This window comes from Teleopsis dalmanni, chromosome 1 (assembly GCF_002237135.1).
Source record: "Teleopsis dalmanni isolate 2A chromosome 1, ASM223713v2, whole genome shotgun sequence".
Lineage (NCBI taxonomy): Eukaryota > Metazoa > Arthropoda > Insecta > Diptera > Diopsidae > Teleopsis > Teleopsis dalmanni.
In genome coordinates this window covers 164,368,004-164,440,092 of record NC_051846.1, presented here as the reverse complement: position 1 = coordinate 164,440,092, position 72,089 = coordinate 164,368,004, and the positions used below count along the sequence as shown (strand labels likewise).

The window sequence follows — 72,089 nt, the reverse complement described above, 5'->3', positions numbered from 1 at the left end:
TCACCACCAAAACATTTTCACGATAAAAAATTGAGTGTGATATCAGGCTCGATGAAAGCGATTGGAGGGCTTCCATCGGTTATCACAGCTGCTCATACCATTACTTAAGATGAAAAATTAGTTTGGGTGGACATTCGTAATCTCAAATTTTTGTCAGTGTGCTCAGTTAAATAAACACGATCATTTTAAGAGTTTATGAACTGTTTTATGGGTAAAATTTATGTAAATATGAAAGAGTGTATGTGTATGTTGTTATGGTGTAATAAATGAATATAGATTGCAGAGACTCTTTTTTGCGTCTCAAAAATTATTTTGGACTACAATTATTGAATTGGTATATGTGAAGAGAAACAAGATACCAATAACTTTGAGAAATGTAGGAAGATTTTTGATAGAACGCTATGTTGTAAGTGTAGCATCAGGAAAAAGTGTAGCATCAGGAAAAAGAAAGAGAACACGAACTATAATTTACTGAAAATATATATAAATAAGTAAAATTTTTGTTGAAATATATGATCTTTTTATACATTTTAAAAATAAATGTTTATTATTTTGTTTTTACCTTTCACATTTATTAATGTATTTTATTTGATTTTCGAAAAAGTTCTACTCAATTGAGCACTCACTACATCGTTTCAATTTAAGTGATGCATTTACGTAACGTTAACGATAACGACCAATAAATACATTACTGCAGATGTTCTAGGATATAACGTATTCGACAAAATCTAAATTCCCAATTATTTCAATAACATTTTGTGTATATTTCATAAGTTAGATTGCAAATGTCAAAAGTAATGCAACATGCAACTTCCAGGTGAGGTGACAGGTAAGTGGATGGGTGTCGGTTAACAGTGAACACGCGCAAATTACGATATTTACTTTGTCGTAATGAAATTCAAACTTCATTCGATTGCACAGCACAAACATGGCGAATGTCCCGACGAGCGTCCCAACATTCTAGCGTATCTGGTTCCTGAGTATTGTAAATATGATTCCGCAAATGCTGCTAAAGCTAACAACACCGCGTTGCATGTCCCGTCAATGGGAAGCAGATCGGCGAGGGTGAGGGTAGCAGAAAGGAAAAAATAAATGATATCGAACATGAAAAATTGTGGATATAAAAAATATTTTAAAAAATGAGAAAATTGCACGTTACAAAGTCATTTCACTGACGCTGCAGGACGTTATGATGAATTGTACATTTTGTACTGCCAATGCGCTGGCTAAGTGCACATATATCTGTGCTCACATAGCGCAAGGTATGGCAATATTTACTCTTACTTTAATATGCTTTGTGGTTTGATATCGAAAATTTACTTATAAACGCTGAATTGCAACAAATTGCTTTCTGCTGCAGCAAAATTACATTTTTATAAGCAATTTCCTTATTGCACTTCTGTGCTTTTGTTTTAGAGGTTTTTCGAAACAAGATTTGCTATTTTAATTAAATTCTCAAAATAACATATTTGTATGACTTCATATTAGTAGCATACGTATTTACATGCTGTGGTAAAAGTAATTTACTTATTAAGGTACTTTGAATTCAGGTATTTCGGATTTACTTGTATGTGCACAAAAGTGTTTATGTCATTATTTCAATGTCTGCCAAAAACTAAATTTTGTTGCCCAAAAATCTAAATATTTTGTTATAAATTATTATATCATTCATATGTGCATATATTCCAAGCACTGAGAGGATTACAAGTGATAAACACAAAGTAAATTGAGACAGGAAACTTAACTCGTTTTCTGATTTTGCTCTTGGCATTTAAATCTTTTACGATACTCCTTGGTTAGTAGAACTGACGGTGTCACACCGTCAGGCTTGGTTAGGCACATTAATTAAGAAATTTTCACTTAAAATCCTGCCAAAAGGCGTTCGTTACATTGGATGTGTGCCAATTTATATCATATGATTGTGGTTGTAATCCAAGTAAATAGATTTTATCAACGTTTGTACCTTGAAATTAATTTTAGTTCGTTACAAAATTGATAAATTTTTAATGAAATTTTTAAGTAAATAAAAATATGGTCAGTTTGCGTAATAATAATTATTAAATTTCAAATGCAAAACCACTGCAGTTTTATGGTTTGTTAGAAATAAAAATTAAAACAAACAAGTGGTGGAATATTTAACTTTTTACTTCACAAATGCCTTAGAGACTAACTGAAGGACATTCGAAAAGGAAACGAGAAGTACTTGACGACAATAGCAAAGAAAATAAATGGCTTTTGTTGAATGCTTGAGATTTGTTGAACGGTTGATGGTCCATAATAATACAAAAATCTTTTTCTCCTTCAAACAATTTACTCCAAACAAATTGCTCAGTCAATGTTGTCTGTGCCTTTATACATAAGTTGAAAATTTGTAAATGTGGCTATGGAAGCAACTAAATTATTTTTAATTGGTGCATTTTAAAGACAGATGATGATATTTGAAAATTAAATATAATAAAAATAGTTTTTCAATTCCAAAATTTTTAGTGGATTGAATTTTTTTTTATCGCTTTAAATTAAAGCCTAACAATAAGTTTCACAATCTTAAATTATAAATTATAAACATACTATAAAGAAATACATAATGATTTGTAAATTATTTTAAAGGACCTCTGAATAAGTAGCCAGGACTTATTTACCAGATATTACTGTGTATAAGTTGAATTAATCAGGGTGATCTTTAGGAAAGCAGGATGGCGGGTCTATCATTCCGTTTCAGTCTAGAGGAATTTCTCATATTAATAAGAGGTCTAGCCAGCGGATGCATATGGTTTTCAAGATTTGAAATATAGTTCTAAAATATGTTTCAAGTGGATTAAAAAAACATGAATTTTATATAAGTACTCGTAGTACAAGCTTTTCATATATATAATTAGTCTGTATATGAAAAAATATTACAAGTAAATTTAAAAAACATTATGGAATCTTTGTTATAGATAAATACTAAAAATATATTAACAGAATGAACTTCAGTTAATATTTTAAAATTTGCTAATTCTGTGGGAGTAATAATACAGAAGCATGGACGCTATTACAGAATGATGTGGATGCTCTGGGAATCTTCGAACTTTTGAATGTAGGTACAATACTACAATTTGTAGTGCAAGTTGCACTTGGGGAAATACCTTCAAATTCATGAAGGGGGCAAAATATATCTCTAAGTTAATATACCTACGGTAAAACAGTACAAATCCCTAAAATGTTAATAATCATAATACTACATTTAGAAAAATAATTTAGTTGATTTTACCAAATTCTAACTAAATTTTGGGGTCAAAATACTCTTACTCGACACATCATATTGGTTCAACCGTACCACATGGCTTTTATATCCTTTTATATCCACATAAGTTAAAATTTTTCTAACAAAATGATCAGGTCAATTTATTTAATATGTGATTAGAGCATATTTATTTTGTGTGTACGAAATTAACTAGTGGTGTAACTAAAAGTCAAAGATTTTACTTATATTGTAAATTTTTATTAATTTTTTTTTATTTCCTTTGTTATTTGTACATCTGTTTTTTAGTAAGAAAACATTAAGTACTTGTTTGAATCTAATGGAGGAAAGTTTTATGTCGGCAACTTATTCAATAATAAGGTCGAGTTTATTGAAGATATTATTCTAAACAAGGTCCGCGGATCATGTTCTCTTGAGTCTTCGAGTTTTCGTAAGTTCTTTTATCAATTTTTTAAAGATGAATTAAATTTATGTTTTATTAATATTTTATTAAAAATATAAATTTTGTTCCTATTAGCCAAAAAAAAAATATAAATACAAAATATCAACTTGTTAACATTTTAAGCCAGCAATTTTAATTCGCATGAATCCAACGGCCATAAAGTCATGAGGAATTTAAAAACCGAAATCCTGTTAAATATTTTATTTAAATTAACCAAATGCAAATAGCAAAAATAAATACAAAAAAAAAACACACAAAGAGTTTAAAAAAGTTTTGTCCAAATTACAAACAAAATTGAAATTATTTCACTAAATTTCATTTCATTGAGTTTCATTGAGTTTTATTAATTTATATTCTTCCCGTTACGTTATGATTTAATAATTTTTTTGTATCTCGTATCTTTTTGAGTTAAGAAATGGACAAATAAGGATTCATCTTACTTTCATGTCTTAACAAATTTGATATTCTGTTTGCAAACAAAATTAGGGAATAAATTTGTTATGGCATAAATTACAAAACTTTTACGCTCAAATAAATTTCAAAAGGTAGCAAAACAATTTAAAAGACATTTTGTAAGGATATTGTAAGGATGTTTTTTTTGGAGAAGGCGTAAAAATTATACAAAACTTCTGTGGAAGTAAAAACCGCAAACAAATCCGAACGTTGATTGTGGATGATGCCAAACTAATTTCCATACTCTAACTTTTCTATTAAATTAGACATTAAAAACATATCTCATCCTTGTGGAACTTGCGGCTGAAGGGACATAAATATTTCAGGCAGAGCAAAAACCAAGTGCATATGTTTGACCTTGCCTTAATGTTGCCATTTCTCAACATTTCTCAACGTCATAAGTTAAGAATGTAACAAAACGTTTTTATATGAAAAAAAAGTATGGAGGAATGTTTATGCCAAGTTTGCCAGGAATTCTGTGCTTAAACGTTGTCATTAGTTATTTTCCAGAGTAATTTTTTTCTTCAAATCTTTTTTTTCGCTTTTATTCGTTTTTGTTTAACTTCATCGTCATGTCAATTTTGGCACTTTGTGTGCTCATTTATTACGCGTGGTTTCTGCAGTTTCTACGGATTTCATACTTTACATACGCATTCGTCAAGCCTCATAAATTAGGAACATAGGCGTTACTAGAAAGGAGCTTAAAACATTCTAAATCTTAATATTTTAAAAAGCGTTTAATATTTCCTTTTTTATTTTTAATATGACTGAAGTAGCAAACTTAAAGCACTTAAAAAAATGCGTTGAATTTAATTGACCTTAAGAAGGCTGCTAATATCCTTTTTCTGCTTTTGAAAATCTCATAAAATAAATATAATTTCTACACATTTTAGCTAAATTATTTTTGTAAAAATACAAAGAAAAAAATTTCGCATCTGAGATACTCTGCCGTCGAGTACCTTAAAATCTCCGTGCGTAAGCTTTAATGTGGAAAATGTTTTCCGCCTAATTATTTAAATGCCAGAAGACGTTTTGGATTTTTTCTTTAATCTTTCTAGCATGTAACGCAATTTACAGGAATTTGTGTGTCGTTTTTTGATTAATGACTGCGTAAAAATGTTATTTACAGGCAAAATATTTGACTTCGTATGGAACTGATTTTTAAGAATGTTCGCTACTGTTTTTGTTTGTCTTAGTTATGTTACATGTTGGCTCAAATAACATCCATTAAATGCAGACAAGATAAATTCAAGTTGATAAAAGCTAATACCAAATCGAAACATATAAAATATTTGCTTCTAATGATGACAATTAGGTGCACAATTTGCAGAAATCCTTTCGAGTTTTTCAACGAATTTTGTTTAATTAACTTGAACAAAAGTAATTTAATATTATTTATTAAGATAGAATAATTAAACAATCGATAGTGGTAAAAAAAATTATAATTTAAAACTTCAAGACATGCATTTACTAATTATTTACTAAAAAATTTGCTAACACTTGGTACGTACAGTCTCAAAAAATTTAATATATCAAGTGTTTTTTACCAGAGTGACAACTTAAAATGATAATAGAAAATTGTTGGAATGAATTTTTTTTAATTATAATCTGGTGGATAGTTTTATGGCATTTATTTTTTGTTTATGATTTTCGACATATATGAGCCACGGTCACGAATCCAAGTCCCGACTATTTTTTTTTTTACAATAAATGTGGCTGTATGGTATCAATGGTGGCATGAATATTGGCTTTCAATACTTCAAGAGTTGCTTGTTTGGCAGCATAAACCAATAACTTAACATCGCACAATAAAAAGTAACCAAGCGATCACTTCTGAAAATAAAGTTATAAAGCAATAAATCGATTAGGCGCACTGTATGTTACTTGGAGCAGTTTTGTTAGAACCATATGTCATCGCTGATCAATTTTTACAAACAAAAATTTAATCAACATGGCTCGATACCGCTCGCCATTCACCGTAATGGCAGCTCTTTCCTCTTATTTCGAAAGAAATAAGAACCGATGATGTCGCCAGCGTGTAAACTGCACAAAACAGTCAATTTTAATAGATGCAATGGTGATTAGTTAGTGACTTGAGGATTATCTTCGTTCCATATAGGTATAGCAATTTTGCTTATTAACGTAGCCATTTAACCAGAAATGAGTTTCATCACTAAACAGAATGCTTCCGAGATTAGCTCTATGAACTTCTCGAATAGATTTATTTTTTCAAAGTTAGTTCCCTAATTTGGAAGCGCTGTTTTAGCGTTAAACGATTCATTACCAAACCTTACTGAACAGAAATGTCAACACAGTTTAACATTCCCAGCTGTGAAACCATAGTTATAGATATCGAAACTTCTTATGCAGCTAAAAACAGTCGATATATGCAATATACTCGAAACAGCTGTGTGGTCAGCCAAAACTTCATATAATTAAAAGTAAATAAAAAGTTTTATTGTTGCAATTTTTTACTGTTCGAAACCTTTCTATTAAATATAATAGTTTTTATTAAGTAGAATAGTCCCTGCCATCATAACTGATGTTAAAATGAAATTTAATATAGTAATAACACTATAAATATTTTAATAAACCTACATGACAGAGGTTTATTTCTCTATCCCATGTAAGATGCCCACTCCCCATTTGGTTTTACCAAATTTTCTTTTAGGTCAGTTATTGCTGCTATTGTTTGTACGATACCTTTTACTGTACTAATGTCTCACTGTTCATACTGATTATTCTTGCTCCTTGAATTCTAATGATATCAGAGAAGAGTTAGAGTGTAGAGTCCATTGACCGGCTTCCGCAGTCTGTAGGTTGGGTTAGATTATATTGGCGATCCTAAGGATTTGGTTCATTGTGGTACTGCTATTTAGAGGTAGGTCCAGGAGCAAGCCAAGATCCTTAAAAAAGTAAGCTTTTGGCATAGTCAAAAGCTAACATGGCAAATGTTATCGATGTTATTGTTGGCCATAAGTAAATCTTCTTGCTTTGTATTAAATTGTTCAATAAATAAAGATTTCAACAATTGTTTGCATGACACCAATGTTATGCTTAGATTATTTATCTTGTAACTGCTTAAAATAACCCTCTGAAAGAAAACTCCTAGTAGAGAAATGTTAAACTGCATCGACATATCTGTCCGAGAAGTGTGGTCGTCAAAAACCGTCCTAGATGTTAATACACGGCATATAACTGATCTTTATTCATTATCGTCTTTGATAATGAAAGAAGAATTATTTGTTACCGAAAAAGAATTTATACTTAAGCATAAGTTTAAGATGAAAAATTTTGATCAATATAATTATACTTCAGTATAAGTTTAAGATGAAAAATTTTGATCAAATAAAAAAACCGGAAATGTAAAAAGGAATAGAGTTACTAATTTTAATACTATTAATATGGGTTTTAACTAAATTGAAAGCTAATTGTTTCGTTGAACATTGACACAATAAAATATAGTAATAATGAAAAGTTTTAATAAACTTTTGTTTTAAAATGATATTTCATTTAAAATAAATTAAATGGTACTTAATTGTATTTAAAGCAATCAATCAAATTGTAGAAGTTGAAGGTGCGAATTTAAGGAAATTTTGCCACGTTGCATCCGATAAAATGAAGAAGTCACGTAGCAGCAAACATGAAAATTTAATGAAATTTTCACACAATTTAGAAAATTTGCACATACGTCACCTAAGGTTTAACATAATGCATTTATTAAATTATATATATATGAATAAATATGTAAATGTTCAGATGTTGTGATACAGATATGACTGTACTTATATGATTGAAGCTAAATTGAGTGAGTTAAAACTCTGTAAATTGGATACTTAAATAAATTTATCTATTTATTTCATTTATATATTTTAATAAAATTATTTCATTTATTTTGTAATGAAACTGTTTTAATTATGTCATTATTTAAACAAAAAAAGATACATTAAGATTCGTTATCTTTTCTTAAGCTGGCATGTGCATTGGATGAAAATTCATGCTGTTGCTATTTAATTTGCTGTCAAAAATAAAAAGTACAATCATGAAGCTTGTCATTTTCAGTTTCACAGTGAGTAGTTAAACAAGCAAATTAAATTTTTATGTTTTCATATGTATGTCGAGCATTCCGCAAGAATAAGTAAAACAATATTTTCGCTCGAGCACACAGTTTCAATGTCAATTGAATTGTGTCAAATGCAATCAGATTCGAAATGATATAATCAAAATGTATATATATACATATATATAAATTTGTACATAATATACATTTACAATATATATATGTTTGTGCAGTTTTTATATATTGATGTAATAAAATTGAAAGCAAAGATATTCCACAAGTGTAACAGGACGCAGCTGATGTTTTTGGCAAAATGCATATTGAGAGCATTGCACATCTTTTTTACAGCCATTTCGAAAAATAAATAAATCTGGATTGAGTTGAATAATCCTTTGCCAAAGGATATAAGCGCAGCTGATAATAATAAATTTTTTGCTTAAGCCATCCGCCTTCGCTGATGCACTCTTAACGCAAGTACATACTATACAACTATAAGCATTTAAAAAGTCATGGCCATTCTAGATTATTCTAGGGCAGCCAAAAATTTGTTTTGTTATTCTGCCAAAAGAATATATCTTTTAAGAATTAGCAATGCCAGAGTATTGAAGCTGTAACGTTGGAATGAAATAAGTATTTCTAGTTAAAACAACTAATAATTTTGCAACAGTTAATGATCCGAAAAATGAAATTACTGTTGACTCATTCGCCATTTTAATTGATTATATGCAAAAAAGCTTAAAAGATATAAAACTTATTATTATTTTTCAATATAATTTTTGTGAAGTCCTTACTCTTATGAAGTAAGGACAATTCATTTTGACATTGCTAGATTGTTCTGTAAAGCATAAAGTTGACCGTAACTTAATTAATTCATCTCAACTCTGTATTAATTAGGTAATATTAGTCATAACAGTTTATATATTGAGAGCTTTAAATTTTACAGACAAAACATTTACTATTCAAACTTTTTAGTAGAGTTTTAATCGATTATGTATTTTATTGTCAGTTCTCTACCAAATGGCTACTTGAATTAAGAGGGTTTTGTAAAAAACATTAAATCGAATTAAGAGTAAGCTTTTATTCATTGCTTTTAAATAACCGTTTTGTTTCAATAATCTGAAATTTAAAATATTTAAAAGCATTAAAATTTATTAAGTCGTAAACTCAAATCGTACTCTAAATCTCAGAAATAATTATAACAAAAAGTTTACATCAAATATGAAACACAATAATAAATAAGATTTCAATAACAAATAAGATTTCGTCACAGTTTCATAATAATTTATTAACAAATAATATTATTAAAAATTAAAACAATATTACAAATATTAATGGCAATCATATTAAATGCATTAGTGCTTTTACTCAAAGTATTGTGTTTCTGTGCAATGTTACTTTTATCACAATATTACCATGCATTACATCTGTTTTTCTAGATTGTCCGTTTCTACTTCGACTTCAAAGAATGCACTAAAAATTGATCAGTGCATAAACAATAATAGTTTGATTAGTTTGCTTAGAATACTTACTAAGTATTATACTTAGTAACATAATTCTGATATAGATCTTCTACCTCTCTTATTCCTTGGGCGAGATTTGATGCTTCAGAGAAATAATTTCAAAGCGAACATTCCGAATTTATCAAACTTATTGAGCATTGAGAAAGGTATTGCACAGTCTTGTTATAAACCCAACACAATCAATTTCTTTTCCGAAAAGGTTATTAGTTTTCTCTTTTCACACATTTTAAAAGTGATTCGAATGCTTCGGGCCAGATGATTGCTTTCAACAGCATTAATTAGGTGAACCACCTATCTTCCTCTAATAAAAACATATTCATCACTCCACTTATAATTTAAAAATATATGTATATATATATAATATTTATATAATTATATATACATTAATAATTATTTATTTCACCTTAATTATATATTGTTTTCAATTAATAGTTTTAATTAATATTTTCTAAATTATTATACATTATTTTTAATACATTATTAAATAAATAAATTAAAAAATTTCAATTATTTTAATTAATATTTCAAAAATGAAATTCTCATATGATTTTAACGGATGACTGGAATTTTGCAATATATATTCAGTTAACATATATGATAGACCGAATTTTTAATTTGGCTGCGGTAAAACTGAAGTCGTAAAAATTTTTGCGAGTAAAGCCTAACTCTGAAGGTTTTAAGAGCATTGTTGTTGTTTTTTATATTTTAATAAGTTGCGAGTATTTTTTTGCTACTGTGAAAGAAAAACTTACGGCTAATAATGCTAAAATATATAAGATTTCATAAAAAATGCAAATCAGTAACATAACTGGGTAAATAATCAAGAGAAATGTTTTAAATCAATAAATAGGATTGATAGTAAATTCATATAACTGAATAATATTACATATAACATCAATTGAACGCAATATCTTAAAATTAGAGCAATAATCGTATCATTGAAAAGTAAGAGCTATTCATAACTAATAGAACACTTAACTATTTTTCAGCATGAATATAATTCAATTCAATATTTTTCAATGAAAGTAATGTTGAAGTATTTCATTATATTTTTTTGATATTTGTGAAAATATTTTATTAAATTGTAAATAAAAAAATCGCACTTCTCACAATGTTGAACTAAGGACGTTCAATGAAAATTTCAATAAATATTATATCGAATACTTTATATTTATGTGATCAGGTGATAATAAATCAAACAAATCACATATCGTATGTATTCTGTTTCCCTTTCAATTGCAGGAATATTGACAGTCTCATAAAATATTTAATAAAAAATTTTTATATAAAAATTTCACACCATTTTCATACCAATACATAATGCAAATTTTACATTTCTATGCTCATCCCTCATAATTCATTTCTAGCACATGTTCAAATGAGCAAATAATGATGCTATTTAAATATTATTTTCACTTCATTGCGCAAATTGGGCGCATAAATTGTGCCACATCTCAGTATGAAATACATGAGAAATTCGTTATTGACTAAACAAATACACAAAAGGTAACCAGGAGCAGTTACCACTGTTAACGTTGAAATACAATTTCAGTTGTAAATATATATTCAGTTAGATGTTTACAAAATAAATTTAAATGATGCTTACCGAGTATTATTTTGTTTAGGGGCTTATTACCGTGCTCCTGCAACGGATAAATGTCACGAAACATAAATGGAAAAGCTTCCAAAACCATAATGAAACTATACAGGAGCATGGAATTATAACAAACTTCGATACTTTTTGCAATATATACATATATATACTTATATATCTATCAATATTTTGTTATCCTTTTTCCATTGCAAGATGCGCTAAAGTATTGATGGAAAACTATAGTACATTCAAAATGAAAATTGGAAATGACTAAGAAGTAAGGTTTTTAGTTGTTTACTTTAAAACTGTAACGAATTGAATAATTCTATTAAATTTTCTTTCCAAAACTCATATTGTGTAGAAGGTTTCCGTTCTATTATAATCAATTTCCGTTTGAGGAAAATATTTCAAATTGTAGAAAACAGCTTTGATAAGAGATAAAGAAAATGTGTTCGCACATGTGAATGCGATGTCTGTTTATTTTTTATTGTATTTTATATTATTTTATTTTACTCTACTTTATTTTATATATATTTTTTTTAAATTTTCTATATATTGACAAAGTAAATATATTTTAACAAAAGTGCTGCTTCTCGCTTTGTGCTTTGTATTGCTTGTACGAGTTTAGTAGAGACTGTATTCTTATATGAAAATAATATTGTGTTTACTCTGCGATTGCCTGTAATCATTTTTAAAAAAATATTTCATATAATTTAATACTTTGAAAGAAGTACAGACAGAATTCAATACAATAAATAAAATCAAATCAAATAAAGAAAAATATTCCCTAATAAAATGTACTCTCTTCGCATATAAATCATTCGCATCAATTACTTTGAACAAAAGTGGAACAAACCAAAATAAATATGAAAATATTAAAAAAAAGGACTCGTCCATATTAAGTTTTGGCATAGAACCAAAGCAATTGTTTTTTCTCTATTTTACTATTCATTCAGTTTGGTGAAATATTTGACCTCCTTGTGGAAACGTGATTTCCTTTTCGAAATTACATGTGTAACCATTGATAGTTACTTGGTAGGTATGTGCGAATGTGTTATATGTATGTGTTCTTTTGTACATATGTACGCTTGTTGATATATCTGTTAGATATCAAGGAGCTCTTATATATCAAAAATTGTGTCAGTAAAATCTGTATATCTCTTGACATTATTGATGTGACATTAAATCCTCTTAGCGTGTTGCTGCGTTTACGAGTTCAACCAAATCCTTTATTTCCGTAAAGAAACTAAATCCTTTTTGGTATGTGGTTTTTGGTTACTGATGGTAATCGTTTATGTTATCCTTTGTAAGTTACAGTATATCATTAGCTTTACATTTACTTTATTTGATTTAATGCTGAGGTCTTGTTTATCTATTTTGTTTTTATTTTTATTTCTTATATTTTTTATTTTATTTTTTATTTTTATATATATGGGTGAAACAAATTTTTGTTGTCCAAATTTTGATATTATGAATTCGTGTCTAGGATTTTGTAATAAGATTGTCCTAAATATTGATTAAAGTAACAAAGTCAAACATTTTTTATTTTATTATTCATAAAATGGTTAAATGGATTTAAATATTTGCATGCTTTTAACAAGATTTAAGATCTATATTTGCATGAATTTTTGTTGCCGTAATAAAAAACTAATTCTTTTTATGAAACCTGTAGTCTAGACTACATGTAAACTTTTTAAATGTGATGTGTGGTTTTTACCATTATTATTTGGTAATCAACGATATAACGATGTTTGAAGTATAGTGGGTAGTTAATTAGTAGTTTCAAGATTGCTGCTCAAGCATGTCGCATAAAAAAAATCTGAGTATATTGGTAAAGTTGAAATCAACTACCATTAAAGTGAGTGAAGTTGAAATGTCATAAGTATCTAGTAACATCAAGTATAGTTTTAGTAGTTAAACTTTATTGTATTGGATGATCATATTCCAAATTGAAGTAATGCCAATATGTTTGGGAAAGCATAATATTTGTAGTAAGATTAGAGTATAAATCATAATTACATAAAATTTCCTTTCCAAAGAAAGCTCTTTTTCTTTTTTAATGCTTTAATGAATATTAGTAGTCTTTCGGTTGATTGTAAATCCTGAAATGATATAATCGCTCTTGTAGCATTTTATTCTTTTAAACTAGTGGTTACCAACCTGTGGTTCGCAAAATGGCTAAAAATAGGTCGTGAATCAAATTTAACAGATATGGATACATGTCTTGCAGTTTTTTCACTGAGACCTCACTTATTAAAAAATAAGCACAAATAATATCTATGCAATTATATATTTATTTTTTTATAGCCCATATAGTGCACCTATGCACTTATACAATTCATAATACATTACCAGAGATGCATAAAGCATGTTAAAATATTTATACCGTTTATTATTCTTAAACTATTCCCTACTAAAAAGAAATATATCATAGTGGTGCTTACTTGGAACCAACTGTTTTAATCAATTTTGAGTAATGAAATCTGATATTTAACTGATCTTATTACAATAGGCCTACTAAGTACCTAAATGAGGTGCTTATCATGTATGAGTTGGATTTGCTATATTTATTATAAACAAATACCTTTAGGAATATTTTCTGATTATATATATCATAATCATATCTCTACAGTACAAAAAAATTGAAATTGAAATACAATATTGTATTATGTGAGGCTAGTACCATATAAGTGGAACAAAATCTGTAATGAATGTTAATAAAGAAATGATTTGCCTGTACGATCATATATATATATATATATATGTATATATTCCGAAAAATTATAAATTACAGTGAAAACTTAAGTGTTTTATTTATTTAAGTTCATTTTTATCTATTTTAAGTTTCTGCTCATATAGGTATAATTGCATTTTAAAAAAAGAATAAACTCGACATAATTTTTAATGTAATATCATTCACATCTGCCAATTATTTGTAATGTGGTTATCTCATAATTACCTTTAAGATTAATTAAATAAAAAGCCATAAAAATGCTGGTATGGTGGTCATTTATTATAAATTTTTACTAATGTTCATGGTATAATTATCACATCATATATAAGTTTATCATATGTTTCATTAATGGTTTCTAAATACATATATAGATATATTCTTGCGCGCATATATAATTTCCTCATCTCTGAATACTAATAATTTAGTTCATTTTAAAAATTATAAATATAAGTGCATTCTTCTAACATATATTGTATTTATATCGCTGATATTATTTCCTTATTGTTTCTAATACTCTTACGTACAAATATGTTTAAGGACAATTGGTTTTTCTACAAAAACAACCATAAAAAAAGACATTTTAAATTGAAGGTGGTTAAACTTGAGTGAAATTTAATTTCGAATTATGTTCTTAAATAATTTTAAATTCTTGAGATAATTAAAATTACTATCTGTTAAGAAAAGGTATGCTATAGTTGTGAAATATTTATACAAAATGTAACACTTCTGTCTGGGTAACATTAACAAAATTCATTGTCTTATCAAGTTTTTTAATTTTGAAAAAGCAATTGTCCTTTACAGTTACTATATTCCTAAACATTAACAATTCAGTTTCATAAATAATAAAAATTAATTAAGTCTATTATATAGTTCTTCTTTCCTTACTTTCAATTAAAAAAATTAGAATTAAGACACAACTGAAAAATACAAAAGTAAAAAAAATTTAATAAATGCATTCACCTAGTAAATCGCATTTCCCTTTTTCAAGTGGTTTTAACCAGAGTGGATTATAGTTTGGACAAAGTTTACGGTGAATGGGAATTTTAATTTGTACCGGCGTGATGGGTGCACCTTCCCAATTGTATCCCTCGAACCGGAAACCATCAGACTTATTGCACTGCATGCTAAGTGGTTCCTGTATATACATCGTGTAAAGCTGATCGACGCGTGGCTGCGTCCACTTAATACTGTGATAATTTTTGGAACGTGCTCCATTTAAGTGAATATTCCGTTGATGTTCTTTTCTACAAAAATAAAAAGGAAACAAAATGTGTTTGAATTTAGTTTCATTTGAAAATAAATAGAAATTTTTAAAGTTTTATATTGTCGCAGGATAATGAACCATGCAGTCAGATCTTAAGCAAAAAGCAGCTGTTTAAATTGTATTAACTGCAGCTAAGCTCTTAGAAGAGATTATCATTATATACAATATATCTATGTATATACATTTATTCAAATATAAATTTTTAATTGCTTTGGAGGATTAAGAGCTTAGTTTGATTGTAATATGACCATAAATTAGTGGGTTAGCTTAAATGCATTGAAACTTTTCAGTGAATTCGTTTTAATGGAGCTATCAAAGTTGTATGTGGAATATACTTGTTGTTAAAGAGTATTATATCATGTTTTTGAAAATGCATTTATTTTGATGAATAAACTATTATTTCATTTCAATTTAAAACCTTTCCTTTTGATCAAATTTTTTTAAATGTATCAATTTTCAACTTTGAAAACTCGAAGCAATCGTTGATAAGATCATATTAGTTTGTAATGGATAGTATTATTGCAATTCCATCAAATATGTAGGCCTCATCTTCTTATAATCAATACTGACTTTGCTGCCGTTAGTGAAATTATGTTTAGTCTGATCAACAACACTTTCATATAATATTATCATAAGTAAGTTACTTTTCTTATAATTTTATTTTCTTGCTGGTAGCAATTATCTATGAGTTTTTTTTCTGTAATCAGCTTTATGATTTATAACAGCATTTTGATTTTTTTTATTCTATTCCCTTGGAGATTTAATGATACATTTATAATTTTTTTAAACGGTACTGTAAAAAGCTTATTACCATTGTTGGCTTTATTCATATATTTTAAAGGTGAAGGCGAAGGAAGCATGTTTTGATAGAAATTGCAATATAATAACTTCTTCATAAAGGGCAGAATCTTTTTACACCGTTTGTATTTATTTGTGATTACGTATCGAATTTTTAAAATGATTACTTATAATTATAAATGTATTGCTTGTCAAGAAAAGAACGCCTAAATGTAGATAAACATTTTAAAGTTGTGACATGACATTTTTAAGTCTAACTGTTAAGGAGCAATTAAGGAGCAATGATAAATTAACAATTTAAAACAATAATACAACTTGTTTTTTTCAACAATAAATATTTAATATCTTTAATTTAATCTATAATTTAATATCTAACGATATACACCGAATACTTTTTACCCAATCCAGTTCATAGAGAATTAAACAGAAATTATGAATTAATAATTTAAAACAATATTACAATTTATTTCTATTAACAACAAAAATTTAATACCCGCATAACCAGGATTTAATAAATCAATGCCATATGGATTGAGTTGGGAAAGAATAAAAGAAGGTGAGCATTCAGAATACTAATGAGATTACAAAAAAAAAGAAGCATCGGAGGTATCTAAGCATTTCAATGTTGTGACATTTAACTATCAGAGGAGTACACGCCGTATAATTTTTATCCAACCCTGTCTATACATTTTAATTAAATTTAAGAGCAATTAAAAATTAAGAACTAGAAAAAAGTAATAATTTATTTTTAATTATAATAAAGACTAATTATCAATAACTCAGATATAAGAAGTGAGTACATTTGAGAAAAGTGGAGAAATGGAAAAGTTTTACTTATACTACGTTTTTGGAGTTTAACCGAGTTGGAGTTTAAAGTTTAGACTTTCCTACAATTTACTATATTATTTATATGCAGTTTACGATTGTTAGGATTGGGAGAAATTGATGTTTCCGTATCCACAAATTTTTTTAGTTTACAATTCTTTTTCGAACATACGAGTACTAGTACTTAGTGACAACCCGTTGTTTGAGTATTGCTCGTCATCTTAAAAAGAGTAAATTGGTAACATATTATGACAAGGGTTGCCATTACGACGTTGACGTTAGGTAATATTTATTTAAATTAAATAATTATCCGCATATTAAGCTGAACTAATTTGCATCTAGAGTTGTCCGCTTTACAGCTATACATTGTTTAATATGTCTGTTAGATTTTAAGAGTACTAAAGAGTTTTGGGTGATGCTATTATTGAAGTCTATCATTTACTTTTTCTATGTAGTAAATTGCGTTAAAATAAATTGGGTAGTATGTTTTTCAATGTGACCTTCAATATGCTTATTTCTATGTCCTTTATTGAAGACCAAGAAAATACTATATATAAATTTAAAGCTCTTTGACCTTAGTTTTTTTTAAGTTTAAAGATGTTCATATTTTGTGACACAGTATACTTTAACTTATGGTCTTTCAATGTATTGATTTCAACTATGTACTTTAAGTTATGGTCTTTCAATGTATTGATTTCAACTAAACACTTACTCAACTCCTCAATGGAAGTGCAACCAATTAATATAAGTTATTTCACTGTCACAAACGGAAGCGAAATTGTATGAAATCTTACTCTTTTTTAGTTGTATTCCAATAAATGTTTTTAAAAGTTTTGTGTTGTTTTTATAAATTTGTCAAATCTTACTTTTTCATGTAAATGAAATAATTCTCCAAAGTATCTTCGGAAACTGAACTTTTGCAAACTTCTAACTTTGTTGCCGGATAGTAGTGAATGTAGTTGACACACATTTCGTCGCTTATGGAGAACCCACCAAGAGTTGCATTTTCATAGCCGATGGTGTTGTAATAGCAAGTTGTGACTAAAGCATCTCCCTAAAGTATTAAAAAAATGAGAAGAAAACAAAAAATAAAATTAAATATATGAAATAAGAAAATAAAATTTTATATAAACAGACAGAAAAGTAGATTTTCATTTGGGAATAACTCAAATTGTATTGGAAAATAAATGAAATAAGACATTTTTTATGTCTTAACTGAAAGAAGACTTTTAGCAGTTTTTTTTTTTGTATACTACACTCTTATATATATACTTTTTGTTGTGTGCAATGGAAGCTGCAACTGATTAAGCTACTTAAATTGAAATTGAAACTGCAAGTAATTAAAGTAATTTGCTAAAAATAGCTAAACAAGTGATAGCGCAAGGATTGCACTTAATCTGCAAATGTTTCAAGTTTGTCCTGTTGAAGGATGTACATTTCAATCCAGTCAAACTTGAGACAACTTTATCAAATAATTTATTTCTACACGGTAATTTATTTTGAGTTTCTTTTACGACATTGTAGTGAATTCCTTTTAGTAGATAATATTGCAAATTACGTTTCCTTTTCATCATTGCAAAATGATTTCCCTGCTCTATTTTCAAATAGTTTTAGTTGCAAAAAAAAAAAATGAAAAAAGTAGAATGGAAACGAAAATTCCAGCAAGTATAAAAAGCATTCTTTGTAAGTTGAAGCATTTTTCCTGCTGCAGGATATTTATTCAATTCACTTGTTTGACACTTTTGTACCAGTGCTGAGAAGCAAAAATATCTATGCTTGACTTGAGAGCATATTCCGAAATTCACACAAGAGGATTGAAGTGAAAATTGCTTAAAAAATTGCTGCAAATTATATAAGCATTTCGTTTCTCTGCTTCTTTTTTTTTTTTGATTAAGTTGCTATGCTAAAGACACGATTTCCGTGAGTGTCGTAATGAAATGAAATCAATATTGTAAATAATTTAAAGTGTGAAGAAAAAAAAGAATGTAAATGGAAAGAAGAAAATATTCTTTTACACTGACTTACCGGTAGAACGCGCGGTTTATAATGCAAATTCCTCATCTCCTGAAAGTGATGTGAATAGTAATCATCTCGATTTATTTCACGTAACTCTTCGGTACCACGGAAATGACGTGTGAGTATACGTACACCACGTAAATGTGTATGTAGTTGAGAACCGAATATGACGATGCCAGTACTTGGTAAGGCCTAACATGTAAAAGAAATAGAAAAGCGTGACAAAATGTTTGTGTAAACCTTTTGTTTTTCCTTTTTTTTTTTTGGAATGTAAATAGAATTAGGTCAGTACAAGCATACAAAGACAACTGCACGGCATGTTGTAGCTTTTAGTAGTAGTAGAAAAACAGTCCAAAACATAATCATAGCTGCATACATTCAGATTCACATTCACACACAATACATACTAGTCAGTCAATCAATTGATTGTATTTTTACTTACAACTTCAGTACATTCAGAAATGCAATAACCATTCAATGGAAATCCCACTTGACCTGGCGGTATTGCCATTTTGTCCGTGTATTCAAGTCCCAGTTCCATTACACCAGCATCATATTGTCGCAGCTGTGAGACCATTTTTATGCGCATACCGGAACTATCGACGTGATCTAAAGTGAGGGGAAATATTTAATAGCACATTAACACGTTTTTGAGATTAAGTATTTTGCTAAAAAATTTAATAAATGTGTTAATTTTTTAATAAAATCTTTTAATTTGTTTTTTCTTTTTGTATTCTTTTATATATTTTTTTATATTTTATATAAAACGACTGCACAAATTTTATAAAAACATTTCATGCCTATAAATAGAACACCACCTCCGGTAAAAGAAGGTGGTACACACCAATTAAAAAGTGAAAATTCACCAGCAGATGTTGGAACTAAACAAGTTCAAAGTTTAGAAAAAATGAATAAACAAAGTACAGACATTGCGACTTTACTAAAGGTTTCTCAGCGAGAACGAGCAGGATCTATGAGCGAAATCCATAACGCCAAAATTGATTTTCCGTGCAGAAAAGAAGAATGGAACGAAGTTAAAGGCAGTAAAAGACTTAGAGACAGTCCTGAAAAAATGAAAAAACCAAAGCAACAAAAATTGAACTACTGGCTCAGTAATTCGAATAGATTTGATGGACTGGTAGTGGAAGAAAAAGAAGACCAACCTGCTATACAAGAGGAAAAACCGCTTAAATCACCACCAATTTTTGTAGATAAAGTTGAGGACGTTCGCCCACTTTTAAATCTGCTTAACGAAATTGCAAATAATAAATATGAAATGAGAGTGATTTCATCTACTCGGGTTCGTATACAGCCCGGTGCACCGGAATTTTATTCAAAAATCGTTAAAATGCTAGAAAGTAAGAACACGGAATTTTATACATACAAACCTAAAAATGAAAGGAGCTTTAAGGTCATATTAAGAAATATGCATCCCTCCGTCGATATTGGGGATATAAAAACAGCTCTAGAAGAATTTGGACATGCTACTACAAATATATGGAATATGAAACATTGCCAAACAAAAAGGTCCCTTCCAATGTTCGTTGTAGAAATAGAGCAAAAACCAAATAACAAAGATATCTACAACATTAAAAGCTTACTCCACAGTCGAGTTACCTTTGAGCCACCCCATTTTAAACGTGAGTTACCTCAATGCTCAAGATGCCAACACTATGGCCACACTAAATCAGGATGTAGAAGACAACCCAAATGCATTAAGTGTGCTGGTAATCACGCATCGGCTGACTGCGAAAGAAAATCCAGAACAAATGATGTTAAATGTGTTCTTTGTGAAGGTAACCACCCAGCAAACTACAAGGGCTGCTTAGTGTATAAAAAACTGCAAGCGTCTACTTTCCCACCACTTAAAAAAAAATTTCTAAAACCTGATGCTGAATTTGTATCCTCAACTAATCAGCATCAAGAACAACACGAAAAACAGCAAACTTTCGCTCAACCTGCACGCGCTCAACCAGTTCAAACTACTCCAAATAAAAACTCTCAGCAAACTTACGCTCAAGTTGCTGCCAACCAAATAGATCAAATTTCTTTCAATAAAAATAATCTTCACAGCGATGCATTGGTGAGTGAAATGAAAGAAATGATGAAACTAATGCGGGAAGTAATGAATCAAATAACTACCATGACAAATCTTTTAGTAAGTCTTGTTTCTAAACAAACCATATGCCCATAAAGCTCGTCTTATGGAATGCCAATGGGTTGTCAAAACATTCCTCTGAACTGAGTTTATTTCTATCAAAAAATAACGTAGATGTATTATTAGTTTCAGAAACTCATTTCACAAAAAAAAGTTTTTTTAAAATTCCATCCTATTGTTTCTATCAGTCTCCGCATCCGGACGGAAAAGCTCATGGAGGCTCTGCAGTATTAATTAAAAGAACACTTAAACATTATGAATGTACTCACTATAGCACTGATGAAATCAAGCCACAAATATTATGATCGAGGACTCAGTCGGACCAATTCTTATATCTGCCATATATAGCCCACCAAAACATAATGTGAAGGAAGAAATCTACACAAAATTTTTTTCAACATTAGGGAATCGATTTATAACTGGTGGCGACTTCAATGCGAAAAATATATTCTGGGGATCACGACTAACCACAACAAAGGGACGTGAATTATACAAAGCAGTGAGACTCTTGAAACTTAAAGTTTTTTCCACAGGAGAGCCCACATACTGGCCATCAGATACAGATAAAATTCCTGATCTTATTGATTTTTGCGTTACCAAAGGCTTCCTTTATGAACATGTGCAATGTAAGACCAGCTTAGATTTATCATCGGACCATTCACCAGTGATTGTAATAATAGATAAAGACCTTAGAAACAAGATCCAAAAATGTCAATTATACAACAAGCAAACAAATTGGCCTATATTTGAAACAATGTTGTCATCGTCTCTAAACGTCAAAATGCCACTAAAAACTGAAGAAGATATAATTGAAGCGACTGAATACCTAACCAGATCTATTCAAGAGGCAGCATGGGAAGCTACTCCTCCTCCAAAAGTCTATATGAAGAATCTAGTAACGTATACTGGGGAGATCACAAAAAAACTAAAGGATAAACGAAATGCTAGAAAAATATGGCATCGCACCAGATTTCCTGAAGACAAGAGGAAACTTAACAAAATTATTAAAGATCTAAAGACTCTGCTGAAACGACAGACGGAACAAAATACGCAGAAGTTCTTACATAGCCTCGACACGTCTCACTTATCTCACTATTCTCTATGGAAAGCAAATAAAAAAGTAAATAATACAATAGATTATCGACCCCCACTTAAAAATACAGATAATACTTGGGCGAAAAAACCGTCTGAAAAAGCTCAACTTTTCGCAAGCCATCTAAAAAACGTTTTTATTCCACATGATATGACTGGCGATTCAGAAATAGAAGTCAATGTTTCCAAATTTTTAGAAGAAACTCACCAAATGGAGTTACCAATTAGGAAATTTAAAAAACGAGAAATAATTTCTACAATTAAATCTCTTAAAAATCAAAAGGCACCTGGTTATGACCTCATAACTGCCGAAATTCTTAAAAAACTTCCAGATGTTGCTTTAATATTTATTACTCATCTTTTCAATGCATCCTTGTTAAAAAGTTTCATCCCTGATCAATGGAAAGTTGCCGAAATAAAGATGATACTAAAACCAGGGAAACCAGCTGAAGATGTAAAATCCTATCGTCCAGTAAGTCTCCTTCCCATTCTTTCAAAAGTTCTTGAGATATTATTTTTAAAACGTCTTATGCCGGTAATCGAGTCGAAACGAATAATTCCGAACCACCAGTTTGGATTCAGAAGAAAACACTCAACCATTGAGCAAATTCATAGAATTGTTGAAAAAATACAGACCACTTTCGAGCGAAAAGAATACTGCTCAGCAGCGTTTTTGGACATATCTCAAGCGTTTGATCGAGTATGGCACCAAGGACTTCTTTACAAATGTAAAAAGCTTCTGCCACTTAACTATTATACGTTCATAAAATCGTATCTATTGAAAAGACTCTTTTATGTCAACAATGAAAATGAAATGTCTTCTCTACATGATATTAGAGCTGGAGTACCACAAGGCAGTGTACTCGGTCCAACCCTTTATCTGCTTTTCACATACGATTTACCGAAGACGGTAGGAATTGTAACCGGCACATTTGCAGATGATACACCTATCCTGGCGAGTGCAAACGATCCCTCTGTAGCCTCATTCAAACTACAAGCTGGTCTTGATCGTATATCAAAATGGTTGCAGTATTGGCGCATGAAAGCAAATGAAACAAAATCTACTCATGTTACATTCACAATGAGAAAAGACACCTGCCCGGAAATTAAACTTAATAATATAATAATTCCGCAATCAAATAGCGCTAAATACTTGGGCATGCACTTAGATAGACGTCTGACATGGAAAACGCATATTTTTAACAAAAGGAAATCCCTTGGGATTCAATACAGAAAAATGTTTTGGCTACTAAATAAAAAATCTTCAGTATCCCTAAAGAATAAACTTATTTTATATAAAAGTGTGCTAAAACCAGTATGGACCTATGGCATTCAATTATGGGGAACAGCCTCAACATCCAACATAGAAATTCTTCAAAGATTTCAATCTAAAACTTTACGGGAAATAGTAAATGCTCCATGGTATGTAACTAACATTCAAATCCATCGGGACCTTGGGATAATCCCGGTAAGAGATGAAGTAAAAAAGGTAGCTAGAAAATACCATGAACGAATACAAATTCATCCCAACATCCTAGCTTCGAATTTGATGTCCCCCTCAAATATATTTACGAGACTGAAAAGGAAAACGCCGCTTCAAATTTTATTATAAAAATCAAATTTTTTTTTATAAAGAAATCTTAAATTAAAAAGAAAAGAGTAGCTCTCTACAGGGAGAACTACTTTAATTGTAAATGATCAAGTCTCAAATAGTATTTATTAAAAAATTGTAAAATGTCACCGTACTATGTGACAGAATACATATTGAATTTAAATTAAATAAAAAAAAAAATAAAAAAAAAAAAAAAAAAAAAAAATTTTTATGATGGAAATATATCGAGTGTGATCTTTCACATATTTAAGCGAAATCTACTATCTTACTAAAAAATTTAATAAATATATATATGTATATATACGTTTAAGCGAAATCCAATACATATTATATATACATATATATATCTAAAGAACTACCAGATATATATATACATAAAGGATAGAGTCCTGAAATTATTTGCGAAAACTGACAGACTTACCAACACCGCGTTATCAAATCTCAAAATGGTTACAGGCTTCTCGGGGAGGTATGCAGATCTGAGGTCAATTACTGCTTAGTCAAGGTGAAAATAGGGGTTTTGAAGAAACCTCGATTTAAAAAAGAGTAGAAGTGCACTAGCTCAAAACAGCTTTAACATAATATATATGTATATATATTCATATATAGGTATATATTATATATATATATATATATATATATATATAACAGATATATATATCTAATTATGTCCAGATTTTGCAAAAAATAAGTTAAGATTGTTGAGTTGCGATGAACATTAACAAAGGTTTCAGGATTTTTTTATATTCATCAAGGAAACTTAGAAATTTGACATGGATAGCTGTATCCTCCTGTATCCTCTATCTCTCGATTTCCTCAATATCCTCTATTGCTTTTATTTTTTTTCTATTTTGAGTTTATGCATAATGGTAGGATATTGGCTGGTTTGATCCTGACCTCTATCCCATAACAAAAAAGGTACATATATAGGATAACTGTCAATTATTTCGCGAAAAAAAAATTTAAAGTGGATTAACATAAATCTCTATGTTCACAAAAAGTAATAGTTTAGTAGAGCTTTTTTCTTTTACTATCAGCCTTGTATATATAAGACAATATTTTGTTATATAAATAAATCTTGAAGATGATCTGCATGTATTGGTTACAACTTTGGGAAGACAGACAATTGTTGTATTGATGTCTACCAAAATAAATGTTCAATGCGATAATAAAATTTGATCAATTAATCGCTCTTTTGACTTCCGAAACGTATGGTCATTCATATGGATTCTATAAATCAAAGAACAGATAGAAAAAGAGAAGGAGTGGAATCTCCTCAAATGCAAAGTAAAGAGCAAAGCATAAAACCTGTATTTTTCAATTCAATGATGAGGAAGAGCTGTGTATTGAACTTTTAAAATCGTTACCGATTTGTGATTGGCGGTTTTTATATAGATATAAGTAGTCTCTGATGGGGTGTCTTGATGGAAACGGTCATGACTAAGTTTTACGAAACTTAATTGATGCGCTATTTTCGGAAATTGTGCATAAGTTTATTTTCAATTGATTTTTGAAAAATTTATAAAGCTTACAAGTAACGACTTGAATGTTATACCAACGATAAAGTATCTGCATCACTTCAGGAGATAACTAAGTAGTTAGAGTTTAAACAAAATATTAATATTATCACAACTCATGACAACTCTTACTTCTGTCTAATAAAAACTATATTTTATAGTAATAATATGTATGTAGTTGTATTACATATTCATACAGTTAAACTTCTATAATTAGAAGTACCATTTTGTAAAGAAAAGTTTCGACTTATGGAGACTTCGAGTTAAAGAATTGCATGTTATAATGCTCTCTCAACCCTGGTGCACTCTATTTAGTTCGAGTTATGAAAGTTTGACTGTAGTTATAATTACTATTATATATAAAACATTTGTATTACATCTTATTATTTTCAAATTTATTGTTTGATAAGTATTATAATTTAATTTATACTTGTATAAAGTATATGTTTCATATACTTTTATCTTATTATTATTGGAAAATAAGATATTATCGATCTTATTTTTAAATAAGATAAAAATAAAATAAAATAAGATAAGATAAAAAAAAAATAAGATATTATCAATCTTATTTTCAAATAAGATTACACCATAGTACTTAAAATATCTAAATAAATAAAATATATATTCTTTAAAAATACCAATAACAGTACAATTTAATCATTTTTAAATTTCCTGAACAATATCTTGATAAAAATTCATTACCAACCAAAATTAAAATCGGTTCCGAATGCATTCGAATCGTTTCCGAAAATATTAAATATTTCACAATAGTGTGTTTTGGTATGTTAACCCGAAATCGTTAAAAGTTTTTCATATTTTTTTCAACGTTACATAAATCAGTGTGTTAATTATGTATGTATATCTCGATTAAAAAATCCATGAACCATTCAAAATTAAAATTTTTAAACAAAAACATAGGCAAACTGGAATATAGACCGGAATTATTTTTCCCATTAAACGGATGTAATTTTTTCGAATATATTTTTGAATAAAAAATAAATTTTTTTACAGTTGTATTGTGGTTGATATTATTATATAGGCAATGTAAATACACTATTAAAAGAAAAATGTAATTATTTAGTTATAGAAATTGTCGCATTTTGTTTCAATATTACATTTCCATTTAAATATTTATTTATGATTTTTTTAATAAATATTCATCAAAAGTTTTAATTAAATTTGAATTAATATAAAATAGGATTACATAAAAAAATGAAATAAATTAAAAACGTTATATTATTTAATACAAATGAATAAACTTTCATATTCACCACAAAATAATTTTTTCAGTATTTAAATGATTAAAATTTATATCAACAGGAACAGCAAAAGGAATGTTTAAAGTTAAATCGAAATAGTCAAAGAACTAAAGTCATTAAATTTTTGAAAGTAAATTTTAATGCCATCATAAAACGCTTTTTGAGTGAATGCTATTAAACCAAAACAATGATTTTCTATCTCACCTTTCTCTAAAGCAGGATTATTAAAATGTACTTCCAGACGTACGTATGGATTATACTCTTTGCCACCAATTGGTAAGCCAGTCTCTGGTGGATATGTAAATGTGCTAGCGCCCATGGCCCATAAAGCAATCACTTTTGAGCAGACTTTAGCAGCTTTGGGCATTTGTTCACAGTCGCCATTGTAAATGGGAATTTCTACATTTGCTTCAGTTTCGCAATGAAACACTTCCAAGTGATGCACAATACTAGGCGAAGTAATTATGGGCTCAAATTGCACAATGTGATGTTTGTCCTTTAGAAAGTCATCAAGTTTTTGTATATGACACCAGTATGTAGTTTCCTTATTTGGGATCGGCACGTTTTTCAAATTGATTTCGATTTGTTTCATTTCGCTGTATAGAAGTTTGTATAAAAGCATTTTACAAATCATATCACTGAAAATGGAATGAAATTCAATGCTTACGTTTCGGGTATGAGAATTTTATCGGCTCTCAGTAGTTGCATCATTTTGATGCCTGACTCGTTTGACGAAACATTTGGCAATGCAAACTGATTATCTTCTAAGGCCAATTGATTTTCACCACGTGCCCACATTATGTACATTGTACCTTCCTATATGACAGATAAATTTAGTTTTGTTTCATTTTCCTATTTGAGTTTAGATAGAGTTGTACTCGTATTACATGTTTGATGTACTTACGTGCATTCTCAAATCCAAAGGATCGCAAGTATCGAACTTTCTTTTGAATGCTAATGTAAATTCATCCATTTTGAAAAGCTCACAGTCCTGTTGGTAGTCCTTTTGCACGTATTTGCCATCAGCACTAGTATAAGTGTCCGTTACAACATTAAAGAACCCGTTTTGATTTTCGAAAAAGCATATATCTGCATCAGCAAGCTCACCACGCTTTGAGAAACCCAAATAGAACCAGCGATGTTGTTCATTAAAGGCATTTTGTAAGTGGAAAAGTACTTCTTGCTTATACCAATCAACCATCCAACTGAGTTTTATTTCTTTGTTGTCTAAGTAAATTTCATGTAGTTTGGTATCTGACAAACCTGCAAATAAAAAAAAGGGAAATTAATTTTTCAATTTAATTTTGTTTGCTTTTAATTTTTTGTTATTTATTTATTTCATTGCTCCACAAATAATCCTTTTTTAAATTACTACAGCGTAAAGCATAAAAAAATTCTGAATCCACATTTCTTGGTAAAATTGCGGAGTTATTAGTGGCGCATGTCGATTAATGTCACTCATTCAGACAAATCACAGCAAAACCAATAAAATGTCAATAGCAATTGGCAAATATCCTCTTCCAGCTGATAGATTGAGAAAACGTAAATTACAATGGGGCGAAACCAATGATGAAGATTGTGTCTGTGAAAATGTTTTTCCATGTTAGCACATTGTCGAAGTGTTTTCTCATCCAGCAGCATAAATCTCCGAAGCAGTCGAAACATGTGTTATTAAATTGATGCGATTTTCTATGTGAGTGCGGAAACGATGTGTTCGAGACATCGTTTCTACTTGAGAGAAGAAATGTCATTTTAATACAAATTTCTTTCTTGTTAATTTAATTTCGGTATTTGTGTTCAATTTAAACAATATAAAATAAATAGTTTCTCTGGCAACATATAGGGAAGGCAATTTGCACAACAATTCGTTTAATAATCAAACATTATGTATACAATTAAACAGCTGAAGGGGTTTGTTAATTATCAGAATGGTTTACCATTTTAATTTCATATTTCACGAAATGTCAAATGATAAAATAGGATTAAAAGAAAATAGATTTTGTTATCAAAAAAGATTTCTTAATATAAAAGAACTGATGTGCTAATACATCGCTTTTTGTTTCAGTTCTAAAATTATACACATGATTATTGATGAATTAATGATAGGTTAGATTAAAGCGGCAATCCCAAAGATTTCACTAAGGCCTATAGACCCATTGTGTTACCGTATAATTAAAATTGATGTACATGTAAACATTATAAATAAAAGAGAGGTTTTGAAAAGAAGTGAATTACAACAACAAAAATTCTTTTTATATTATATCTCTATTAAATGCATTATTATCTAATAAGTAATAACTGACGTTATAAATAATGTTATTGAAGCTTAGTATGAATGCGAAAAAAAAAATGGAAAAAAAATATAGAAGCATCTATAAATACATAGGTTATGTTATGATGATAGACTAAAAAGAACACGTGTAAACCATCAAGGTCAATTGGCATACCAGCTATAAATATATAAATATAATAATAATAAGAATAATTTAAAAAATTGTAGTTACAAATAATTTAAAATAGTCATATATGGATTAATTGGAAAAGCAGTATATTGTAATATAAAATCTCTTATATTCTATTCTGGCTTAATTCATGTAAAAATGCTTAATTCATATGCTAACCAACATGTCATTATTAAATATTCGTAGTTTGATAGCTCGGATGATGAGGTGTAATGCGTTACGTATCGTCAAACCGACTACAGCCGGAATGGTGTGCCTGACTTTCTAACATAGAAACATATTGTATATGGACTAAAACACCGTCTCTACTTAGAGACTTATTTTCGCCGGGACCAATTTCACATTGAAATATTTATTGAGTAGGTATAATACTTCAACAAAGTACTGAACAACCTACATACAACTTGCGGCTGTAATTCAGCAGCTGAAATCTCAACATAAAGGTATCACTGAGCTTGGAAGCAAGAATGATCAGATTTTGATCGATATCAGCAATAATGTTATTTGTTGAGTAGAATACTTTAAGGAAGTACTAAACAATTCAACAGAAATTCACAGGTACAATTTGGTATCTGAAATATAAACGTCAAAGCCAATGAATGACTTGTGCCTTTAATGAATCAATACAATACTACTATCAGATTTATTATAAAGCCCATGATTTATAACGACACATAAGCAATCATCTGAGAATGAATGGGCTAAGCTTCTTAAAGTGGACTCCGAGCAGATATTTGGGTTTTAATGTTAGGGTTTTTATCTGGGGCGTGTTTTAACTAGTAAAGAAAGACAAGTAACAGTAATAGTCAAAATCATACACATAGTTATTTCATTCAACTAGAAGGTTTATTAATTGTATATATTTATTAAGTTACAGTATAAGTAAATTAAGTCACATTTCTCTGTTACAAGGAAGTGAAAGCTGATCTAAAAACGAATTCAGTCAAAACGAACGTTATCAAAAGTGGATATAACATTGAATGATTAACTGAATGACTGGAATGAATATCAAATCACTAGCGAAAAGTTAAAGAAAAGGAACGTCATCATTGGAATTCTGCTGATATTAATTGAAGTTATACGTTTGAATATAAGTTTACTTTTTGGAAACTAAGTGGGATTGCTAGATTGAGACACACAAGTAACCTCTCAGTCTGGTGCTCTAGCCCAGACATGTAACATATAACAATAGTAGTGAAGTTAAAGTTGCTTAACCAAATTCTATTGGTAGGGCAAATTTTGAGTGCAGAAATATTGTTGACTATCTATGCTTCATTGGGAGTTAGATGTAATAGCAAATAACTTGATTCATTGATAAGTTTTGTTGTGTTATAAATTTATGGGAAGGTGAATAAATTCAATTTTTAATTGTCAATTTCTTTCTTCTACTTATTTATTTTAGTATTCTTTAATATTATTTTTTTGTTCTTATTTGTTCTTATTGCTAAATTTGATGCAAAAGTCGCTTAATATATAATATATATTTTTTAAAATTAACAATTTATAAATGATAACTATTTTGAGTATATCATATTATGCAAAAACTTTAGTTTGCTAAACCAATTTTTCGTAAAACTTGGCCAATATTGGAGCTTCCCAATGGCGCCATTGAAGAACTATATGGTCCATATGTTATACAAATGAATAAAAAAAGTACTCAAACGCCTCAAGCTATTTCAAAAATTTATAGTTCTCGTTTAAATTAAAAATTTTTTATTTTTATTTCAAAATCTGTTGAAACAACAACAATATTCAACGATGAAATGAAGTTGAATATATGTTAAATTTTTGTATGTTAATATAATTACGAAAACGTTTTTGTTGATGTTTTTGCATTAAACAATATGAGCGAGTGGGTGTGAGTGAGGCGGGAAAAACGTCAACTGTTCTGACGACAAAATCAGTGAAAAATGTTTTTCATGCAAAATTTATGCATGAAATATAACATTGGGTTACCTTATGCGTAACAAATGTGCCTCTAAGAAATATTGTGGCAGTTTACATAACCCCTGAGATAAATGAGGGTACAATGCGGTGAAAATTTCCGACCAGGTTTTCCATTTACTGTTGTTCAAGGCGATGATATCAACGGCAGTAGAATCGTTGATATATCAAATTTTCACATTTTCGCACATCAAAATGGCTGCCTAAAATCATTTTAATGTAATATTTTATATCTTTGCCTTTTTGCACACGACGGTGTGAACAAATGAATGAAAAATTTAAATGTCAGAAATATTTGAAGTATTATAATTTATATATAAACAAATTTTGTATCCCAAGGATCTTGTATTGTCAAATGAAAAGGAAGTGCAAACATATTTGTAAATTTATAATTTATTGAAACTTTGTTATCATTTTTATATTCTATCAAATACCTCTCTAAAATTGAATTTGATGAAGTATTTGCTTTATGAAATATCTTATTTTACGGTTAGAAGAAGACATTGTTGGATAACTTTTGTAATCTGAATTTTGTAGGTTTATTATTTTATATGATTGCTCTAACTTTATTGGATTAAAAGGAAATTGAATAGACTTGTTAAACATTTAGCATTTGTATACAGTAGGTCACATGATTAATCTTTACGGAGTCCTTTTACAGTTTTGTCATGCACTAAGGGATTTTAATTTAAATTTTAATTTTAGAGAATAGTAATTTATTACATTCTTTAAATTGGATTTGTAGATATATAAATTTCTATATTAAAACTTGTATGTATGCATATTTGGGAAAAAACTAAATAAAGGTTGAATTATTTTATAATAGAATTTTTAAACAAAGCATCGTATTAAATTGAAAATATGGTAGTGTTTAATATGGGCTATTGTTGTTGACACCTTTTTTTATTACAGAAATATCTGAAAAATCTATTTTATCACGGAACTTCATTAATCTTATTCTTTTCTTTCCCTTCGTCATATTCTTATGCGGTATTGCTTAATTATGTCCTAAAACCCATGCTCAGTCAACTTGGATAGAATCGCGCTCTTCTTATTCTTTCCCTGAATAATATCGCAATTTGGTGTGAAGCATGATATATATATCCCTTAGAACCATGTACATCTAGATAACTTGAGTTTGTTTTTTTTTCTTGACGGTTTCTAAAATTCATATCTCTTTTCTCATTATGGATTCTGTCTGGACTTATAACATGGCCATACCACAGTTTCTATTATTAATCGCTTTCGTATACCTAATATGGATTTCGTTAATCATTTGCTTGTAGTGATCCGGAACCCTTTGTAGCATTTTGGAAGTTTATACTTATGTCTTTCTCTTTGAGTGTTTTTTGTTAAATATATAGAATTTTCATTTCGGTTACAAGTTTTAAATAGAATTTCTACCAATTTTTTTTTTTGCCACATGAGCAATGAGTTTGAGGGCCTCTCGTTTCATTAGAGAATATCTTTCTATTTCTCTGTGCACATTAGCAATGAGGGTAAGGGCCTCTCGTTTCAGTGGAGGCTATTTAAGCTTTATCTAAAATCTAGGAACTGTATTTATATATAGTTATAGTTGTTATACTAGTATGACACAGCTGGTTGCAATAGTCCAGTAAATCAACTAAATGATGTTTTGTTTCTTCAGTTATATACAAAAGATACGAAATCTTTTCTTCATCGTTAAACATGTAATAAGCTTCTGCTATCTATGTTTCTGTATTTGTATTTACCTTACATAGTCTGACTTCTGATATTTTAAATCACACTTTATGCTTATTTAATATGTAGTAATCAGTTATAACTTCAATCATTGCATTTTAATAAGATATCTTCAGATTTGTTAGGTATATTTTTTTTGTCAGAGTAATTTTAGCAGAAGAGCTTGGTACAGTGGTATTCTCCGCAGTTAGACAAATTTTGGTTGGCTATATTAGTATAGTTTAGACTAGCTAGGCCTTAGACGTGATGTTTGCTGACACCTACAATTGGCTTCAAGTCATTTGTTTGACATTGATTTATTTCATTGTCATAAATGTAAGTATTTTCTTATCGTATTTGTGGAAATGTTTAGCAATTTTAACCAACCAACTTCTAACAACTGGTATTTTTATTGTAATTTATTTGCTATTGTAAAAAGTGATATTATTTCATAAGTTTTACATAATTGTACAAAATACATTAATTCCATAGCGAACAATTTATGGTAACATATTAAAAGTATATGTATCTCAAATGTGCTGTTAAAATATGTTCATATAGTTTTTGTCGTAGTTATGGTTTTTGTTTTAACTGTTGTGCCCAAACATAATGGAACATAATTTAATTAAAACAGTTTTAAATATCTTTTATGTACATACATAAATTTTGTAGTTACATGAACTAATTTAGTGCCATTACATGATTGTCTCATAAATTTAAGCGACAAAATTAAACGTTACCCTACCATATATTTTCATTTATTTATACTTAAATAAATACTTCGTACTATTTTCTCCATAATATCTCTACTTCTGATTTAAATCCCTGCATAAAGAATTTTAGTACTTTCTGAAAAAGTTTAAATAGATTTAATTGTGGAAGAGCAAAAATCGCTTTTTTATATTTTTAAATGCTGAAATAATTTAAAGTATATAATACTGGAGAAAACTAAGGAGAAAGTATAGCAGTACAACAATAAAATGCAAAAATAATAGAATAATCCACTTAACTATACCCGCTTCATAAATAAATATAAAATGACACGTTAAACACATACGAATGTAAGGATACACAGTTCATATGTGTATCCTTGGGGTGTGGGGTGGTGTCAGTCTGTTTATATGCATAAGTAAATAATAGGAAAATAAACAAAATTAAAGTGACATAAGTGCTTTGTGTCATAGTAAAAAAAATTATTTGTGAATTTAATGTACTTAGACAGGAGCATAAATACCAGTGAATGGAATGAAGATTTATTTATGGATAAAAAAGTATGAGGGTAGTTCGTTGAAATCTCTTTGTTAGTGCATATTTAACCTTATAAATTAATTTGATTATAAAAATTCTTTAGTCCTTTAATATAATTGAAATTTATTTTTTCTATTCTGAGATTAAATGAGTTTTATTCACTTAACCCGTTGGGAATTACTTCGAAGTTATGTATATAAATTTGCTTAGTACATTTAAGTTATGTGGTTTTGTATTTTTTAATTGGGAGAAAATTACAAGGTTATTATTATTCACTATATGACATTTTAATATATTTTATAATAGAATCTGATTTGTGAATTATACTTATTGACAGCAGTAGTAATAAAATGAACCTAGCCAAGCACTCTCTTGAAGTAGTCACATGGCACTCATTGCGCGGACAGTTCTGTATGTCCAAATATTCAATTATAAAATGATGTTCCTATCTAAATGATATGTTCTCAGTCTCAGCAATCTTGCGTAATTTTATTTGTCGCCATTTAGCAAATAAAGGTAACGATCTATTTTGGCTAAAATAAACTTTTACTGGTACAACAATAATGAAATTCAGTATATCATATTTGAACTACTAAAATTCATGGAACCAATTCTCCATAGTCTTTTTATTTATCAAGCTTTTTCTTCGTTTTGGCAATGATTTTTTACTCAAAAAATGAACCGTTTTTTTCATTTTTATTGAAATTTAGGAGGCAGTTTCTCAGTAGAAACAGATGTGGTTTCACCTTTTGACAATATAATGTACAGATAATCTATTTCTTATTTGGCACTACAGTCCAGTATGAACGTTGGCCTCCCTCACGATCTACCTCCATCTGTACAGATAATACCCTGCAAAATATTTTCTAGTATATATAATAATATCACAAGAATTCATACTTCAAACAGCAGGATTGACAGAGACATTGTTGCATTTAAAGTAACTATGCGGAAAATTTAAAAGTCACTGAATTATCATAAATAATTATATAAATATATTATCTAATTGTATATATAAATAAATTTTAAAACACTTTTTTTTGAAAATATTGTACTATACATACGTTTTGTAAAGCTAAGTAGCATATGGATTTGTGCTGTTCACTGTATTCGAATAATTTGATAGTGGAACTATTCACTAGATACGAATATCCGAATATAAGTGAATAATTTGAATTTGAATTATTCAAATAGTTCCAATTTTTGTCCTTATTTATATGTTTAAAGGTATGTAAAATAATTTTTTTTTGGTGATGTTAACCTTTATCTTGAAAGTAATTTAAAGAACTTCTATTCATAAAAAAAGGTTAAAGCTTATGATTTATGATTCATTCGAATTTTATTTATCTTGTAAATATTGTTTTATACATATTATGCATTAAGTTTAATGAGGGGTCCTAATTGTTTGATCCATAATAAAAATAAATAGAATATCTGTAAATTTTGTGAGAATAGTAAAAATAGTATTCAAATCTATTTGCTTATAAATGTTTTATTTTGTTTTATTTAAGTAACACTCGTGCTTTGTATAATTCAAGTTAGATCAGACAGATACAAAACCTATCACAAGATAATGCTTATTTTTAATTATTATTAGTAATTTCTCCTCTTAAATATAAGTAAAAAAATGTATTCATTGATTTCTAAAAGAAATGATTAAACTGTTCATTCAATATTTGCACATATGTACCTTTCGATGGTATTTTCAAAATAATATTTTATTCTGCTGGAACAATATTGAGAGCACAAGAATGTAATTTCCTTATGAATAAATTATTTTGATTAAGTGAATTGTTATGTAAATTTGTTTGTAGTTGATGTGGAATATTGTTAAGTTTACAAAAATCATTAGTATGTTATATCAATCAAAAAGTTTTTTTGCACCATTTCAAACAACATCAGTTGGGAGAAGAATATAATAATACTCTCATCAAAAACAATGAAGAAACACAATTCATATTAAGAGTTTTGAACAAATGTCGTCAAAAATATCCTAAGCTATTCAAAAATGTCTTATTCGCATTAGTACACGTCTTAGTTTAAGAAACTAACTTAAAATGTGAAAAATAATAACATAAACCTAAACATCTTAACCTTTGTATAGAAGGTGATTTAAAGTTTTAAGATGAAGAATTGTGATGTATCGAAAAAGTTTAGTTTGTATTTAGTTCTTAAGGGATCATAACACCGTTTGCTCTAATAAAAGCAAATGGTGTTATGTACTGAAATCCTTTGAAATAATATTTAATAATTTAAAATTTATAAAAACAATTAATCAATGTGAAAAATATCTGTATCTTCATGTTCAGTTTGAAAAATAAAAGCCTTCGTATAGTGTAGTTTTCTCATTTCCAAAAATTTATAAATACGAGGTTGGACTTATTGAAACAACATATATCTAAATTAGATATTTAAAAAAATTACTTAATTATTTTGTGCAATAATCACAAACAATCATATTAATTTCGGATTCTTATTCTAAATTACTTTGAAGTTAATCAGGTCACTAATACCACACTTAATACCTCAACTTTGTGATATTTCAGAATGTGTTAAGAAGCGTTTTGTCGGCATCATTATTTTCAGATATACTGCCTTTAGCATTATCACCACTGTCAAAAACCCAAGATCTTATTTCGTTCACAGTTTTAGAAGATGAATTAAGTTAAGTAAAAACAGAAAAGTAATACCTTTATAGTGAAAATTCCAAACATGAAATATATTTCAATTTAACTGACTGTAATTAAAAAAGAAAATTTTAAGAAATATACTTTTTACAATTAGAAAGATTTTCCTAAATTCAGATCTTAAATGCACATATAGTATACATTGTACTGTAATATATAACCAGATATTAATGCGAAAAGTTATTGTTTGTTGGTTTATCATGTATAATAACAATTTATGCTTCTATATAAATTCTTATAGCCTTATTCTCGGTATAAAGTTGTGGATATTTCACAATTCTCATTAGATTTGTTAAAATATTCCTTTAATAAAGGCTTATAATACTATAGCAGTTGTATCAATTTAATATAATATATGTCTTATAGAATTAAACTGACTGTGATATATATGTTGTAATGGTTTCTTTAACTTTAGTATAAAATTTGTTTTAAAACACCTAATTGTGATTTTAGTACCATCCTCGATGTATTAGAGCTTTATTTGGAGAATTACGGTCGACTTGTTTTGCTTTTGTGTATGGGGGTAGAGTTAGTTCTTAAGGTAGAATTTTGTTACGCCCTAACAAAGGTTTCATAGTGAAAAAAATTGTATATTAATCATTTTCTTGGTTCCGTCAACTGCTCGTGGAGTATAGGGCTTCAAATGTCTAATACTTGTTCTAAAATTTCCGTAAACGTAAACGTAAACGTAAACGTAAACGTAAACGTAAACGTAAACGTAAACGTAAACGTAAACGTAAACGTAAACGTCAACGTCAACGTTAACGTTAACCCCCTTGCATCTCACGTTTTACCTTTAAAAGGTAACAAATGCTTTTAACAAAAACAATCAACCTCTACTGATAGACCAAGTCAAAGTGTAGATATAGGCATTTGCAATATATGAAAGAAAGTTGTATGATTGAAAAATAGTATGAGTTATAGGAATATATTTGATTACCTTGGAACTAAATAGCAAAGTACAATTGTTGTACTCAGTTTCTAATTATAACAATGACATAAATACTCTTTTTTTTTTCTTTGAACAAGTTGTTAATTAAATTTGCATTAAATCATATAATTATTTAGCTGAATTTATGAGCTTAGGTATCAGTTACATAACTATATCAACTCTGAAATATACTGAAATAAAATGAAAAACTCTGAAATGACGGTTATCAGTTTCGGAAATATTTGCTAAAAAACTGGAGTCAAAAAAATCTCTCACTAAATTTTATCATAAGCAATAAAAATGGTTGTCAGACAAGTTTAACTTGTTGTATTAACCAATAAATTCTGTAGAATATATAAGGACTTTTACATGAATAAACTCCATCCAGCAGATTTTTCAGGTTTAGCTTCGTACTACTATTTCCTGTTTTTGCATTTGAAGAAATGGCTAGGCGTTAAGAGATATAAAGACGTGCTTACTAAAACAAATATCTGTCTTAAGAAAACGGAATATCTTAAGGAACAAATATCTGTCTTTGAAAATTATTATTGGAAATTCGAAAAACGGTTGATTAAATCTTTCGACCTATTTTGAGATTATGTTGTGGTGGAATAAAAATAAAAACGTTTTTTTGGAAAAAAAACAGTTTTTTAAACATTCGTTGAACTATCTATCTTCCCTCGTACAATATATAATGAAATTTAGTTTTTGAGGACGAAACTTCAATTTAAAATGATTTAAGCGTATAGAAAAAACTTCTATTCTATTGTTTAATATGCATATATTATTGTTTGTGAATAATATATTATGCATACTTATATTTTAAATATAATATCATAAATTACTGTACATATTATATTAATGTCTACTGCAATATTACCGGTTATATATTAAGTACTTGTAAATATAAATATACACATTTAAACCAAATATGAATAAATATTCATATAAAATATTATTAATATGGAAATTAATTCTTTTTTAAATACATATATATTCAGTTTAATATTTATGATTATTTTTTTCATAGTATATTTATTGCATTTCAACCCTTTTAAAATAATAAATGTCACATACGAGTATTTAATTTTTTAGTGCATTAATAATGATTGTTGTTTTTTATAATTGAACAAAAATGTAAATAAATATTTTATTTGTAAATAATGTATTTTTAATAGGTTTGCAGAGATTTTATCGTTATTTATTATTTATGCAGTTAATATAAGAAAACAAAAAAAAAATAAGAACTGAATGAAATTGTTAAAATATGTATATTGTATACAAAAACATTTTTGAATTTATTGTTCAACTCAATTATTTCACTTAAATCCACAAATAGACCTTTTAGTGCTTAATCCGATTTGAAAATCAAACCTATTAAATTAAAATCAAATATGTTGGAAATTATTTGTGTTTTGTTCTCCCTTTGTTAACTTATTTGGAGTCACGTACAAATCTCTTTCATTCCATTTTCGACACTAAAGCAATTATTCAAATAAGAACAAAGGAGTAAAAATTTTCTGAAAAGATGCACTCTACTCGAAAGTTCATTTAAAGTGAAGAGCATTACGGGTACAACCAATATGCGAACTGACAATAAAATCCCATACAATAATCCTTAACAAAATGGCGTTAAAATTATTTACGCCTTTTGAATTTAAAACAATGAAAATAAATATTTTTTAGCCTCAATATGCCTTTAGCACTGCCAAAGCAGCAGGATGCTAACATTAAAGGTAAAATGGAAAATGTGATAGAGAGAAATCGAAAAATTATTGGTCATTCGGGTTTTGGAGAACCTTTATCTTTTCGTAGCAAAAGGAAAATACATATTTATTAGATTGTCTATTAATATAAATGATATAATTTATAAACATTTACTAATATTTTTATGATTTTATTTATATTATTGCACGGGTTTCTTAGGGAAGAGCTCATAAATTTTTATTTAATTATATAAATAGCTTTCTTAGTCCATCTGTTTATACTACAACTATTTAGGAACACTTAGCACCTTTTTGTTATATTGGGTATAACCATAAGTTGTCCTTTTTTTTGTCCATATAAAAAAAAACCGTAGACCTTTTTGTTGTATTGGGTATAAGAATAAGTTGTCCTTTTTTTTTGTTCATATAAAAAAAACCGTAGAGCAAGGACTTTTTTACCAGTATGAAGGTCTGGTTATAGTAACCTAATTTGCCATCATGACTTCTGAAATGGATTCGAAAATGGCTGCTTCAGAATGTTCTCGAAAAGTTTTTGTTATAATGTAAATAATATAAGGTTAATGTTTTTTTGATCAGAGATGAAGCAACCAGTACACCACCTTTTTTAATATCAAGCAATATAGGAATTCTAAAATTTTCATAAATTTATTCCAAGGTCTGGGTTTTTAGAACCTGATTAGCTAACGGAGTTCATGAGATGGATTCGAGAACTATTTTTGCTACAACTTATACATAATATTCGGATAATGCTACTTTATTGTTATAAGTCATTATATATGTATATTGTTAAACAAGTGATATAGCCAGAGTTAATTATAAATACATTATATTGTTTGCATAACTTTGTTTTTCCAAGATATGGCGAAACTTTTATACTGAACATTCTTTTAAAATAACACTTAGGGCATTTTATAGTGTTGCCATTACACATTAAAATTTAATATGACATTAATCGTGAAAGTGTAAATATCATATGAACAAAAAAGTATTTACGGAAAGCATAACTTTTTCACTTTAATCAAAAAAAAGAATTTGCTGAAAGTAATCGCTTGCTTCAACAAACTTATTGTAAATAAGCGTCAACTCAACGATTTAAAAGTGGTGATTTTCATGCCAGGGAAAAAGAAAGTTCTGATCAATTAAAAAAGTTCAAAGATGAAGAACGGAAAGAATTATTGAAAAAAGGCTCAGCTCAAATAGAATAAAAGCTTGTTAAATCAGTTAAATCTTACTTAAGCAGTCACAAGCAAGTATTTATATGCCATAAAAATTATACGTATAATGGACATCACATATACTGACTGAAGCCAACTTTAAAACTCGTTTAATGATTTAAAATTCCCTACTTATAAGACATCAAAAATCGCATTTCTTGTGTTATGAAAAATTGTTTCACTTCAATAACCTTAAACCTAAAAAGTCATGGATTCATCCAGTCGAACCACGCATATCAAGAGCAAAACGAAATATTCATTGAAGTAAGGTTATGTTGTGTATTTGGTGGGATCAGAAAATGTGGTGTACTATGTTGTGTATGTTGTGGTATATTGTGTATTCGGTTGCATCAGAAAATATGGTGTATTATGAGCTCCAAAATCCGAACAAAACATTACTGCTGACCGTTACAAAGAGTTGTTAGATTTAATCAATACTTTGAGAGACAACATCCGTTTCCAACGTACAAACACTGTGAAGTGATTGTGTTGCACGGGAATGCACGATCACATGTCGGAAGACAAATAAAAAAGTACGTTGGAAGCACTTAAGTGGGATATGATTTAGATCCAATAAATTATGCTCTATCAGATTACGAGTTATTCCAATCAATGCAAAACGCTCTTCAAGATCAACACGTCAAGAGTCACGAAGAAATTAAATAATGGATCGAGGCATAGATCGCTTCAAGGGCGAGCAATTTGTTAAAATTTTTTTTTTAATCCACAAATTGCCAGAAAGATGGTTGAAACTTATACCTAATGAAGGAAAATATTTTGATTAAAATTAAATTTACTTTTTCTGAAAAATAAACGTGTTTTTATGCCATAAACTAAGTAATACCTTCAATATATCGTGTAAGCAGTATATATAAAGTATTAAGTAGTATATCTACCAATATAAGTTTTCAGCTGCCGAAGTAAATGTGCTAAATTATTCATTGTCAATTCATTATTATATAATAGTATACATTATCATATTAAAAATAAATCTGGAAAACATCTATATAATGTCGTCACACCTATAAGTTACGTCTTTAGCAGTTATTACGAAAGCATTCTGTAATTTGTATGTCAAAATATGCATTTAAATTCGTACAGACAAATACTCGTTTTCTTCCAAATGAATTTTTAGGTGATAATGAAGAATATTCAACAAACTAGTCGTGCTTATATTCTAAAGGCAAAATATTTTACGTGCAAGTATTTGGCATTTGTGTTGGCGTAACATTTTCTTCATCCTTCTCGTTGCTGGCATGTCTCAAAGGAGCACAAGAACGCGACATCTCTAAAATATTTTCTTAATAAAAAAATGGGTGGCATCATCGCACTATCACCCACATAATAATATCGTTAGAAGCGTAAATAGTTAAAGACTCTTTGGTATTTTTCATATTCGCCTAAGTGACACAAAGCAATCTTGAGAATGTCCTTTTCGTTGCACTCAATTGAGTTCTTTTGTATTTAGTAAGTTTCTGAGTAATAGATGTCGTTATTACTCTGCTGGCTCTTATGGCACTGCCAACGTGGGTTACTGTCGTTGTTGACTATTATCATTAAGTGTTGTTGATGATATTATTTCTTGTTGTGTTATTACTACGATATAACACACATTTACTGTTCTTGTTCTTGATGTTGCTGTTGTTATTGTTGTTGTTGTGGTTGTTGTTGTGCTAATATAGCAGAGTCTGTTGCCAATAAAGAAAAACAAGCATTTGTGAGAAAATTTGCTCATTTGAAGGTGTTGTTGATGTTAATGACAATGTTAATAATATTATTATTAATAATATTATTGTGGGTATTGTTATTCTTCTTGTTTGAGTAAAGTTTCAATCATGTAAATGCGTTGGCATATTACAAAATAATTGTCAAAATACTTCAGTGCCAAAATTATGACATAATTTCATTTCGTCTTCAATAATAAATTATGGTTTTATGACTGACACAAATTATGTACAGAGCTATGTATCTATATCTATCTGTGTTTGCATTTTCATACAAATTTATTTCAGTTGTAATAGAAACACATAAAATTCATTATTATTGATTAACTTGTCTGATGCAAAAGTTTGAAAGTTATGCGGCACAATTAATTAACATGGTTTTTGATAAATCCTCAAGTGATTAATAATAGTGAATCGAATTGTAATGTTTTTGTGTGCTAATATCTTCTCTACGTGATTTATAAGCACTACTATATATATATGTATATACATATATATATATATATATATTGCAATGACCATTAGCTTAATCCGGCATAACATTAACCATTTGGGAGCACTTAGTAAAAATACAAAACACAACACACTTGACACCTTACAACTTATTTTGAAAATTGTTTCGTTTTGCTTTTGTTTTTTCTCTTTCAAATGTTAGGTAGCTTAGCGCAAACTGAAACCACTCAAGTGTGATTTACCCAGCTAAATTTATGTATATATATAATATACACATTTATATAATTACTTATACATAATTTCATTTCGTTTTATATCCATACATGTTAGGTACATCAAAGCTCCTTACAAGCACTTATGCGTATCCTGCCAAAACAATTTTTTAAGTACAACGTTTTTATTCATTTGCTACAAATCTACTGACAACTTAATTACAAATGTCTTAAAAGCTTTCTATCTTTTATGCAAGGTATTACCGTGAAAAATGTCTGAAAGGTCACTTAGGTTGAATGGACTTCTTTCTCAATGCGCTACACGTGAATTTAATAATTTAGTAGCAAATAGTATTTCCGAATGTGGTGCTAATAGATACATTAATTTACACACGTATATACACCGTATAAAGGACAGCGGTCAGAAATTGTGAGGTGAATGAGATTCGCCAAGTGGCAGGTAATCTTGACAGTGTCCGTATATTCAGCGGTTGTATATAAATTTATGCGCAAAAATACACTGCGATCAATTTTCGCATTGTAGAAATATGTTTTGAAATGTTTTAAAAGCAATGATTTAAATATGGAGTTGGGTAAATTCTAGATAATAACATACAGTCAAACCTCTCTATAGCGAACCTGCCTATAACGAATTCCTCTCTATAACGAAGTTTTGTTGGAGACACAGCGATTTTCATATATTTAAACCTCTCTATAGCGAGTTCCTCTCTTTAACGAAGTTTTTTCAGGTATGCAAACAAATTCTTGAATACAAGAAAAACCTCTCTATAACGAAACTGTTCAAATACAAGTTAAACACTCAACTTTTAACTTATGAGAAACTTTTTTGTATGCAAACTATTAACTTGTTAGAAGATTTGGATTTGGAAGAGTTCCTTAATAAGGAAAAAGTAAAAATCTCTGAACTAACTAAAATTGAAGACTTACCAATTTACAATTAATGTTTCTATTGTTATCTTATATATATATTTCTTCTGTACGTGTGTTGACAGTGAACTCCTCCTAAACGGCTGAACCGATTTTGATGAAATTTTTTGTGTGTGTTCAAGTGGATTGAAGGAAGGTTTAGATTCACAATTTGGCCCACTGGATAATGTCTTTTTATATAATTTTTTATTTTTTGGTTTCCATGTACATTTATATTAGAAATTTAAAATTTATTCATGCTTACTTTGATTTGTTTAAAAAGTTTAAAATCTCTATAATGAATCGTAAAACTGCCGTTGCATAGCTTAAATGCATTTAAATTCCGCAGTATAATTATAGGTGAGCCAATTTTTAATCTTAAGTTATGTGGTGGTATTCCTGGTAAATCCAGCGAATTCAAAAATTCCACAGGATAGTTGAACGATTCATTTTAGAGTTTAAACTTTTTAAACAAATCAAAGTAAGAATGAATAACTTTTAAATGTCTAATATAAATGGACCAAATTGTGAATCTAAACCATCCTTGAATTCACTTGAACACACACAAAAAAGAAAAATTATATATATAAAGATATAAATAACGTACAAAAAACAATGCCACGTCTTCGTGGACAAGGAGAAAATATTGGTCGAGCGACTCTGAATTCACAATTACTCCAGAACCGTCGGTTAAATAGATCGGCAGAAAACAATGAGAATATAAGAAACCAGGATACAATCACACGTCTTAATGAAAGTCAAGAGCAACGCAAATAACGCCTTCGAGCTAATGCATTGAGACAAAGACTGGCCCGTCCACGAGTCACCGACATATTCAGAACACGTGAACAACAGCGTTTGCAAGTGTATCGGGCATTGACACGTTCATCATTTCATTACCTTGCGTTTGAATATGAGTCGGTTATCGACTATTCGTCACATTCACGAATTGTAATCGGTGCTATGAGCAAACAGTGCCAACACTGTCATACACTCAAATACAAAGGTGAATCGGCCGGTTTCTGCTGCACATCTGGAAAAGTTGTATTGCCACCATTGAATTTGTCGCCAAAACTATTGAAAGCACTATTGGCTGGAGCTACATCTCAATCTAAATTGTTTTTTCGTAAAATTCGCAAATTCAATTCGTGCTTTTAAATGACATCATTTGGAACAACAAAAATCGTTCAGAATGAGATTGGTCGCAATTTTCAATCAACGCTTAAGATTCAGGGCCAAGTGTATCACCAAATTGGTTTTTTAATGCCGATGCCCAATTATGATCCCAAATTTCTGCAAATCTACTTCATGGGTGATGAGAACAGCAAAGAAACGCACGTTGCCAGTACAACCATATCGAGCAGATGGAGGAGCAAGAAATTGTGGGTATTTTAGAACCGTTTTTAAAAAATCACAACCAGTTGGTCCAGTTGTTCAATACCGTTTCAAACCGACTGCTAAACGACAACTATACAATCGTCATAAAAGCAGACAAAGTACCATCTGGGCAGCATGCGGGCCGATATAATGCACCGACTATTAATGAAGTTGCAGTTGTTATGGTTGGCGACGCATTTGAACGTCAAGATATATGAATACAACGCAGAGATAACACAGTGCATACGATTGATGACAGTTATCGCTCTTACGACGCTTTGCAATATCCATTGATATTCTTTTTTCATTTAAAATGTAGTGCTTATAAGGATTTGAAAATATTTGTAACATAAGTAATGCATGTGGACTTTTTGTAGTTCAAAAGAAAAAATCAATTCAAAATAATTTTCGTATTAAAATGCTAAAGGTTAAGTTGAATAACAACAAATATTATAACTCAGCTGAGCCAGGAAAATTAATTGCAAGGGGAAACAACGTTCGCCGGGTCAGCTAGTGTATATATATATTAATAAACATCAATTAAATATATTTTTAAAATAAATACGTACATATTCCTCAGTCCAATGCCAAAAAAAATTCAAACAAAAAAAATTTTGTTGAACCACTCTATAATGAAGACCTCTCTATAACGAAGTTTTTTGTAGGCACCAACGACTTCGTTATAGAGAGGTTTGACTGTATATAAATCTATTTTTTTATATTTTTTTTTTTGTTGTATAACCATAGGAAATACAACAGAATGTCTCTTTAAAAATGTACATGCGTATAAAAGAATTGCATGTGCTATTATAGTATTTCTTGTATTAGCTATTGTTAATCTGCTAAATAAATGTGATCAGTTTTTTATATGAACCGTAGTCCAAGATATTACAACTAGATAGCTTCGCAACCTGAATCCACATAAGAAAGTGTTCTATAGATAATGATTCATAAAACAATAGAACAGAAAAAAGGTAAAGAATACCAGTGTAGATTTATTGTATACTAAATACTTTGTACTAATGGCATTAATAATAGACAAGGCAATAACTCATAATGTTATTAAACATAACTTTTTCAGTAGTTTGATGTGCTATAATGGTAACTATAAAAACAGATTAGTCCTGGCAGTAATTACTAGAGTTAACAATGTATGCCTCAACTTATTTTCTTGCAAAGAGTCATTATTTAGCAAAAGATATTTAAAATAAATTATTAATAAAAACATTTTTAATGGATATAAAAATATTTCAAAGAAAAATATAAAAATGTTCTACTATATTTTGTTGTACCCTCTGAAATTTGAAAATAATTATATTCAACATTTTTTAGTTTAAATTTTTTTTTGAAGTGTACCAATACTCCATTTCATTTCAATATATACTTTTCCTGTACATTTGTATTAAAAGTTTATGGCGTGTGAAGACACACCTACTACCACTTGGTCTCTGCGAACATCTTAAATAATTGTTCTGCCAAATGAATTTATGACTAGACAAAATATATTAAATTATTTCTGACATATTCGTAAAAGGGTTCCAGAAGTTTGGCAATTTTGTGGAAATTTAAAGAATCTATAGCATGAATTATTGCCAAAAGTAATAAAGCAAATTTTAATGATCATAATTCAAAATGAAACAAATGTGCAGGCTTTCATAATTTATGTTGCAACTTTTTGTGTAATTATAACTTTTATGTATTCAAGAAAGGGATTACATAGGGTTTTTGTAAATTAGTACAAATTCTAAGAAAATATATTAAATGTAGACACATGTTATATATGTGATTATTTATATAAGACATTTGTAAATGACTATTTGTACATAAGTGAATATTCTAAGTATAACATGCACAAGTGTGTAATCCAACATGTAATTCATTTGGGATTTGTTATTTTTATAATTTAACAAACATTTGTATAAATTTTTATTAAAAGTAGAATTTTATATGACGGCCCAAAATAGATTTAATAATACTTAATTAGTAATTATAATAGCGGTATTTATAATCGGTATTGGTATTGATTAATAGATGCTTGAAAACTAAATTATATATACCTAAATTATATATATAACTAAATTATATATATCAGTCAATGGTTTACATACCTATGGGGGTTTTTTTATTAATGTTTTTTTTTTTTTTGATTTTTTTGTTCAAGAAACGAAAAATATCGTGCTGGACCACTCCAGCACGATATTTTCAATATTTATCCAGCGTTTTCAATATTTAGCAATATACGAACTATCAGAGGTTTGTGAGAGAGGGTTCCGTTTTGAATATTTACCAAGAAATTCATGGGCGACTGTTCCGATATCGATATTTACGAAGATATGGAATATCAATGAATTTTGTATTTAAAGGTTTTTTCTAAATAGATATATTAAGTAAAGCATATGGATGATTCTTTTGACTAATTAATCAACTTTTGGATTTTAAACACTTTCAAAAAAATAACTCATTAGATCATTAGATTTTTTAATCTGGATCCAGGTATTACAGCATCTTTATTTATATCTTTTTCCTTACAAATTCCCATCTCCATATAACTTTTCTTATGATTTCCTATTGTGCAATGTTTTGTCAATATTTTATATGGTTACTATTAGTTTAGCGTTTGGCTGCAAGAACAACAAGCTCGAAGTTCGTTAATTTTTCAACTTAATCATTGTTCTTACAGATTTTATCTTTTTCGAGTCTTTGTCTGGAAATGTGTTTTCTAATAATAGAGAATTTCAGTATATATGGCTGTATTCTTATCATATTGTTTTTAAATAGATCTAATCTTCTCTTGGCTGTGATTTGATGATGTAATCCTGCAACAGATCATGCATCAATACTTTTTCAATTTATATTCGATATATTAATTGTGTCCATTTTGGGCAGTTGCTTCATTGCATCATGATGCCTTTTTATAGATTCTGAATCCGTAAAAATATAATAGTTGTATATTGTTTAGTAAACTAGCAACTTTCTAATTTTTTTATAAATTCCAATATCCTGAAATTCATATTAGGAGGACATTAAGATAATCGGTCCTTCGATTAAAAAATCTATATCATCTAAGAGTTTTTGAGTTAGTTCCCGAATAGATGATTCGAACCGTTATATTATCTATTGGATACACATGGGCATATGTAAGAGAAGATTTTTGAAGGGACTAAGAATGTAATTATTCTTCCGGCAAGAAAAAATATTTCTTTACAAAAACGAGAAAATAAGATATTTTTATAAGTCTTAAAGACATATCATAAATGTAAGTTGATAATTTATTTAAATTAATTGTTTTTTTAATAAAAACATAATATTTGTTGGGAATATTATACAAATACTTTTAGTAAATAACAATTTTCATATTAATTTTTTATTCAATACTAAATTTTAATGTTTTTAGTATTCTTATTTATTATAAGTAAATTAAGAAATTGATTTATTCACTACTTACATATAAAAAGGATTTTCTTATATGAGTGCAAAACGTGATTTCTCTAATACTAATATACAAATTCTGTCAAACTAAATGGTAAAGTTAAATAAGGTTAATACTTATATTTCAGTCAGTTTATAATTGATCGATTGGATTATTTTCTCCAACGTATTTATGGATTAGTACAATTACTATATATTGAGAGTACCTTTGAATAACGAGTAAAACTTTATTTCTAAAATTTTCTCTTCCATCAATCATTTAAGTTACTTAAGTGTAACTGTAGAATAAAAATTACAAAAAGTTAAAGTTATTGATAAAAAAAAGGTAAAGCTTATATATTTAAATTTTAAAATATACCTGTTAAAGGAAAAAATAGACAATTATTAAAAATAAATTAAATATTTTGTTATTTGCATAACAATTTATTGGTGTGTAAATAATTATGTGCCAACATAATGTATAGAGTATGTATATGTTATCATTGTGTCAATATAAGTATGTAATGTTTATTTTTTGGGTTCGTTTTTTATATATTTAATATGCATAATTAGTGTATAATTTAGAATTAACTTACTGAAAAATCAGCTATGTGAATATATTTATACACGTTGTTGAACATATCAATTTACATTTACATTTGCATCTATATGAAAAGTAAATTACATACATTTTTATTTCAATATAAACATACGTACGTTTTTTGAGAATACTACTCGTAATATTCGAGATATTTCTGGAATGAATGATATATCAGCTACAGTGTTTGCAAGCGAAGTATACTTAGGAATTTATTGTGCTATATAACTTTTTAATTTAATTTTCTAACCTTTTTAATTTTAATTATGTTCGGTTGTTATGCTGTCATATAAAATTTTAAAGATGTAAAACTTTTTTAAACCTATTATCAAGCTGCAGACATCTTTTAAGGGATGTCCTTAAAATGTTTAACCTAAGTTGCGCATATACTGGACAATAACAAAACATTTTCATCGTTTCCTTAATTCTATGGAAGTCATTATTAAAAAGAATATTCAATCTTCCAGCATGGTTTCGATTTGTACAGTGAATCAGCAGCAAGCCCACTACAATATTGAACCATTGCGGTGCATATTAAAGACATTCATTCTCATTAAAGAGAATATTCAATTTCTCAGCATGATATCCAAATAGACAAAGAACCGGTAGTAATCCCGCTATAATCCTGAACTTCTGCTGGCATCTTCATGAAAACCTAAGATTTTTTTCTTAATTACAAAGAGCATTAAGAAATGTTTTTAATATTTTGTATTTAATTTTTGTATAAAGGAATATTTCAAGCATTTGAAAAATGCTATCCAAGATGCCCCAATTTTTATAAATGTTCCAAATATATTTCCAAGGCACACTGTTAAAAAAACTATTATTTATGTTAGAACTTCTATTGTAATATATATGTAATAAAAGATGGTACTTGTCTCTAAGTTAACAAAAAAAACAGCTTAAATCCTTGATGATGCTGTTTTCGATACAAATAAAAATTATAAGTTAAAAGTAACATTACTAAGACTTGTCAGTATGTTAAGACATAGTTAGGAAAAGCTTGAGAAATATACGTTCTGTCTAGCAAAGAAGACCTATATGATTTTCACACTATATGTACAATCAACTTAACATTGCAACTTATTTTTATGCTTATTAAATTTCTTCAAATACTTTAAAAAGAAACATATGTACCATATTGTTATAAAGAGAGAAATGTCCTTAAAATCCGATTAGAAAAAGTGTTAGTTAGTTAGTTAAAGTGGAGGGAAGAACGATTTCTTCTCAATTAGCTATGAAAGCCGTTTTGATTTCACAATTTCTTGTAATAGTGGGTAGAAAAAGGTCCAACTAGAGCCAACCAGCATTGGCGAGAGTCTAGCTAATGCTAATATTGAAGATATCGCTAAGTGTGTTAAAGAAGGGAGCCCTCAAAAACCTAAGTCTTGTTCTGTGGCTAGGTTTTGACAAAGACGTAACTGGTGTTCTGGTGTCCTGTCTTCGAAGATAAAGTGTTAAAAAAAAAATAAATTAAATATATATAAAACATTTATAAGTAATATGTTAAAATAAATCCAATAAATAATAAAATATTATTTACTAGATAAAAATATCTTTGAAATCCGATTAAATTAAGTGTTCGAAAAATAAAATAAATATTAATAAATACATTATAATAATGAATCCAATAAATAATAACATGAAATATTATTTTATTTATTAATTATGTTATAAATCCATAAATTAATAAGCTGTAACAAATATATAAAATTATCATGCAAATTTAACTGTGATTGACACTTAACACATGTGCAGATATTGATTTTTGTTTTACATTAACAAAGGTATGTTAACTTTCATATCTCAATATATTTTAATTTAATAAATTTAAACCAAATTAAGTTAAATTGGCAGAGTTGTACTGAATATAACCGCTTACAATAATAACATTAATTTTTGCACCTTCATTAAAGTGATAACTGAATACAAATTAAACATATTATCACACTTGCTTGCTGTTCATAAATATATGAAATGCACATTATTAAGCTTTCGAATTATAAATTTATATCAATGTACGGCGAATTTATGTTTAACATAAATGTTAATTAATCCTTAATGCCACTACAACGACAAGCCAACAGTGCGTATGAGTGCTTTTATGCGTGCGAAAATAAATGTTCGCGTATACACAAATATTATATTGTATACTGTGTATATTATGTATCAATAATACTTTTGTATACGCATTTGTGTGTAAAAAGTCACAACCGGATATCACTACAATCATACACACAAACAAAAACAAAAATTATTTTAATATTTTGTGTGTATGGTAATTAATATGCAAGAAAATTTAACTTGCAACATGAAATTATAATTAAAGGCATCAACGTGGATTACATGAAGGATGTCACTGAAAACGTGTCATAAAACAGAATGGAAAACTCTTACTTACACTTTTCAGTAGCGAAAGGAGAGGTGAAAGTATTTTTAATAACGTGTTGTTAAAAATACATAATCACTTTACTTTCACATAAAATGTCACGTGTGTGTTAAATACTGTACTCAACACTACGTCATATGAAAATTAATCATAATCCTTCTGAAAAGAGGTTAAAAAGATTTTTCAAACTCATCAACGGGCTCATCAGCTTAGTGTGAATGTTGATTTTCTGTGTGTCAATTAAGTTGACCCAATTTGAAAATTATGCAAGATAAGAGTTCTGCAATATCACACACATCAATCGTTCAATCGATATGGCGGTTGTTACATCTTTATTAGAAGCGTAATGGTATAGAATTGCGACAGGATATTTATAGCTTTTCACATACGATTGGCGTATGGTAGATTGAAACATAATTTCTCAGCGGAAATTATAAAATAATGCAATGCAAATCAAGATGAATTAAAAATATTAATTTTAATTGAAAATTTCGTTTTTGTTTAGTAATTGAAATGTCCTCGAAAATTCAAAATGGCGTGGGTGCTTGTAAATATTAATATAAACTGCGTAAAATTATGATGTATGAAAGCTGAAATTAAATTCATTAATTTTTAATTCTTTTCGTATTCTGTAGCAGTTGAACTGCAAATAGAGTGGAACAAGTGGGCTTAGTTGCATACAAAATCTTTTTTGCCTCTATTATAAAGAGAATTATAGTATTAGTTATCTATAGTTTTATAAATAATAATAAAATAAATTAGATTTTAATTTCAATCTCACAATTTAAAAATTACTATGGAAAGACATAAATTTTAATAAACTTTGTATTGTCAATTGTTGAATAAGTTGAATGGAACCGTCTTCGCTGAGTTGATAAACTTTATAACTTGGTTTTGAGCTTTAGAAGTTTTTAATTAGAAATTTTTAAGTAAGCATTCCTTATAGTCTTTGAGTATACCTGTGGTAAGAATATCGAAAATTTGATGATGTTGTGTTCTCTATTAGTGAATAAGTCAGTTTCTTAAATATTTTTTCAAGAGCGTATTGGGAATCGAGGATTTAAAAAGCGATTGTCGAAACACATTTATCGATTTTTACAATACATAAAAATATAGAATAGAAGAAGCATTTTAAGTATTTTAAAGGTTTTCTGTAGCTTTTTTAACTGTTTTTTTCATACATAAAATTACAGTATCTTGTGCAAATGTGGCAGTCATGTTATTCGTTGTTAGCGGTAAGTTTCTTGTAGAGAGTAGATACAAAATAGATTCTAGAATACTTCCTTGCGGTTGCACTTGCATTTATATCTTCTAAATTTGAATATTCATTGCACTGTTTGACGCCAAAGTACTTCGAGGTTATATATGATTCTAAGAGATCGCTATATCCGTATGAAAGGGAGAGTTTTAACTTGTGTATAAGACATTCGTGTCATACCATTAGAATGCTTTTGTTACATCAAGAAAGATAATTGAGCATACTTCTTTTTCCGCTAGAAGTCTTTAGATCCTAAAAAGGGTTTTAATCGTTTGTAATGATGATCGTTTAGTGATTTCTTTAAATTATGCAGAAGACACTTTTCTACATATTTTATTTATGTACTTAAATACCACAATCCGATCCCGCACGGTATCTGTGAATTCACCTGGATCGGCGTCTCAACTGCAAACACCCTATATATACAAAACGCAAGCAACTGGGTCTGAAAATGTACTTCATGTACTGTCTTCTTTGCCAAAATTCAAAGCTATCACTGGACAATATGTTAAAGTACTTCTATATAAAGTTATTTTAAAACCAATATGGTGTCTTGAATTGGGGAACAGCTTCAAAATTTAAAATGGCGATATTACAGACATTTGAATCAATAATACTTCGTTTAAGTGTGGCCGCTTCATGGTACATTCCAAATAGTAATTTACAATGCGATATCCACGTCCCATCAATATATTAACAATACAAACAGTCAGCAAAAACTACCGCACAAGATTATCAAATCACCCGAACTTACTAGCACACGGGGAGTTATCAGAAATCAGTCATTCACACTGACTAAGAAGATTTTCTACGTCGGGTTTGCCAAATACAACCCAAAATACCTGAATCGTGACCGTAAACTCACTGATATTAAACATTTATAGGCAACTACTGATTCATTATTAATTCTAGTTGGATCTTTAGCGGTGTTTACTACTGAGTGTCTCACACATGTCAATATATCATTATATTCTATTTTATATCCATAAGTAGTACTGAATGTTCTGCTATAGATTGTTTTTACACATAATAAATATAAAAAAAAAATACTTAAATACTTTATAATGGTTTTGAATTAAGTATACTCTGAGGTCTTTGATGCATTACCATATAATAAATTGCTCTTAATTATTATATTGTTTTAACGAAAATATTAAATTCTTTATTTATTTTTCTTTGCTATCTTATATAAAATAAATAATGTGAAATTAAATGTACTGTAAAGTTAATAAAGTATTTTAAATATTTTTTTTAGCCATTTTTATTTATGTTCTTAATTTATAACAGAAAGATAGCATTTTCAAATATTTTAATAAAATGAAAACTGAGAGTTGTGAATGCATCAAAAGGGTTCTTATCAAATTACGAGTACTTACAAATGTTTACAAACTTAATCTGCTTTTATCTTATGGGTATCCTTTGAGTGGTGCCTTTTGAGTTAATTATCTTGTGATATTATTATATTTCATTTAGATTATAATTTAGGGAAATAAGGACAACATTATGAAGAAGAAATTATTACAAATTTAAATGTTTTGTGTTTAATTTCTTGTTTAAATTCAATTAAGAAGATAAATGAAGGAAGACATAAAAATTGTCACATTATTTTATGTTGTAAAATTGCTTTAACATAATTCCGACTAGAGGGAAAAATTATAGTACACAAAATGGACATTTAATGCGGTAAGTAAAAACTTTATTAAAGTGTACATTTACCGGTACATTATGGGTAAAACATTTCACCTTACGTTGCAGGCATAAAAGATGACATTAAATAAACTTCTTGGATATCTGCACACAGTCAAGTATTTACACTTTGCATTTTAATATTGCGTACGCTGCTTTATGACATAAAAAGGATACCTGAACAACTCTACAAGGACACAAGTAGTAGAAATTTGTGCACATCATTGCGGAGATGGGCAGCAAAAAATAAGTTCTTCCACTGAAATTAAAATTGCTAATTTCAACCAAAGTCAAAGTCAAATAGCAGAGCAAAAGTTTCTTTCTTACGAGTATAAAAATTGGCACAAAATACAAAAAAAATTAACAAAAAAAAAAAAACAGAATGGAAAGTATATAAAAAAGTTATATAAAAGAAAATAAAAAACATAAAAGTTTCTCATTAGCAGAAATTTGTATAAAATAAATGTAACAAGGACATTAGAATGTAACGCAGTAAAACAGAATGTAATAAAATTAAATAAAAGTTGATGTGATTTTTTGCACGCGAGCTAATTTCGGATAATTTTACAGATGTACATTGAAAAAGTTTTCCACTTCCTTGTAACCAAATTGAAGCACTTCTTGCTTTTACTTTCTATACTAATTTTCGAATTTTATTGCGAACTCGAGTGGAATGGTCGAAGAGCCAAATAAACGAAATTATTATTATTTTTGCGGTAAATTTATTTTAACTGTTGCTACCAGAGTGTCTTCTCAAACTTACTTTTTTTTAATGTCTGCACTATATTGTCTTGAAAGATTTTTGGGTGCTTAATATTTTGTAAGTAATTTAAAATGTAAATTAAGTAGGAATAAAAATTAATTATCATTGTCAAAAGTTAATGTTTTAGATTAAAATCCGTGCATAATATAAAATACTTCTGGCATTCAGAAGGCGAAATGTCTTCTGTTCGGTTAGGGTCGGTCTGTTGTAGCACAAAAGATCAATCATGGTCGCAGTTCTCCACTCTGTTGGGAGCTAGTTTCCCGTTTATTTCCTATCCCAGAATACACCTTAACAATTAAATTTAATTATGAAAATAATTCCACATATTTAAACTCATTTGCAATAAAAATTTGTTTGATGATCAAAATTAATTTCTTGTTAAGTACGTTTTTATGTACATAAAATATTATATATAAAATTGTCATGAAATTGTGTAAATATTTGTTAAGTATACGTCAGTGAATTGGCATTCATGCACGCATCGAATTCCATTTGGCAAACACATTTTCAGTTAGTCATATCCTTTCTTCTTCCCCAATTTAATTTTCAATTTTCATTCATTGTTTTTTGTTTACTATTTTTTTTGTTTTTGGCTAAATTCTACATTTGCTTTACTTTGGAGGTATCAACCTTTACGAGTTGAAAGGTTGCCATACCTTTTGTTCGTAAGCGCATCCTGCATGTTTGCTGCTCAAGGAAAAATCTCACATAAATCATTGTCAGTGGCGCTTATTAGGTACGAAAAATAAAACTGATAACTTAAAAGGAGCGCTGTTGGTATTTTATTTAGCATTAAAGTTTACAACAAAATAAAAGTTTATATACTCTCAAATAGTTTTATTTTATTTCATTTTTAGGATTTTAGTCCAGCATTTTATTAAAAAAAATCTAACAACTGTCAGGAGTTCTAAAAAATTGTTTACGATTGTTTCATATACTTTTGGTCAGTAAAGTGAAAAACATTTTGGCTTTCTGTGACCTACATGTATGTTCTAAAAAGAGTATTTTATATACATAAAAAAATAGATTAAAATTTATACGTTATCCGTTAAAGTTTAAAAAAATCATTAATGTGAATGTAACATGGGGAATTGAAGTACGAATTGAAACTTAAGAATAAAAAATTAAATGAGTTTGTTTAAAGTACTCTTTTAATACAATTTTAACTATTCAACATAATAATAAGCTTCGCTTAAAATGATGTTTAAGAAAGATATTACAATAATAATATATGAAGACAGGCTTACCAATATCGCATTATCTCAGAATGGTTACAGCCTTTTCGGGGAGGTATACAGATCTGAGGTCAATTATTGCTTAGTCTGATGAAGTGATAAACAATAATCCAGTCAAGGCGTAGAGAGAGGTTATGAAGAAACCTCTCAGTTAATCAGCGGCGTAACTGGAAGCAACTCTTTCGAGCTCCCGAACTTAGGGGGCCCCATTATAAATTTATGCATTCATTATTAACATTAAAGAAATTACCAAAACTAGATAATTTTCTTAAAATAAATGAAAACAAAAGTGAAGGAGTAAACGATTTAAATGATGCCTTTGCTAATTGTGATACACAGAATAAATTGACAAATTGTTCAGATACTGAAACAGACTTCAAACAGACGATACCAAAATCTTGACAAGCCTAATATACCTGTTTTACACTTTCTCGTGTAAAGGGTATAAAAAAATATTAGTAGGAGCTCCTTAGTTAGAATTCGCTTATGGGCCTAAAAAATGTAGTTACGCCACTGCAGTTAATAGAGAGTAAAAGTGCTCAAGTGCACTGACTCAATCAACCTCAACATAATAATATGATGAAAATTTAAACTATCTCGCCACATATGCAACAGAACATACTGGACAAAACTTAATAACAAAATGAAATACAGGATGCAAGTAAAGTTATCATTAATTAAAAAAAGGCAACGGAATAAGGAAACAGTTGCCATGGCAATAAAATCATAAATGAATAATATTATAGTAATAATTTTTGATTTAAGAATCAAAATATGACAGTTAAAACAAATACAAACCATTAAAAATTAATTAAAATCCATTAATCCATTAAAATTAAAAATAATTATAATTATAGTAGTCGAAACATACTATAAAATACTATAAAAATTTAAAAATTATTTAAATCACTCAATCTTTCTATTAACAATCTTATAAACTAATTTAAAAATTTATAAACTTATTTAAAAATAAAATTTATCATTTTCACTTTACTAAAAGCTCAGAGTTTTTGACTGAAACCGCTAGATGACTTTAATGTATGAATTATCGGTAGTAAGACGTTAGTTCCAAATAGATTTAATAATGGTTAATAATGGCACATATTTCCGACCAAGAATACAGTCCCATATAAAGAATGCTTAATAGAATTTAAAAAAAAACGCATGAGAATTATAATAATACTACATTGTAGACAGTAGTATATATAATATATATGTACTATATTTAAAAGTTCAATATATATTTTGAAATATTTTTACCATTAACAAGTAATAATATTATTACTTTTTGAAACAACAAATAATACTATATGCCAGCAACTGTAAGAAATCCATAAGAATCACATTATAATTTAAAAAAAATAGGATTTTTATTTAAATATAACCTGGCTGATGAAATTGGAGATTTAATCCACGAATAGGTTGTTTAATCAACATAAGGGTTCGCACAGAAAGCGAAGGACCAAAAAAATAAAAAAAAGTCGAAAAAGTCAGTTAGGATTAGCAAGTTTATTGATTAAGGCGTCAGTGAAGGATTGGCGTTTCACACTCGCTGTGTATCTAATTTTTATAAACTCTAATATTATTTCATTATTTATTTTATATTAAATTGATTTTTAAAGTCTTAAGCTCTGAGAAATTTGCTAGCCAAGATTTTATTAAATGCTTCTGTCTTAAGTAAAACACGTATCTAAGCGGATTCTGAATTATTTCCCCTCTTGATGCTGTGTATATGTCAATAAATTATATAATATATTAATATATTTAAAATATAAAATAATAAAAAAATTAAGTAGTTTATAAGAACAAAAAAGCGTCATATTTGTGATATGTTGAATACTGGAGTATTGCATGGGTTATGAAGATGACAATAAAACATAGTTATAAACAAAATAACAATTAAAGTAATCATATTTTTATTATAGATATTTCTGTTTAAATAAATGTTTGTTCTACTTCTATATACATATTATATATGTATCTGTATCATGTTTTTATCTTTTGCTGTATAATGTGTACTTAAAAAGCACATAGTTATTATCTTTGAGATATTTGTTGTGCTTTGCATATTCAACATGATTCAAATATAAATAAATATATAAATAAATTAATAAAATTAATAAATAAGATTAAAAAAACAAAATCAAAGTGATTTCGGGAAGCAATTTTAATAATCATTATAATTTATTAATAATTAATTTCCGTGAAAGATTTGAATTATTTATTATACGAGTGGTAATTCACTTAGGTTAACTAATAGTAAAGATGAATTAACTATAACTATAGTAACGATAATTAGCTTCATTTATCTTGTTTTTTGTGTAGTGATAAGGTAAGACTATTGTATAAAATTACTTCACTAGTTTAGCTTTTAGTTTTTAACATCTCTATTTTGTTATATTTTATTTATTTTGAAGCATTGTGGTTTTAGTTTTCCCACAACTATTTAAAAACCAAAGTTTGTGTATTCTAAGATTGAAATTTTAGAAATGAAAGAATTTTAATACAATTTTACTTGCACATATGAATACTTCCACGCATGATTTCTAATATAATTAGAAGTTCATGAGTTGTTTAGAATAAATTGCTTGAATTTATCGAGGTATAAATCTAACTAAGAGTAAAATTGTGTTATGTGGTTAAGGCTTACCGCCTCCAATGGTAAAATTTTTATACAAATGCTTATATATACTCGTATCTAGAAATTCTATTTCTCATACCGAACTTCTATTTCTTATTCATAAAGTAATCGAGTTCTTCAATTTGATTTTTAATGCAATGTAATATTGTTTCCTTTTATTTATGATTTCTATTATTCGTTATATTGTTCAGACTATTATTTTATATCTTTAATATTATTATGCTGTAATAATTTTATTTATCAATCGATTAAATTTCTTTCGAAAATAGTTTTTATATATTACATATTAATTTGAAACTTTTCCTTATTTCTGAACAAATGACTATTTTGACTTGATCACAACCTTAATAACATAATGTTCTCCAATATTTTCGCCCTATATTTAATAAAGAATATTGTATTCCTTTGACTGTATTTAAAATAATGACGAGTCACAATTGATGGCCTTTCAGATTTGATGTTAGTAATTTGTAATGAGAAATATTCTTCTGTTTAATTTGTGTGTTTTATCTTCTATTTTATATATTTCTATTCTTACTATTTAAGTCTATTTTCGAGTTAGCACATATTTTATAATAGAACTAAGTGTTGCTGGTAGAATAGCGTGCAACTAATTAAAAATGATTTACTTTTTATTAATTAAAAAAAAAATATTAAAATCTTAAAACCATTAAATTTTTAAAAACGATCACAATTGTTCTACTAAGTTTGAATTATCTATCCATTAATAATTTATTGTATATATTTTATATCTAAAAAGTCTATTAGAAAACTAATTAAAACTGATATAAATTTTAAGCCAGTAGGGTTGTGATTAATGGTTTGTCACTTTCTAAGGTTAAAGGTCATGCACGTAATTAGAAACATGTGCATTTATTCTTAATACACTATTTTTTGCATGATAAAATGAATATTTTATTTTTTTACTCAGCCGCTTGCATCTAATTTATTTATATAAAAATGTAAGATAAAACAAGCGTTGTGATGAAAATACCAGGAAAATTTACATATGCATACAGATAGGGGTGAAAACATGTAGAGTAATAGAGAAAAACTTTATTCTATTTAAAAATATAGTAAAATAGGGTAAAAAATATTATTCCTTATATCTAACATTATAGAATAGTAGTTAATTTTCTGCTGAAATAAGAACCCAAAAAAACCGATTAAAGGGACAAGCTAATTATCCATATAACGAGATTAAAATTTCTATTTCCATATGTGCAAAATAATAGAATGTATTTTTTTCTACTGAGAGATAAATAGATAAGTAGGCTTCGCTATAGTATTTTGCAATTATATGAATCACGAAATATTTTATATCTGAGTTACAGTACTTGCTGCTTACTCACCGTTCAATAAAATTTTATTTTACCTATTAAGTAATAAAAAATAAGTTGAAGATTCTATGAACTGAAACTCAAAAAAATTGAGTAAAAATATTTTAAATTTGAGATAAAAATGAATATACATATATAATGGAAATGCTTAGCTATTCGCGGAGCATCCAAATCTGTCTGACCTCATTGATTACGAGATATGAAAACTTCAAATATCACCTTAAAAAGCTAACTCCTGCTGAGGAAGACACTTGTAGACTATGTCTAGAAGAAAAGGAGACAGCGGTGCATATATTGTGCTAATTTCCAGCAGTGACAAGCAGGAGGAAGACTGTTTTAGGACATTTTTTGTCCCAAATTGAAAATTGGAACCAAGACGGTTTTTATACTTATGAATTTGTATAGGCTTAGGTGAACAAAAAGTGATTGAGTTATTGAAAAATCCACCCTACGGAAGAAGTCAGGAAAATTTTTAAAGGTTATTTTATAAAAAAATAAAATTTACTTATTAAAAAATTTCTTTCAGATTTGAACATTGTTTCACTATAACTACTATTTATTATATGAAATATAATAGATTTCTTATCATACGGCAAAAAATTCTTAATCATAAATTTAGCTGGAATTCAGAACAAATGTTCTTTCCATAGAATTTGATAAAGCAAAAGTCTTAAAGTATGTTTGCAGAATGTAATCGATCTAAAGTAAGTACGCAGAATTTTCTCTTGAAACAATAGCGTTAAAGTTCGTAAAACCAACTGTTTACAATGATTAAGTTAATTTATATAGCTGTGGTTTATGCGTTGGTTTTAATGAATAGCACAGTTGTTTATGAATAAACTTTTTTTTATGAAAATTGATGGTTTTGCATGAATAAACAACTTTTCGTTGCTGTTGTGTGTTAACAGAGAGGTCTACAGTTTAAAATTGACAGGGTTCAATTTTTTACAGATTTTTCCTAAGACCACTGACGTTAAATATATAGCTATATCTCAAACAGTTTATGGTCAGAATAAAAATAAAAAATATTTAAAATTGCAACTTTATTTCTTTTAAACAGAAAACTAAATAATATAAAAAAATAAAAAAGTTAATATTTTATCTTAATACTTTATATTATATAGTTACCTATATAGACTACAGAGCACTCTCAGTGTTTATATAGATAACTATATAAAAAAAATTGAAAATAAAAACCAACTTATAACTTTGTTATTAAAAATTCACAGAAGCTTTTTAAAAGCAGAAAAAAAGTTGTAATTTTAAATATTGTTTTATTCTTGAGTTGACTATACAACTGTTTCGAATATAACAAAATATCCATCATCAGTGATCTTTGAAAAAAAAATCAACTTGTTTATTATATGTATTGTTGACAAAAGCCTACACAAATTTATAAGATTCTCATGATATTTAAGTATTTACATTAATGTTTGTAATATCAATTATATTTTTAATTATTTCACCAAATTTAACTACAATTTTATAACGATGATAGATGGTTCGCGATTGATTTCTTATGTATTTTTTTGTTTTATTTAATTTAAATTCAATATACATATATTCCGTCACATAATACTGTGACGTTTTACAATTTGATAAATATAGTTTTAGTCATGATAATTTGCAATATAGGTAGTTCTCCTATAAGAGTAGTTCTAGAGCTACTCTTTTATTTTTAAATAAGATATTATAATATCTGAAGCTCTTATGTATTAGTAATTTGTTTTTAAATAATTATTATTACAATAATGTCTGCATTTATTTTATGTTTGATTTTCTCGTTTACACAGTTAGGCTATTTTTAAATAAGCACATCATTTATTACTTATTAGGCCGTGTGCGACTTCGAGTAAATTGAGGTAAAGTAAATTGAGATTTTCTAGGAATTTTCTGCACTGCACTTATCTAAATATTTATTTGTTTATATTGTACTTATTTATTATTTTGGTTAAAAATATTCAAATTTATTTATTTATTTATTAAATATCTTATAAAATTTTCACTAATTTACCTAATTTTTATCTAACTTACCCTACGCGAAATATTGTTAAATACCAACATTCGTTGCCACACCGATATAATTCACTATTTCCCTCAATTTACCATCAATTTACTCGAACTCGCACAAGGCCTTAATAAAAATTTGGTGTTAAATGTTGTATAACATTTCAAATATGTATGTTATGTATAAATAATTAATATATCTGTCTTATTTGTATGTAAAAAGGATTATTTTAAAAATACAACCCAATGACATAGCAAATCCCCACTTTACTGAGATTATAAATGCGATGTCTCTGAAGTTTCTTAGTCGCGTTTCTTTCACAGAACTCATAACTCACAATTCAACCAAGTAAATATAAAAGTTATTTGCATATCATTTTTAGATTTCGTGACTTTTTGAATTTTTTATTTAATTGAGTTTGCCTAATTAAGCAAGCAAATCCCCAAAATTGCTTCATGTAAATAAAGTAGCAACAGTTGCGAGCGGAACAATGAGAAAATGTGCCTCGACTGAAAGCAAAGACAAATTAGCAATGCGACAATGACGGAACATAAAAGTCCATATAATAATGGAAGGGAAGGGCATAAAACATTGTAGAACAAATCCCGAAGAGAACGTGACAAAATCTTGAATGTTGTAAAACAAGAAAAAAGAAAACAATACAAAACAAAAAGAAATAGATTTTAAACAAAAGACAACAAAGTAAAGCAATGTAAAACTAAAACAATTAAATTGTTTAATTGCTGAATTAATAAAAGAACTGCCGAATTCTGTATACTCGCAAGTCGTTTGCATTGCGTTAGCATTTATTTATAAGTCAAGAAGAAAATTTAAATGAAAAATAAATTAAAGAAGCATAAAAATAAAAATTAAATACGAATAAAACATTTTTCTTGTACTTGAACCGCAGAATCCCCAAGTTTGGCTTAATTATGCAGGAGCGTGACCCACAAACATAAACCATACAATACCAAAAACTGTAGTCACCTCAATTATAATTGTAAATCGTTTATGTTAACAAAAAAAAATAACAAAAAACAAAAAAAAAATATATGAAATAAACAAAAAATATGAAATAAAAAATGGAATAATAATAAAAAGTGGTAAATGAAATATCTCAAATACAACGCGAACGCGAAATTGCGACAATGCAAACTGCCATAAATCTGTATGAACAATTTTAAATGACGAAATTTGAAGTACAAATTAAAAGTACGAAATGGTTGGTTGTGGCGGAAATGCATTAAAAATTGTTTAATGAAATAATAAATGTGTGAGTATGCAACATGAATAATTAATATGCGACATGCAGCCAAAGGACATTAAATTTTAAAAATGTTGCAAACAAAAAAGAATATGTAACACTTACGATTGGCCATGCTGAGATGTGGTAACTGCAACGCCAGTAACAGCAAAAGTATGTAGCAATTTTGTGTCCATATTGTCCACGTTGTGAGCTGGGATCGACAGCACTTTGTAGCTGGGGGAGATGCCGAGTCTTTCATGACCACCAACATTATAATTACTTGTTTGCTCGTTTCGAAGCAAGCAACATATGCGCGTCAAATTAAAATGAAAAAATATACTTTTTTCAGATCATAAATAACACAAGCAAAAATGAATATAAATGCCACAAAATGACAAGGACGTGTTTTTACAGACGATGCAGACGATGATAACTCCAGACCAGACTTAGTTGCTGTTTATGTTACAAGGACGACGCAATCATATGACAAATTTTGGTAAACAAATTGGCACACAATGTTAATAAATTTTAAATTTGAAACGATATATCACCGGAAATATTACTTACACACGCACTCGAAAAAATATATTTCACTACCTTTGAAAAGGATTAAGTTTGCACTTTGTTTATTTGTTGACAAAATAGCAGCAAAATATTTTTTAAAATTTTCTTATTTATTTTTTTGTTGTCAAAAGTGAAAATCTATTTTTTTGTCGTAGTATATTCTTCTAATTTAATTTATTTATTTTGAAATGTAAAAAATAGCGCTCAAAGGACGAATTTACGCAAACTTCCGCTTAAACTTTAAAAAGGAATCGCATAACAACTTTCACCGCTGTCTCGTCTTATTTCCGTTAGTGCCAGCAGTAAACAGCGAATAGCGAACAGTGAACGGTGAACAGTGAACAGCAAGTGCAAGTGCAAATCTACAGACAGGGAGGCTAACAGACTGGCAGACAGACAAATGGAAATGTAGACAAACAGTTTAGTTTGCCAAAATAGTATTTTTGTATATTTTACGTTTCAGGTTCCCTTTACTCCTTTCAGTTTTGTTTACATTTACATTAGAATTTTTTTTTTTTATTTATCAGCTTCAGTTTACGCACATTAGTGAAATGTAATAAGGATATCCGTTCACTTTCCGTTTCCGGTTACTGTGTTTTGCAATCACGCTCATTTGTTGTTAGCAAAATAATTTTAAAAAATTTTAATTTTTCGATATTTTTTTCAAATCAAATATGCGCGCTAAATTTACGTTAAGTTTTTAATTTCGTATTTTGTTACTTTTCCGTTCGCATGTCCTTCTGCGTTACGTTAACAACGCAAAATGCCAGCAATTCCGTTCGGTACATTCAATTTATATTCGTTCGACTGAAGTTCCATGCTGCCTTCGTTGCCTGCGTTGGCTTCGTTTGCTTTTTGCTGTTGTGTATGAAATGTTCGGCGTACAGTGGCGTTTTCAATATAGAAGGAAATATTAATTTCAATAAATTCTAACAATATAACATGACTAAATTATTTTTTATTTTATTGTTTTTTATCTATTACATTAATATTAATATTTAATGTTTATAAATTAACACATATTAATCAACTTTTCATAATTTTTAATAAAATAAAAAATTTTAAATATTTAACTTTGTCTAATTTCTCAAAAAATAACAATATGCAAAGAATATCGCGCTTTTTGTTTTATTGAAAGCAACATTTTACAAAAATTGTGAACAACTAAGTTGTTTTCTTATATTTATTTATATAGTCATTATTTTTATAAGTATCGCCGACGTTTCGAAGTTTATTTGAATTATACTTGAGGGTAGCGTATTTTTATACTCGCTTTGAGGAAAAAGTTAAGTAGGTAAGACTATTACTTAACTAAATTAAGTACTTTCTCTTATGACATTAGTTGACCGTATAGGAAAGACCTTTAAGGCCTTAAGATTAATATATATCAAACCACTTGCTAAGAGTTTACCTGGTATTGGCACAAAAGAAAGAAGTATCTATGTGAGCCTCTCATATCGGATGAAGAAATAAAACTCTGTAGTGAAGTTTGACATATTACAATTTATGAAGGATATTGGACTTGGAGAAATACTTTCAGATCATGAAGGTCTATAGATCTATAAGTCTCAGTGCGAATTCACTGCGCATAAATATGTAGATGGTTATTCTTATTGTTTTTATATGTTTTATGTTACACTATATTCTTACCATTTGCCTTGCGGATATTTGTCATTTCTATTTCTGAACAGAAGCCTATATTAACGCAGAAAACTATACGATATTCCTTGTATTATAATTAGTGCTATTCTTATTCGGTTTTATGAACTATTAACAAAATCCGGTTAATCGGATTAATTTATAATTTCATTTTTTTAAACATAAAAAATGAAAGGTTTTACAAAATTTCCTTTTCTAATAAAATAATAAAAATAATACATATAATATATTTATAAATACATTCACAATTTTTACACATAAATTATATATTTTATATTATATTTGAAATTATCATTCATCTAATATCTTCAATATAAATTATAAATATTAATGTTATTTACAACGTAACTTTTTTATTTAGTTCTTCCAAATGTAATAAAATAAAATAATATAAAATAAAATAAAATAAATTAAAAATAAACATACATTGCACATGTGTAGTTTTCTGTACTAAATACCGAACACACAATATCGTATTAACAACAACAAATTGTATTATTCATATAGATTCCCCTTTAATGTTTGCTTTTCTAATAATTTCAGTATGAATAGTAATTGCTAATCCGGATAATCGAAGACTTCGAATTTGAAAAAAAAATGATGTTTTTTATCTCCTGAGACTTCGTTACTATCCGATTAAATAGCTTCGGTTTTTAATATACTAATATGAATAATAATATGAACAGCACTTATTAACTTTATCTCTAATATTCAATGACTTTTTTATTTAGTACCGCCACTGTCCCTACAAATTAATCCAGTGTTTGAGTTTGTCTGAAGTGAAAAGATGCAAAAGTTGTTTGTTGTTTGATGTGATATTTGTGTTGCCGGCGGTTGTGACAAAATTCATTGAGGTGTTCGGTTCTTCGAAGACATCAAATATTGCGAACATTTGCTCTATTCCAAGTGCAATAGTTTCCTTCAAGATTTTAATATCACCTTAGTTGAGAGCAGGTACGTGATTCCCGAAAATGTTCATGTCAATGTACAATAGAGTATGAAATTAAAAATAAATGCATTCCAAGTTAAATTGAGAAATAAGAAAATGCAGTCAACTTTTTCTTAATTGAAATTTCACTACATGAATTTTTAAGTTCAATAAATGCACAAGAGGAGAAAGTATCTAACGAAACTTGCTTCACTAAAATTCAAACTTTATTGGCATACTAAAAGTCGAATGTATCTAACAGCAATTGTACCACTTTATCCGTTCTATTATCCGTTCTATTATCCTTATTTTATCTGCGTCTTCAGTTACTGATATTGTAGTTGATTTCTGTTAAATTTTATAATCTAAACGCGACCACTGAGTGAGTCCCTAAGGAATTTTTAGTGTAAATGTGTTTTTGTTTTTTGGTTAAAGTAACTTTCGTTCAGTGGAATTTATTGTGGTTGCATGTATATCAGCAGCAAATCTTTTATGGGTTCTGGGTGTGAGCGAAAACGCTAAACCAGTGAAAACTTAAAATTGGTAATAAGACGAAGTGGGTGGGAAGAAAGTTCAGTTTCTTCAGTAGAGTTACAATGAAAAATACCTAACAATATGAAAGCAATAAAAAAGTTGAATAGAAATTCAACTGTGTTCCACATAATTGTTTAATTGTGGTTTTGTGTTACTTTGCTGTAACTCGAAATTCTTACAATGTTATAGAGTAGCGCATTACTTTTGAACTCAGAGAAAAGGAAGGTAAGAAAGTTTTTCGGGTCTTTATTGAATTTTATTGCAACTTAACAGTGAAAACTTAATCAGTAAAAAAGTTTCAATTTAAAATATCATTACTTTTTATTGAAAATGTATAAAATTTATCAATAGCCAGGTAGTTAAAAGGCACGTTGAAATGTATATAAAAGGATGTATTTTTGGAAAGTTTTAGAATTCTATTTTCTATAGGAAGTAACAAATTGATTTACGTAGTTGTTATTTTTGTTCGGTTGCATATTGGACTTACATTGCGTATGAGTAACTTTGTTGCAACAGGTTTGGCCATTATATTAGACTGAATTAGACTGAAAACAAGTATTATATACCATATATAATGCATGTACAAATAAATATATATGTAAACCTATTAAATTTATTATAATGGTGCATGTAAATCTATAAATCTATTATGATGCATATTATTATTACTTATTTTATGACAGTCCCAAACTTCGAAAGTATTGGGACACATACAGGCGTGGAACCCATTTTAATACCATTGCTGGTTATAACTTCCCGCTTCAACTACAATCGGGCTTTTGAAATCATCGGCATTCAATAAAAAATCTTAAAAGTTTCATTGAGGGTGTATTTAAAAGGTCCCAACATCGAAGGTATTGTAATTTAAACAGGCATGGATTTCATTGTGACACTAATTGCGGGATAAAATGTTCCCTCTTTAACTGCCGTTGGTCATCTGAAACCATCTATGGAAACCTTAAAAGTTTTATGAAGGATGTGTTCAAATAGTCTCAAACAACGAAAGTATTACGATTCAGAAAGGCTTGGAACCCAGTTTGATACCATTGCGGGACTTAACTTCGATCTGCAAATACAGCTAGTATAAGCTAGTAGAGCTACAGAAATCTTAAAAGTCTTATTAGGCTGTATTCGATTAGCCGTAAGCACCAAAAGTATATTGGGACTCCCATAGGCTTGGAATACGTTATGAAGTAGTGTGGTATATAAATACCTTTTTTAACTACGGCTAGTTATCTGAAATCATTTGGTTTCAATGAGAAATCTTAAAAGTGTTATTAAGACTGTGTTCAAACTGTAATTAATATTAAGATTCTTAAAGGTTAGTCATATTATATTGAATATGGTTTGAATGTGCAACTTTATAAGTTTCATCAAAGTTTATTTCATTACTTTAAAATTAGGTTCAAAATTTTAAGCTTTAAGTCTTTTGTATTTATGACGTTAGCTTTCTCAATTTAATTAAAATTAGTCGTATTCGTAAATTTATTAACATTTAAGCAAAAAAAGACAGGTTTAATTTTAGATGGTGTTATCGCTGATTTTCTTTCAATTTCAAAATATATTGAGAAAAACTAAATTTGAATCTTTCGACTTCTTAAAATACTGATCGGTTACAAAGCGTATGTGTAATTAATAATTTATTTTTGCAATTATTTTTTATATCTAATTATTCGTAAATAATTTTTTGAGACTGCAAGTACCAAGAATCGAACTCGTGTCCTGCCAAATATGAAGCTTAGAGTCAGCGCGTTTTAATCAACTGTTCCAAAACCGTACCTGATTTGTATTTTCGAACTCGGGGTTAATTTGCTCTGAAAGTTCATTAACAAATTCATTCGCTATGTTATATTAGAATGAAATTATAAACTAGCTGTAGAATTTTTGAATGAATTAATTGTACTTTTTGTTTTAAATTTATATCATTATTTTGGTTAAAAATTAAAACGGCTAAATAAAGTGTGAGAAGCTATTAATAATACTATGTTACCTATGATATTTTTCTTCTGCATACACAGAGATTCATTTAAGAGGGGTTTTTGAGATAGTCATTTATATATAGTACAAAATAGTTCGAAATTTTGATCTATTTTACACTATAGTGTTGGACTTGAAACCCAAATTATACTTGTATAGGTCAGTGATATAAATAACACTATATTCTTATTATAAATCTAAAGTAATTAAAAACTTCAAATAAATAAATACATAAATGTCCTTATTTTTTTTTTAAATTTGGTATCAATTACTTTCCACTCGTATTGTCTTTATTTCCAAATTTTGTAACAATTTTTCATTTCTCAATATTTTTGATTTAATTTGGAGTATGTTGTAATATTTTCCACTAAATCCTTTCATTTAATATCGAGTTACTGGTCAAAATATCAAATACCTATCGCGTACCCTTCGTATCGAAATTTAATTTAAATTGCGCACAAAGACTGAATACGTAACCTCACCTATTCCATTCGACCGGTCGGTCTGCACGGTTTTGTGCTAGAAACTAAACCAACGAAACGTGTCACAACAGGATATCGCTTTGACAGAAACAAAAAGGAATTATATTCGATTTTTGGCACTTTTACGTGGAAAATTGCATCCGAACTCGTTAGTTGCAATATCACAGCAATATGGCATCAAAAATCCTCGCTGAGTTCTCGGCGAGTAACTGTTTTTTAACTTTTACTGTGCAAATTGGTAGAAAAAAACTTTTCGCAACAAATTGAATTGCTAATTTGTTCCTGTAAAAACTGAATTCGTTTTTTTTATATGTTTTTTTTGGATATTTTATTTGTTATATTTTAGTATGTTTATTTTTTATTTTATATGATATTTTATTTGTTATTAGAATATTTTATAACGCAACTGATATCGAAATATAATAAATAAATACTTGAAAACGTGTTTAAATTTTTCTGAAAAATTAATTAAAATATATTAATTATTGTTTTTAAAGCAAACAATTGTTGTTTATGCGGTATATTAAATTTATAAATTATAAATTTAATATAAATTATAATTTCTTAAGTTTTTATTAAGAATAAACGATATTAATTCAATATTACGTATGTACAAAATATATGTGCTGTACAATTAAATCAGAAGTACTAAACACTAAATTAACACTAAATGGTAGTTTATGTTGACATAAAAAAAGGCATGATCACTTTTTTCATTAATGTAATTATGAGCAAAGATACATTTAAGTGGTTTTTGAAACTAAGTCCGAGCTCATATGAAAATATTTAAAACATCTTTTTATATTGTGTGAAATTCTCCGAAATATTTAGTGTGGGGTTTGAATCATAAACTGCTTTTCGCTTTGTAAACGCCACTAAATTTATTATCACATTATAATACCTTGAAGCAAATAATAATATCTGTACTGCCACTAAATTATTATTAATAACTTTGAGTCACAACCTCTTTTTATTATTTAAGATGAAATAACAAAACTGTGTATTAAGCGTTACATGGTATATACCTGCTCTGGTGATATTATCTTACTGAAGTAATGCTGTTTAGTAGTTGTTATGAATTCAATGACAACATTGGGTGTAACGTAACTAATCGTGGAGCCACTCCCAATGGTAAGATAAAAAGCGAACATCCAAACTAAGGCATGACACTCAATCCTAAACTATACGATGCGAAAGAGCTAGACACAGAGTCAAAGTTTTTTACCTGTTGGTTCAGTTGCAAGGGATCGTCGATCTTGCAGCAAACGGATTACGAAATTTAAATGCAGTAATATACAAGACCAGAAGCTTAAATTCTCATACATCTATACGTCTTCTGTTAACGTGATATGGGTGGCGTTTGTTTGGTAGTCCGATTGTCAAATAATTTTCCTAAGAAACGCACTGAGATCTATGTTTCGGTTAGAGCGAGAATGCGTATAAAATTATTGCTGATAAGGCTTTTATTATTCTATATTTATATATTAACTGGGAATGAGCAAACAGAAACATAATAAGTAAGCAATAATTAAATATTATTAATAATTTTTATAATTATAAATTTATAATAATTAATTATACCAAGCTTATTGCGAATTGGGTAATAAAATAACCTCTTCTCACTAACCATTAAAATCAATACTTAATCTTAACAAACTTTAGCATAAACTTAGAGTTCAAGTTAGTAATTTCGGAAGAATTGTTAATAAATAATAATAGTTTCATAATACTAATAATTGAAATTATACTCAATGCAGTAACATAATACACATAAGCGTTCTACTGATTCCTCTTCAGGAAAACTTAATGGTTTTGTTTTGTTTTATATAAAAGTATCAATTACCTTATGTAATTACTTACCTTATGTAATAAAAGACAGCGGGAGCAAACAAATGTATCAAACCAAGGGCTAATCACCTGAAGCAGTAGCGAAGCCTGGATGCAGGTGACACTGATGGAAGTCTTAGAAGACTAATAGAAGACTAATAGGGACTCTACCACGAAGTAAATATTTACGTTGCCTCGGCATAGGCCGGATTGTGATCAGTGCGAGGCTAACTTCTCCCCGTCAGAGGAAAATAACTTTTGTAATATGATTGATACTAAATCTACATAACCTCAGGTACATAACCTACTACACCTTCTGCTCAAAAAGTACTCGGATGTTGTTAATAAAAC

General features: G+C 28.3%; 1 protein-coding gene across 1 annotated transcript; it reads right to left on the bottom strand.

The window, feature by feature from the left end:
- Positions 1–14,313: 14,313 nt before the first annotated feature.
- Positions 14,314–64,397, bottom strand: LOC119669832 (tyramine beta-hydroxylase). The gene is made up of 8 exons (XM_038079863.1): positions 63,891–64,397; positions 27,490–27,848; positions 27,253–27,401; positions 26,790–27,181; positions 19,390–19,556; positions 18,957–19,139; positions 17,798–17,985; positions 14,314–15,288 (listed from the first exon to the last, which is right to left on the bottom strand). The coding sequence occupies exons 1-8, from the start codon at positions 64,036–64,038 to the stop codon at positions 14,988–14,990; spliced, it is 1,887 nt and encodes a 628-aa protein (XP_037935791.1). The 5' UTR covers positions 64,039–64,397; the 3' UTR covers positions 14,314–14,987.
- Positions 64,398–72,089: the final 7,692 nt, after the last annotated feature.

Bases quoted from the DNA above. Each gene is read 5' to 3' on its own strand.
- LOC119669832 (XM_038079863.1), bottom strand. From the start codon at position 64,038: ATGTTGGTGGTCATGAAAGACTCGGCATCTCCCCCAGCTACAAAGTGC. The intron at 19,557-26,789 runs GTGAGATAGAAA...CCCTCACTTTAG, and splicing joins TAATCCTGCTTTAGAGAAAG to ATCACGTCGATAGTTCCGGT. The intron at 15,289-17,797 runs GTAAGATTTGAC...TTATTTTTGTAG, and splicing joins TATTTCATTTACATGAAAAA to AAAAGAACATCAACGGAATA.